The 65,251-nt window shown below is 42.2% G+C and overlaps 4 protein-coding genes and 1 long non-coding RNA gene across 6 annotated transcripts in view; 3 read left to right on the top strand and 2 right to left on the bottom strand.

Annotated features, from left to right (window-relative positions):
- Positions 1–4,757: 4,757 nt before the first annotated feature.
- LOC121622468 (protein LEG1 homolog) lies at positions 4,758–11,490 on the bottom strand. Of its 2 annotated transcripts, none has more exons than XM_041959430.1 (9): positions 11,394–11,490; positions 7,555–7,854; positions 7,197–7,283; positions 7,043–7,116; positions 6,345–6,449; positions 5,603–5,721; positions 5,260–5,401; positions 5,050–5,146; positions 4,758–4,952 (listed from the first exon to the last, which is right to left on the bottom strand). In XM_041959430.1, exons 1-9 carry the CDS (start codon positions 11,470–11,472, stop codon positions 4,801–4,803), a joined length of 1,155 nt encoding a protein of 384 aa, XP_041815364.1. In that variant the 5' UTR covers positions 11,473–11,490; the 3' UTR covers positions 4,758–4,800. The 2 variants fall into 2 exon arrangements, with proteins under 2 accessions (XP_041815364.1, XP_041815365.1); XM_041959431.1 differs by having other exon boundaries at positions 7,555–7,876; positions 11,394–11,436.
- Positions 11,491–11,977: 487 nt separating this feature from the next.
- Positions 11,978–20,382, top strand: LOC121621591. The gene is made up of 4 exons (XR_006007651.1): positions 11,978–12,026; positions 14,290–14,336; positions 14,430–17,745; positions 18,036–20,382. It is a non-coding gene; the product is annotated as an uncharacterized LOC121621591 (long non-coding RNA).
- A 55-nt stretch (positions 20,383–20,437) lies between these two features.
- On the top strand, positions 20,438–27,674 carry stx7l (syntaxin 7-like). Its single transcript, XM_041958076.1, has 10 exons — positions 20,438–20,502; positions 22,664–22,757; positions 22,927–22,996; positions 23,325–23,415; positions 23,734–23,871; positions 24,935–24,981; positions 25,074–25,164; positions 25,308–25,380; positions 25,841–25,923; positions 26,375–27,674. The coding sequence occupies exons 2-10, from the start codon at positions 22,673–22,675 to the stop codon at positions 26,468–26,470; spliced, it is 774 nt and encodes a 257-aa protein (XP_041814010.1). The 5' UTR covers positions 20,438–20,502; positions 22,664–22,672; the 3' UTR covers positions 26,471–27,674.
- Positions 27,675–57,097: 29,423 nt separating this feature from the next.
- ccn2a (cellular communication network factor 2a) lies at positions 57,098–59,608 on the top strand. Its single transcript, XM_041958296.1, has 5 exons — positions 57,098–57,392; positions 57,557–57,773; positions 57,884–58,135; positions 58,258–58,469; positions 58,581–59,608. Exons 1-5 carry the CDS (start codon positions 57,330–57,332, stop codon positions 58,875–58,877), a joined length of 1,041 nt encoding a protein of 346 aa, XP_041814230.1. The 5' UTR covers positions 57,098–57,329; the 3' UTR covers positions 58,878–59,608.
- A 2,585-nt stretch (positions 59,609–62,193) lies between these two features.
- chga (chromogranin A) overlaps positions 62,194–65,251 on the bottom strand; it is a 7,821-nt gene continuing 4,763 nt past the window's right edge. Inside the window, exons 7-8 of the mRNA XM_041959007.1 lie at positions 64,189–64,598; positions 62,194–63,044 (exon numbers count right to left, since the gene is read on the bottom strand). Of these exons, the coding sequence (XP_041814941.1) occupies positions 62,961–63,044; positions 64,189–64,598 (494 nt within the window). The 3' untranslated portion in view covers positions 62,194–62,960. The remainder of the gene's footprint in view (positions 63,045–64,188; positions 64,599–65,251) is intronic.

The following is a 65,251-nucleotide window of genomic DNA, read 5'->3' as shown; positions in this document are numbered from 1 at the left end:
GGCTGCAGGTTTTCGTTCCAACCAAGGAGGAGCACACCAGGCTGGACTCATTTAATCAGCTGATCTCACTTTTCAGCTGATAACTAAGGGATCCCTTGATGTTGATTGGTTGGCTTGGTGTGCTCCTCCTTGGTTGGAACGAAAACCTGCAGCCACACGGCCCTTTATGGAATAGTTTGGACATGCCTGGCGTAAAGTATCGAACAATTTAGAGACGGTTATTGTGTCTGAAGTGTAAATGTTCAGATTCACACTTCAAATTCGCTTCAGACAATCCTGAATTTGCCCAGCTCTCTTCCTCCAGCCGTCCCCTTTCAGGTATTCACCATTCCAGCAACACTAACACATGAGTTATCTGTCACATTACTGAACATTTATAGTCCATCAACTCGTTCTGAACCTAGAGTGACTGAGTGTTATGCCAAGTGTGCTCGTGGCCCAGGCTTCATCATGGCTTAACCTGTACATAGTGTGAGGAGATGTGTTATATGTCTGTTTGCTGTATGGACAACTGGGCTTTCTGTATAAACGCTGTACTCACACATTCAATTCTGTAAATGTCAACAATAAAACAGAAGCTCTGGCATGACGAACGTCTTTCCGTGTTGTTTCAGCGAAAGAATGCAGTGTTAAACCACAGAGTGACAGTGTGAGTGACGCCTGTTTTCTAATAACACGATCGTGAAGCAGGACCACCCGGGAATGAACTCAGGGTTAAATGAGAAGCTGCTGTAACTTGAGAAATCTGAGTTAATAATATTAAGAAAGTGGTATTGCCCAAATGTTTTCATATTACAGTTCCCTAATTAGATAGAGACTGCAGGGACCTAGTACGTCTGGTAGTCAGCTTGAGTAATAGAAAGGCAAATAAAATTCCCCTTAAAGTAAAATAAGTAAATCAAAGCTAGTGGGGAATTAAAAGGAAAATACACAAAATTTTGAAATTGAATTCATTCAGTGTATCAAATCATTTTTGAATATAATAACTAAAGGCTTTGTTTTTGGAAATTTATAATTCTGAATTTGATTTCTGGCAAATTAAAAAAAAAGAAGGTTAGTAAAAAAACATGACTCCAATCACTCTGAAAATTGGATGACCATTAAAAACAAACGTGTCTGACCCCTGTTTGAAGAAGATGACAGAAAACTAAAGTCACCCGATATGTACAGAGAACAAATAGCAGTTTACCATTAACAATCCAATCATTGTACATAGTATGAGTGAGACCTACCTCATTACCATGACAGCATCAGGGAGTTTCTACATAGTACTGAACAAAATTCCTTGAAGAGCTCTAAATGCAATCAAGAGAGAATTTTCTAATTTCTGAATTCCAACTAAAATCTGTCTTAAAATACTTGTTTGTGTCGTCCAGCCCATTGTGCTGTGTGGAAGTGAAGCATGGGGTCCACTCAGCCCACACAGCCACGTCCCAACAGAACCTTTACATGCAGAATTCTGCAGATACTCGCTGATAATTAATGCTCAAAAGAGCACTCAGAATTTTAAATCAACACAAATCCGGCCTCCCTCCTTCCCGAAGCCCCCAAACACAAGACAACAAGATCAAAGCCCAGAAGAGTACCCCTTGTCAGCTGGTGCTGAGACACTTGTTTCACAATTTGCCTGTAAAATATATTCACAGAAATACTCTTTCAAGTGTATCTGCTGCCTTTTATTAATCTATTACCAGGAAACCCTCATGCCTTATACATAAATAGCCATTGAGTGTATTTATGGCTCTAGCCCACGTGGCTGCATCTGATATGAATCCATTCTAATCTAATGGTTAGATGTGCCATTATTTTCCCTGTCATTTTCCCACATGGCTGCCTTCCTGTACGTCTCTGTGTGTCTCTCTCCAGCAACGGCAACAGGGAAACAGAATAAACGTTACAAATGGTTATGAGCAATGTGAGTTTCTTTTCCGTTTCCGTTTATTTACACTGTACCTGCAACGCCTTCATGTTGAGGAGGATGTGGGGAGGGCAAACCAGCTCAACCACTTCTTCAATAGATTTGATCACCCCAACCCATTCACACCTCTGAGCACAGCAGCCCCCACCCTCCTCCTCCCGCAAGCCAACCAACACAGATGAGGACATCTCCCCTCCTCCCCCTCACACCAACCACGACAATCACAGCAGCTCAGGTCTGTAGTGAGCTGAAGAGGTCCAGATGGAGTATCACCACGACTGCTGAAGGCCTGTGCGAGGGAGCTGGGACACCCCCTTCAGCGCATATTCAACCTGAGCCTGGGACAGGGGAGGGTTCCCCAGCTGTGGAAGACATCCTGCATCATTCCAGTCCCTGAGAAACCACATCCTGGGGAGCTGAACGACTTCAGGCCGGTCGCCCTGACGTCTCACGTGATGAAGACCAAGGAACGGCTGCTGCTCCATCACCTGAGGCCACAGATCCACCGCGCTCTTGACCCTCTGCAGTTTGCTTACCGGGAGAAGACGGGAGTGGAGGATGCCATCATCTTCCTGCTCCACCGATCTCTCTCTCACCTGGACAGAGGCCGTGGTGCTGTGAGGATTACATTCCTGGACTTCTCCATTGCCTTTAACACCATCCATCCACTGCTCCTCAGGGACAAACTGACAGAGATGGGAGTTGAAACACACCTGGTGGCATGGATTACAGACTACCTGACAGGCAGACCTCAGTATGTGAAGCTGGGGGACTGCAGGTCCAACACTGTGGCCAGCAGCACAGGAGCACCGCAGGGAACTGTGCTCTCTCCGGTCCTGTTCACCCTGTACGCATCCGACTTTCAATACAACTCGGAGCTCTGTCATGTACAGAAGTTTGCGGACGACACAGCCATAGTGGGCTGTATCAGGAGTGGACAAGAGGATGATTACAGGAAACTGATTCAGGACTTCATCGCATGGTGTGACTCACTCCAACCACCTGCTCCTCAACACCACCAAGACCAGGGAGATGGTAGTGGACTTTAGGAGACCCAGGCCGTGTCCAGAACCGGTCATCATCAAAGGGGACTGCGTGGAGGTGGTTCACACCTACAAATACCTGGGTGTGCAGCTGGATGAGAAGGTGGACTGGACTGCCAACACTGACGCTCTGTGCAGGAAAGGACAGAGCCGCCTGTACTTCCTCAGAAGGCTGGCGTCTTTTAACATCTGCAAAAAGCTGCTGCAGATTTTCTACCAGTCTGTGGTAGCGAGCGCCCTCCTGTACGCAGTAGTGTGCTGGGGGAGCAGCTTGAAGAAGGACGCAGCACGCCTGGACAAACTAGTGAGGAAAGCAGGCTCCGTCTTTGGCACAGAGCTGGACAGTTTGACATCTGTGGCAGAGCGACGGTCTCTGAACAAGCTCCTGTCCATAATAGACAATCCTGATCACCTACTGCACAGCACCATCTCCAGGCAGAGGAGCAGCTTCAGTGACAGACTGCTGTCATTGTCCTCGTTCCTCCCCCACGCCGTACGGCTCTTCAACACCTCTCGGGTGGGCGACAAAAACAATAACCAACACAACAACTCCGAACTCACTACACACCTACACCACGCATGGACACATTCGCTACACACCTACACCACGCATGGACACACGCACTTTATCACACACACATCCATTTGCTGGACTCCATCACACACACATCAAAATGCTAGACCTTATCACACACACATCAATATGGTGGACCCAAGTGTGGACAAACCGACTATTGCACACTGTTATTTTGCACAACTGCACTAATGTGCACATATTTAACTGCTCGAATGTTTAGTTCAGATGTTTATCCTTATCCTGGATAGCTTAGTTCTTTATTTTTTTATTTCACTATTTTTCTTATTGTTATTTTGTATTGTATTTTTGCCTCCTACTTGAAAGTTGTTCCTTACTTGAAGGTTGATCTGTACTTGAAAGTTGTTCATCATTTGCAAGTTGCTCATTACTTGAAAGTAGTTCTTGTTCTTATTTTGCATGCCCTTGTGTGTCCACCTTTTTGAGCTGCTGGAACTGCAAATTTCTCTTTAGAGATGAATAAAGTATCTATCTATCTATCCTTCAGCACTTTCCGAAGAATACCTTTTATTTATCCTATAGCATGCATTATTTTAAATATTTGTCACATTACTGGACATGTAACATGCTTTGTCCTTGAACGTCTCATGATAGGTTCATACTTTCATCAAATTACCACTAGAGAGCACTGTTGGACTGGAGTAAAGCTCTGGATGACAAACGCTGCATGTTCATGTGAATCAATATGGTGCTACAACATATGAGGATATGTTAGTTGAATGTATGTTAAATTTAGGCTTTTTACTCAGCAGGACTCCTCACCGTTATATTTGCCCGTTATAAAAGGAAGTGTTCACTTCCTTTACTGAAGTAAAGGCAGCAGGGCTGCAGTGTAAAAATACTCCATTACAAGTAAAAGTGCCTAAAAAGTGAGTTAATATATTCAGTTACATGCCATTTGTCCCACACACTGTCACACAGCAGTCATCCTGAGATAAAATCCATAAGACCCTCGTAGTTGATGGCAGTTTAAGATGTTCAGTGCAAACAACAGAGTCTGAGAACTTTTTGTCTTGACTTTGCCATTTATCTGCGATATATATTACTGAATTAAGTTCAGCATCTGAACCTTCAAAAAAAAGCCTAATAAAGACAGTAAAATGAGGGTTTGTTGACAGTTTACTGGGACACATATATTCAGGAGACAGTGAAACTGTAGAGAAGAGAAATGTCAGCTATGGCTTTTTGTATTTCAAGTGTCTCTTCTCAGTGGATCCTCCCTGTGAGTAATACGAAAGTGATCCTCAGCAGCTCGTCGTCATTCCGTTCACGATGGACAGGAACGTGTTGGTGGCGAAGCTGGGATTCAGCATAAGCTGCTCCAGCATCTCTCGGCCTTTCTCTCTCGTGCTCACTGAACACATGGCTTTTTTCCACAGACGCACCAGCGTCCCACCTGGTAGATGACACCATCACGATCATCATTAAAAGCTCACCAATTCAGTGAAAAGGCCGTATCATGATATTTGTGTGTGTGTGTCTGTCTGTCCTACCCAGCATTGAGTTAATGTTATTCATCCAAGAGAAGATATACAGTGTGTGGTTCTCCTCCTGACTCAGATCAGGGATGTTAGGCACGCTGTCGTCTGCCTGCACACACAGGTGTGACGGTAGAAGAAAATCAGACACTTACACAGGCTGTAAAACTAGAAAATGAGATGAGGTTTAGAAATGACTGGACTGATGGAGGTGTGGGTACGCGCCTTTAAAACTCGGCCGGGCAGAGGAGTCATGAACATGACAGATTTTTCCAGATTGGAGTGGAAATGTGCTGCTGCAACATACTCTGCTGAGTTCAGCCAGTTGTTTGCAAATGACACCTCTGTCGAGGGGTAGTGGCTCTGCCTGAAGGATGGGGCAGACGGAGGTGAGACAGCTTAAAGGAGTAGTTCAACATTTTGGTGAAGTGTGCTTATTGCTTTGACACCTTGAGGTAACCAAGCAACCAGGTGAGACTCTGGTGGCTGGTACATAACTCCCCATGGATGGATGGATGGATGGATGGATGGATGGTTGGATGGTTGGATGGTTGGATAGATGGATTACCTGGTGTTGCATGCAGCAGGGGCATTAGTTGAAGCCATTTGGGCCTCCCAGTAGAGACCGAGGAGAGCATCTTTCTTCTCATCATCAGGGAGGGGAGACTCAGCTGCAGACTTGAGTCCCTTTAATCACACACAGAACATTACAGAGCTATTGCAGCGATTTACTATTGCACCTCGGAAATGTTGCAGTAGAGACAGATTAAAATAGAAGGAGAAGAGGCTGAGACGTCTTGTCTTTTAGACCCTCCCTGTCTGATACTGAGTAAGGCCCCATTCTTTAAAACTGCAAACCCCCAGTTTATAACAGGCTTTCTGGTAAAAGAGGTTTGCACAGGCTGAGTGGTGGAGGATGAATGAATTGATGCTGATGTGTAAAGTCAGTCCTGCACATGTTTTACACACATTGTGGGGACATAAACCTGTTTACACAGTCACATTGTGGGGACCTGTCCTCCTTATGGGGACAAAATGCAAGTCCCATTACATAAATCAATAAATTCTATGGTGAAGACTTGGGTTAAGCTTAGGGTCAGGGTCAGGCAAAGTTGTGGTTATGGTTTTGGTTGGGGTAAGTCTCCAAACAATGAATGTAAGTCTATGTAATGTCCTCAGAAGTGATGGAGACATGACTGTGTGCGTATTCAAAAGAGTTAATACACGAAACAGTGGCCAGTAGTTTATTGTTATAATAAAATCAATAATCTGTACATGGATTTGTTTGTGTGTGTGTGTACTGTACATACCTGAAAAAAGGCATCCCACTTAGACATGGCATCAGGGTAGCTAGCAGCACAGTCAGCATATGTGGTGCAATAGTCCATTACACCTTCGGGCACCTGCATCTGGACCTAATAATAATACCACTCATTACAATAATCCCCAACAGCACCAAACCATAACAGTTAGCAGGCTTCACAAAACAGCAGCACACACAAATATTGCAGCTTTTTTAGCCATGCTAGCAGCAAAAAAACACTGTCTTTGAGGGTCAGTCAGTCCACCACTGTGATCCAGAGTGAAATATTTCAACAATTATTGGATGGATTTTGATGACGTTTGGTACAAACATCAATGGTGCCTATAGGATAAAATCTAATGAGTCTGGTGATCCCGACTTTTCCTCTGATGGCATCATGAGGTTGACATTTGTGGTTCTTAGTGAAATGTCTTAACAACAGTTTGGTTGACTGCAGGAATATTTACTACACACATCCCTGACCCCTTCAGGATGAACTGCACTTACCACCATCAGGTCAAAGTTTTCAATTAGCCGTACCTGCTTAATGTCAGCATTGTCACTGTGAGCATCTTAGCATGCTGATGTTAGCGTTTCGCTCAAAGCACCGCTTTGCCTGTAAGTGCACCCTTGCGGGCTGCTAGCATGGCTGTCTCGTTTTCACCTGTCTCACTTTCAGGTTGAGATGTCCAACTGCACAAGTACCTGAACGCCCGCTCCCATGAAACCCTGCTGTGCGGCAGACAGGAAGGGCAGTGCAGAGACAAAGTAGTTTACACCTGGAGAAGAAAGAAATGGTTTTGATAGTGTTTTTTTTTTGTTCAGAGTTCTCTTTGTATTTGTGTGTGTGTTTACTTACAGCCCCACCAGCTCTGAGTAGAAATACACATAGCATCTCCTGTTTGCAGGCCGCAGGTTGTAGTACCAGTTGGGTCAGCGAGACGCCCTGCAGAATGCACAATGTGTCTCGACTGTTTAGTAACTGGTGGCCTTCTCATGTTAATTTTAAATGATTCACTATAAACTTTTGCAAGGACACAAATATGAAGCATGTATTTTTTTTGGTATTTCTGTTTCCATTTTTTGATAGTGACAGCTGTAGAGAGAGAGGGGATGACATGCAGCAAAGAGCTGGAACTGAAAGTGAATCTGGGCCGCTGTAGTAAGAACTCTAAGAGGTGAGCCACCAGGACGCCCCCAGCTAGGAAGCATCTTACCTGAAGTTAGCATCCATCCAAGCTGCAGTGGCAGTCCCCACAAAGGACTGTCTGTGGCACTTGTCCCCATGGAGCCCATAAACGGGTCTGTAGCAGTTATCATCAGGCGGTAGAGACTCATGCGGTGAAGGAAGTTCCAGGGGTCGGGAGCCAGGATCCCGTTCTGTATCGGCAGGTCGTTCACTTGTGTGGCCGTTTGCGCCCACAGGATGGGCAAGCCATTTTCCAGAACGACTGCAGAAATGCTGAGAGACACTCCACATGCCAGGAGGATGCCGAGGACTGTCGTACGCAGCATGACTGAGGTGCAAACAGGAGCAAACTAACATGAGACACTCAAGTTGGCCCATGTCACACGTGGTTCGGTGGACCCTCATTGACAGATAAGGTAATGTGCCTTCATAGAATTCAAGACAGTTCAGATACTCAGAATCAACAGCAATCAATCATAATATCTGCAGATATGAAAGACCACCATGTAGTTTTGACCAGCAGCCTCTGAGAGAGGTGTGCAGACTGTTATGCTCCCGCAGATTAATAGACCAAGATAAGACAGAATCTGGCATCATGTTGAACCTGAAAACTCACGGCAAAGTGAGTACAGCTATTTGGCCATTGCGTGTCATGAGTTCTAGTAGACACACAAATGTTTGGTTAACCTGTCTGAACCTCGATGTGCAAACTACTGGGTCGACACAGATGTTCAGCACATAATCATCTTGAATATTAAAATGTTCATCTGTGATTTTCTGTAGTGGTCCCAGTAATATTTGTTCTTAATGTTCTAAATGCAGCTTCAAGAACAATACAACCCAGATTCCCAAAAGCTGGGACGCCGTGTTAAACATGAAACAGAATGTGACAGAAAACCAATCTCTCACCACCACTGCCATATCCTTGAGAAGTACAACCTCTTGAGTTTTGAAAACTTAAAAGTTTTTATGTATGCCTGCATTATCTACAAAACACTCAATGGACTTGCACTTCCTCCATTAAAAGATATATATAAAACTCAAAGTTAGCAGTGGCAGAACCACCAGAGCAAATTCCAGGGGAGATTGCGAAATACCTTACAGACACACGACTTTTGGACAATCTGTTATGTCGGTTGAGGGCAGTAACATCTGGAACAACATACCATGTACAATAAGAGAACGCCCCACCTACAGAACCTTTAAGGCCCACCTCAAAAACTGGCTCAAAACAAACCAACAATGTAATCATGGCTAGGCGGTCCTCTCGCAGAGTACAATGTATATATACATAGATATATATCAAAACTGCGAAGAATTTCCCATAAGAAATGAATGGGGAAATTTCCTCAAATTTCAGCCTTTTTCAATTGTCCACTGCTCGGCCATAATTACTCCTAGAGACTTCATTCAAACTTTAAAATGTAGATAATTTTGTCGGGTCGAAATGAACCTCGGCACGTTTTTTTATATCTCTGTTTTCGAGCTATGACCATCTGAAGACCATAAAGTTTCTCAAAAAATGCTCAGAATTTCTCCTCCTAGGGTGGATGACATCATCACTTAGAGTGAAAGACAGAGTGACAAACCTTTCACACACATACGCAGTCACACACAACGACCGATACATACACACAGACACAGTCACACAGACAGCCTCATATACATAGACAGACACAACGCCAATAGCTCTATTAGCGCTGTTAGCTCTGCTAGCTCTATTAGAAATGTTAGCACTATTAGCTCTGTTAGCATTAGCATAGCTAGCTCTATTAGGGCCATTAGCTGTTAGCTCCGTTAGTGTTAGCTCTGTTAGCGACATTAGCACCGTTAGCTCTGTTAGTAAAAGGAAACTTTGGATGATAATAGAGATGGTTCATTTCCATTAAATTCATTCATGTTTATTGATTCAGTTAATAAGACCAGCCGTCCCCTCGTGCCACTGTCAAAATTTCGTCGGCGCCGGAATTGTCTAGTCATTGTTGTTATGCAGTGCATGTCTACATATACATATGTAGGCATGCACTGCACTGTACTGCACTATGATGTATTATCTTTGGGTTCTTAATTTTGAATGTGACTTCTCATCTGCTGCTAAGTATTAATTTGTGAATGGGACTTTTCATCTGCTGCTAAGTATCCGATGTCTTGGTCCACTCTGTGGGCCACCACATGTGGATCTATTTTAACTATCCATGCATTTGCACTTCAACAACTGGCACTTAACACCCGGCACTTTATAGAATCCACACTGTCCTTTATGTCTATGTATGAAAGGGTATTTTAATGTGAACTGTGTACTGTTTTTTTTTTTATATATTCCTTCTTTTCTTTACTCGTCTACCTCCTATGTGTCTGTCTGTCTATTACCTGCCAAGGGACTACGGATGTAAATTAGCAGGCTTGCTAACTCCGACACATTTACACATGTACTCACATACTGATGTTCATTAATGTGTATTGTCCCTTTCAAATAAATAAATAAATAATACCGTGGTACAGTCACGTTACAATACTACTGAAACATTCTGAGGAATAAATATGTATAAATGTGTATGAATAGATATTTATGTATATCTGATAACTGCCAGAATCATGACAGAACTCCGTCTTCATCACTGTTCGCTATATTTGTTCAGTTCCTACTTCATTTTTGCAGAAGATATATTATTTATGTGCATATATTTACACTTCACAGAGGTGTCCACAATAACAAAAAGACATGAGACAAATCTGGAAAATTAGGGAAGACTCTCAGAGCACGAACGACAGGAGTACTCGTTTCTTTCTCCAAATTGCGTCTATTAAACCACTTGAACACCTACACAATTTACATTCAGTGCATCTGTTGTCCAAAATCAAATTTCTATTAACTAAAGTGCATTGACACCACTGTGCATCTGTCACTGCTCAAAATCACTTCCAATTATATGCTTATCACACTTTCAGTTCATTCCCACCAGTGATTTTACAGGACACATACTGTACTTGTAATGCTGTCTTATCTAAGTTATAATACTGAACTAAGGATTACGCGACTCAGTCGCTTCTAAGTGCATTTAACTCACTCAGCTTTGGACATAGCATGTAGCGACCTAAGGAACCAGGATGTCGCTTAAAGGATGAGATATGGGCCTATTTGTCTGATACGCTTCTCCAATGATCCGCCGACACAGAAATAACTTAGAAAACATGCTTCAATAAAAAAGATAATCAGCTTAAACAACGTATTAACTTAACAAACACCGAACAACTGACTTAACGTGCATGGTGCGGTCAACAAAAAATACGGCGACCCACTCAAACCTCTTCCCTCGTGAACACAGGTGAACAGGTGCTTAAATCAACTAAGTGGCACCGCCCATATTATATATCCCGTGACCCAGATTTCGCAAATCACTGCAACCAATCACAACAAAAAATACCAAAACAAATCAAGAGCATAATCAAACCTTTACCTCGCCTTCATGGCTCCTACATAGCACTTTGAAATACATATTCAAATTTAACTGGCCTAACACAATGCTTCAAATAACAAATTGAGTAACATTCCCATTTCAACATTCACTTAACCAAATACTAAATTCATCGTCCAGGAGCTTCGAAAATTCAAGGGAGCAATATACAGAAAACATGTTAATTTTGTGTACAACAGTGTATCGTGTGTTAGTAAAACAAGCGCGAACCAACGCGAGAATACCTGCGCACCGCGGCCTTACTTTACCGTCATTATCTATCGCGGACCAATTACCCGTTAAAGCTGATGTTATGAAGATACTCTAATCACCGAAATGTCATTTTCCGCTATTATCGAAGTGATACTAGTCTTTAGGCTATCACCTGTGGTGTTTTCAACCGAATACCGACCTGGACAATAAGGGAAGACTCGAGCACTCGATTCTTTCTCCAAATTGCGTCTAACCGGAAACAGGAAATTAATCCGCATTAGGCACCGGGAGCGCACGACAACATATTGTATATACACTGGTGTGTGTATGTTGTAATGTATATATGGTGTGGTGGACACTTAACAATAAAGAAAAAAAAGACAACAGTACCCGGGGTTTCGCTTTTCTTCTCTCACTTTGTTATTCACCTTTTTTTTTCCTTTATAAAGGACAACGTATAAAATACAATTTATCTATGAATGTGCCCTGCACTGTTGAAGTGGCGATGACATAAGTTTGGCTTATTATCTAAAATACCAAATCTGGTTACCCCTATTTTGGGGTACCACACAAAAAATAATAAAACATAGGAGAAAAAAAGATTACATAGAAATCATACAATCGAGTCGAGCACAACATGTTACAAGAAATGCTAGAATGAGTGATTTTACTTTTCACACATTAAGGCAAACTGCTTTTCAGTTAAATCCTACATTTCTTGAATGTGCAGCCTTTGCTGCCAGTGATTTGGCCTGCAGTGCTCGCATCATGTGACGGGGGAGTGGCTGGCAGACAGTCAGGAAGTGCACCGCAGCAGCAAGTCTCAAGAAAGGTAAAGTGAAAACTTTTCCATAACCGAGCCGACCGTTTAGGAAGGATTGACAATCCGGACGCATTACCACGATTGACGCGATCTAACGATGCTGATTCATCTTTAGGGACAAATAGATTAAAAGACTTTGTTCTCCGTAAGACGAGAGAGAAAACTCTTCAAATTGTGCTGCGTCTTTAGTCGTACAGCAACAATAAAGTTCACATAAAACCACAAAGAGTGGCTCATGAATACACGGCGATCATTTGCGCACATCTCTGGAAATTTGGGATTTCCGCGTTTGTCTCGCCGGCAGCTGCTGAAGTAAAGAGACAAATACAAACACGAGCAAACAGACGGGGAGGGTGTGTAATAAAAGTTTAATGAAAGCAGAACACACGATTCAATGTAGTGTCTTATAGGAAGTTTTAGCATTATTCCAGCTCGTGGCAGCAGCAGGGCTGGATAGCGTTTAGTCTTTCTCAGCAGATGGATATTTGCATGCTGGCCGTGGTTTCAGTCCTCTTTAGTGAACAGTTCAGGAAGTCTGCTTGACTCGGCTGCAGTCACCACCCTGACCCAACCCTGCTGGGCTTTATTTACAGTAAATGACAGCAAATGTCCCACTGACAAATGCATTGCAAATTGCATTTTGACTTTTGACTTTTAAGTAGACTGACAACATACATGCACAGGCTATTTTGGATCTACATGGGGCTATTTGAATGCTTTGGTTTGACCCCCCAGTCTTAGTGAAGGGAAATCTTTGAACGCTACAGCAGTACAACGATATTTTAGACCAGTGGTCAGACGAGCTCAAATATCCCTTTATTGACCCCAATATCTTGTTCTGTATGTGTTAATTTCAGGTTCATTTGAAGTGGATGTTACACTATTGTTACAAATATTATTACAATAAGTTTATAAGTTTATATTCTTATTTATTCGTATTGGACCTTTTAACTGTTTATCGGTTACTTTTATCTAGTTATTTCAATTGTTTATCCAGTACATTTACCTAATAATTTCACCAATTTGTCCATCACAGTTAGAAAACTGTAAACGTTTTTCACTACTTTTAGCTAGCTTACTAATAATTTGTAGCATCTTTAGTCAGTTTAGCTCAATTGTTTATCCATTATTGTTAGGTTGGTTTATTTTTTAGCTAATTATTTCAACAGTTTGTCCCTTAGGTTTTACATTAGCTAAGCTAACTTAAGTTTCTTCCTTACGGTTCGCCAACTATGACAGTTTATTCATTACGTAAGGGATAATGCCCGACGAGGTGTCCATTATCAGAAATTAATTGACGACGCAAAGCGTTTGTTAATATACACTCATTCTGAATTTGATGCATGTTCCAAAAATGTTTTTGATGGTGTATACTCCAAGAAGCAAGAATTAGCAAATGATCACATTTGTTTTATTTATGTTTTACACAGCATCCCAACTTTCTAAATTTAAGAAGGTTTTATACATTTTAATATTATCAGTAGCTGGTTAAGTTGGGACAGACATATTAGGTGGAAAGTGGTCCCTCTGATCCTCTCATTAACAACCCAGAAACCATCAAGAAGGCATATTTAGATTTTTGTAAATATGTAAGAAAGAGAAAGAGCCAACACTGGTGTTTGTCACCAAGGCTAGCTGACCCACATTTGTTAGGTGGAGCAGAGATTATATTTCAGCCACATTGCACCACACTGCAGCCAACCAATTCCATATCTTATCCAGAGCTTATCTCGGTTTATTACAGATAAGTCAATGTCTGTATATGCACTTGGAGACAAGCAAAAACAACAGGGGAAGTTTCACGAGATGCAGCTCTCACATTACAGTGCCACAGACAGCATCTTTAACAGTGACTGTTTTAGACAGATTCCCTCAGGAGAGCATGCTGGCTTGGCAACAGTGTTCCCGCAACGCTTATCTCACCGCACAGAAAAGAATCTGTGTCTGCTGTGTTCATGCTGATAGAAAGGGACAGTTCCTTACTGCTTTAAATGGTTGGTAACATAACAAACATTTCTTGGCTAGGGAAACGGAAAGCTACAAGTTTTATTTGCCTTATGTTGGCACCTTTTGTGACACACACTGATTTGTGCTGCTGATACTTATGTTTTTAATGAGGTATTACAGTCCTGGGCACTGTAGGTTTTATAGCATACTGTACACATACTGACTCAACGCTTCACCCATACTCATAGTAAAGAACTCTGCAGTATATTTTAAGTAACACACATGCACAGTATGTTCATCCAAAACTCTTCATGTCCTTTAACAGGGAGGACAGCCTGAAGACAGCTTTGGAAATGTGTCTCCTTTCCCCAAGTAGGTCCACTACTTATTATTATTCATAATTATTATCATTTATGTGTATTATCACCACTGCTATTATTATTGAATCTACATTTGTTTCTGCAGTGATTTCCAGGTGCAGGCTCAGCCTGAGGCTGTTACTGAAGAAGACCTGAGGCTGATCCAGGAGAGAGAGTCGTCCATCAGGCAGTTGGAGGTAGGAAAAGAATCAAATATTTATTCCAGCATGGTCGCCAATATGTAAAGTATCTCGTCAGAGGTGTGTTTTTGTGTTCACCATGAAGTGTTGGACATGAGCGCCCCTTTCTTACGACCCATCTCCCCTTCTGTTGCTTGACTCAGGCTGACATCACAGATATCAATGACATCTTCAAGGACCTGGGGATGATGGTCCACGAGCAGGGAGACAACTAAGATATAAGTTAGTGAGTTAGATGAGAAGTTTGATAGTGCTCTCCTGTCAGTAAGGTAAATATGAAGCTACAGCCAGCAGCTGCTTAGCTTAGTTTAGCACTCAGATTGAAAACACAGGGAAACAGCTAGCTTAGCTCTGTCCAAAAAACAAAGATACAACATATAAATTGTGCTTTGGAGGTGCTGGTAGACACGTGTTACTACCTTTGGACTGAGCCCGGCTGGATGTTTCCCCCTGTTTCCAGTCTTTACACTTAGATAAGATAAGCTAGCCTTTCTGTGCTTTATATTGAACAGACAAAATAATGATCGTAGTTGAGGGCAGTTTAAGATGTTCAGTGCAAACAACAGAGTCTGAGAACTTTTTGTCTTGACTTTGCCATTTATCTGCGATATATATTACTGAATTAAGTTCAGCATCTGAACCTTCCAAAAAAGCCTAATAAAGACAGTAAAATGAGGGTTTGTTGACAGTTTACTGGGACACACATATTCAGGAGACAGTGAAACTGTAGAGAAGAGAAATGTCAGCTATGGCTTTTTGTATTTCAAGTGTCTCTTCTCAGTGGATCCTCCCTGTGAGTAATACGAAAGTGATCCTCAGCAGCTCGTCGTCATTCCGGTCACGATGGACATGAACGTGTTGGTGGCGAAGCTGGGATTCAGCATAAGCTGCTCCAGCATCTCTCGGCCTTTCTCTCTCGTGCTCACTGAACACATGGCTTTTTTCCACAGGCGCACCAGCGTCCCACCTGGTAGATGACACCATCACGATCATCATTAAAAGCTCACCAATTCAGTGAAAAGGCCGTATCATGATATTTGTGTGTGTGTGTGTCTGTCTGTCCTACCCAGCAGTGAGTTAATGTTATTCATCCAAGAGAAGATATACAGTGTGTGGTTCTCCTCCTGACTCAGATCAGGGATGTTAGGCACGCTGTCGTCTGCCTGCACACACAGGTGTGACGGTAGAAGAAAATCAGACACTTACACAGGCTGTAAAACTAGAAAATGAGATGAGGTTTAGAAATGACTGGACTGATGGAGGTGTGGGTACGCGCCTTTAAAACTCGGCCGGGCAGAGGAGTCATGAACATGACAGATTTTTCCAGATTGGAGTGGAAATGTGCTGCTGCAACATACTCTGCTGAGTTCAGCCAGCTGTTTGCAAATGACACCTCTGTCGAGGGGTAGTGGCTCTGCCTGAAGGACGGGGCAGACGGAGGTGAGACAGCTTAAAGGAGTAGTTCAACATTTTGGTGAAGTGTGCTTATCGCTTTGACACCACTCTAACATCTGTTTGTCAAATATGAAGCTGCTTTCTACTTTATCGAGTTGTGTCACCACGAGGTTACCAAGCAACTAGCGGAGACTCTGGTGGCTGGTACATAACTCCTCATAGATGGATGGATGGATGGATAGATGGATAGATTACCTGGTGTTGCATGAAGCAGAGGCATAAGTTGAAGCCATTTGGGCCTCCCAGTAGAGACCGAGGAGAGCATCTTTCTTCTCATCATCAGGGAGGGGAGACTCAGCTGCAGACTTGAGTCCCTTTAATCACACACAGAACATTATGGATCTATTGCAGCGATTTACAATTGCACCTTGGAAATGTTGCTGTAAGGACAGATTAAAATAGAAGGAGAAGAGGTTGAGACATCTTGTCTTTTAGACCCTCCCTGTCTGATACTGAGTAAGGCCCCATTCTTTAAAACTGCAAACCCCCAGTTTATAACAGGCTTTCTGGTAAAAGAGGTTTGCACAGGCTGAGTGGTGCAGGACGAGTGAATTGATGCTGATGTGTAAAGTCAGTCTTGCGCATGTTTTACACACATTGTGGGGACATAAAACTGTTTACACAGTCACATTGTGGGGACCTGTCCTCCTTATGGGGACAAAATGCAAGCCCCATTACATAAGTCATTAAATTCTATGGTGAAGACTTGGGTTAAGCTTAGGGTCAGGGTCAGGCAAAGTTGTGGTTATGGTTTTGGTTGGGGTAAGTCTCCAAACAATGAATGCAAGTCAATGTAATGTCCTCAGAAGTGATGGAGACATGACTGTGTGCGTATTCAAAAGAGTTAATACACGAAACAGTGGCCAGTAGTTTATTGTTATAATAAAATCAATAATTTGTACGTGGATTTGTGTGTGTGTGTGTGTGTACTGTACATACCTGAAAAAAGGCATCCCATTTAGACATGGCATCAGGGTAGCTAGCAGCACAGTCAGCATATGTGGTGCAATAGTCCATTACACCTTCGGGCACCTGCATCTGGACCTAATAATCATACCAGTCATCATTACAATCATCCCCAACAGCACCAAACCATAACAGTTAGCAGGCTTCCCATTTGTGTGAGGGCCTAAAAACAGCAGCACACACAAATATTCAGGAGTGCAGCTTTTATTAGGTTTTTTTTTAGCCATGCTAGCAGCAAAAAAAGTGTCTTTGAGGGTCAGTCAGTCCACCACTGTGATCCAGAGTGAAATATTTCAACAATTATTGGATGGATTTTGATGACGTTTGGTACAAACATCAATGGTGCCTATAGGATAAAATCTAATGTGTCTGGTGATCCCGACTTTTCCTCTGATGGCATCATGAGGTTGAAATTTGTGGTTCTTAGTGAAATGTCTTAACAACAGTTTGGTTGACTGCAGGAATATTTACTACACACATCCCTGACCCCTTCAGGATGAACTGCACTTACCACCATCAGGTCAAAGTTTTCAATTAGCTGTACCTGCTTAACGTCAGCATTGTCACTGTGAGCATCTTAGCATGCTGATGTTAGCGTTTCGCTCAAAGCACCACTTTGCCTGTAAGTGCACCCTTGCGGGCTGCTAGCATGGCTGTCTCGTTTTCACCTGTCTCACTTTCAGGTTGAGATGTCCAACTGCACAAGTACCTGAACGCCCGCTCCCATGAAGCCCTGCTGTGCGGCAGACAGGAAGGGCAGTGCAGAGACAAAGTAGTTTACACCTGGAGAAGAAAGAAATGGTTTGATAGTGTTTTTTTTTGTTCAGAGTTCTCTTTGTATTTGTGTGTGTGTTTACTTACAGCCCCACCAGCTCTGAGTAGAAATACACATAGCATCTCCTGTTTGCAGGCCGCAGGTTGTAGTACCAGTTGGGTCAGCGAGACGCCCTGCAGAATGCACAATGTGTCTCGACTGTTTAGTAACTGGTGGCCTTATCATGTTAATTTTAAATGATTCACTATAAACTTTTGCAAGGACACAAATATGAAGCATGTATTTTTTTGGTATTTCTGTTTCCATTTTTTGATAGTGACAGCTGTAGAGAGAGAGGGGATGACATGCAGCAAAGAGCTGGAACTGAAAGTGAACCTGGGCCGCTGTAGTAAGAACTCTAAGAGGTGAGCCACCAGGACGCCCCCAGCTAGGAAGCATCTTACCTGAAGTTAGCATCCATCCAAGCTGCGGTGGCAGTCCCCACAAAGGACTGTCTGTGGCGTTTGTCCCCATAGAGCCCATAAACGGGTCTGTAGCAGTTATCATCAGGCGGTAGAGACTCATGCGGTGAAGGAAGTTCCAGGGGTCGGGAGCCAGGATCCCGTTCTGTATCGGCAGGTCGTTCACTTGTGTGGCCGTTTGCGCCCACAGGATGGGCAAGCCATTTTCCAGAACGACTGCAGAAATGCTGAGAGACACTCCACATGCCAGGAGGATGCCGAGGACCGTCGGACGCTGCATGACTGAAGAGCTGGGACTGCGGAGCGAGATGGAGTCACTGGACTGAGAGTTGTCCCTAAAAACATGGCTTATATACTTTCTGTTTACATTCAAATCTTCTGACCCACACAAGCAAACAGTAGCAAACTAACATGAGACACTCAAGTTGGCCCATGTGACATGTGGTTCAGTGGACCCTCATTGACAGACAGATAAGATAATGTGCGTTCATAGAATTCAAGACAGTTCAGATACTCAGAATCAACAGCAATCAATAATGATATCTGCAGATATGAAAGACCACCATGTAGTCTTGACCAGCAGCCGCTGAGAGAGGTGTGCAGACTGTTATGCTCCTACAGATTAATAGACCAAGATAAGACAAGATAAGATAATCTGGCATCATGTTGAACCTGAAAACTCACGGCAAAGTGAGTACAGCTATTTCGCTATCGCATGTCATGTGTTCTAGTAGACACACAAATGTGTGGTTAACCTGTCTGAACCTCGATGTGCAAACTACTGGGTCGACACAGCAGATGTTCATCTGCGATTTTTATGTTGTGGTCCCAGTAATATTTGTTCTTCATGTGCAGTGATGTTCTAAATGCAGCTTCAAGAACAATACAACCAAGATTCCCAAAAGTTGGGACGCTGTGTAAAACATGAAACAGAATGTGATCCCATGAACTGCAGCGTCCAGTCAGGCGGGCAGAGCAGGCAGCGGGGATGCAGCTGACATGATGGAGTCAATCTCACATTGGAAACGACCCAGCATAGTCAGAATAGTTGATGATGGTCGTAAGCATCCGGCTTTCATATAAAATGTATTGTACTGTGGTACTATCACGTTATAATACTACTGAAACATTCTGAGCAATAAATATGTCTTAATGTGTATGAATAGATATTTATGTATATGTGATAACTCCCAGAATCATGACAGAACTCAGTCTTCATCACTGTTCGCTATATTTGTTCAGTTCTTACTTCATTTTTGCAGAAGATATATATACATATATATATCAGTTATTTATGTGCATATATTTACACTTCACAGTGCAGATTTGCAATAAGAAAGCTAGGTTTGGTCTAGGTGTGGCAAGTCTACTACAGGTACAAAGTAAGACCAAACTTATTTTGTCATTTGCGAAGGACCCACGGGGTTTGCCTACAGACACACTGACAGAGAAGATGGAGAATAAAACCCACTTGATCATGACAATAAGGATGACAATAAAAATAAAGACAATGCATAAAATCACAGCGGTGTCCACAATAACAAAAGACATGAGACGAATTTGTAAAATAAGGGAAGACTCTAAAGCACGGATGACAGGAGTGCTCATTTCTTTCTCCAAATTGCATCTATTAAACCACTTGAACACATATACAATTTACATTCAGTGCATCTGTTGTCCAAAATCAAATTTCTATTAACTAAAGTGCATTGACATCACTGTGCATCTGTAACTGCTCAAAATCACTTTAAATTAAATGCATATCACACTTTCAATTAATTCCCACCAGTGATTTTACAGGATACATACTGTACTTGTAATGCTGTCTTATCTAAGTTATAATACTGAACTAAGGATTACTCGACTCAGTCACTTCTAAGTGCATTTAACTCACTCAGCTTTGGACACAGCACTTTGAAATATATATTCAAATTTAACTGGCCGGGAAAATAAAATTGATGTGCCCTGCACTGTTGAAGTGGCAATGAAATAAGGTTGGCATATGATATAAAATACCAAATGGGGTTACCCCTATTTTGGGGTACCACACATAAAATAATAAAATATAGGGAAAAAAGATTACATAGAAATCATACAATCAAGTCGAGTACAACATTTTATAAGAAATGCTAGAATGAGTGATTTTACTTTTCATACATTAAGGCAAACTGCTTCTCAGATAAATCCTACATTTCTTGAATGTGCAACTTTCCTCGGTCACGTGGTTCACCAGTGATTTGGCCTGCAGTGCTCGCATCATGTGACGGGGGAGTGGCTGGCAGACAGTCAGGAAGTGCACCGCAGCAGCAAGTCTCAAGAAAGGTAAAGTGAAAACTTTTCCATAACCGAGCCGACCGTTTAGGAAGGATTGACAATCCGGACGCATTACCACGATGGACACGATCTAACGATGCTGATTCATCTTTAGGGACAAATAGATTAAAAGACTTCGTAAGACGAGAGAGAAAACTCTTCAAATTGTGCTGCGTCTTTAGTCGTGATTTAATGACTCCTGCTGCCGCTGAAGGTTGGAGCCAACAGCAACAATAAAGTTCACATAAAACCACAAAGAGTGGCTCATGAATACACGGCGATCATTTGCGCACATCTCTGGAAATTTGGGATTTCCGCGTTTGTCTCGCCGGCAGCTGCTGAAGTAAAGAGACAAATACAAACACGAGCAAACAGACGGGGAGGGTGTGTAATAAAAGTTTAATGAAAGCAGAACACACGATTCAATGTAGTGTCTTATAGGAAGTTTTAGCATTATTCCAGCTCGTGGCAGCAGCAGGGCTGGATAGCGTTTAGTCTTTCTCAGCAGATGGATATTTGCATGCTGGCCGTGGTTTCAGTCCTCTTTAGTGAACAGTTCAGGAAGTCTGCTTGACTCGGCTGCAGTCACCACCCTGACCCAACCCTGCTGGGCTTTATTTACAGTAAATGACAGCAAATGTCCCACTGACAAATGCATTGCAAATTGCATTTTGACTTGGCAGACTTTTAAGTGGACTGACAACATACATGCACAGGCTATTTTGGATCTACATGGGGCTATTTGAATGCTTTGGTTTGACCCCCCAGTCTTAGTGAAGGGAAATCTTTGAACGCTACAGCAGTACAACGATATTTTAGACCAGTGGTCAGACGAGCTCAAATATCCCTTCATTGACCCCAATATCTTGTTCTGTATGTGTTAATTTCAGGTTCATTTGAAGTGGATGTTACACTATTGTTACAAATATTATTACAATAAGTTTATAAGTTTATATTCTTATTTATTCGTATTGGACCTTTTAACTGTTTATCGGTTACTTTTATCTAGTTATTTCAATTGTTTATCCAGTACATTTACCTAATAATTTCACCAATTTGTCCATCACAGTTAGAAAACTGTAAACGTTTTTCACTACTTTTAGCTAGCTTACTAATAATTTGTAGCATCTTTAGTCAGTTTAGCTCAATTGTTTATCCATTATTGTTAGGTTGGTTTATTTTTTAGCTAATTATTTCAACAGTTTGTCCCTTAGGTTTTACATTAGCTAAGCTAACTTAAGTTTCTCCCTTACGGTTCGCCAACTATGACAGTTTATTCATTACATTTAGCTAATTGTCTCAAATGTTTATCCACTGTGTGTATTCAGCTACTACAGTCTTTACAATACATTTAGCTAAGTTAATTATTTTACTTGTTTAGCCATTATTTATTGGTATTTTTTTTTTCAACTATCCATAAATACTTCTCATCTAGCAGTTAGCTAGCTAACTAATTATTTGGTTCATCTTCAGTCAATTTCACTCAGTTGGTTATCCATTGTTTTTAGCTAATTATTATTTCAACAGTTTATCCATTAGGTTTTACTTTAGGTAAGCTAACTTAATTATGTCACATTTCTCCCTTGTGATAAGCCAACTATAACAGTTTATTCATTACATTTATCTCATTTTTTCAACTATTTATAAATACATTTGACCTAACAGTTGACTTTTTCAACAGAATTTGTTCATTACTTTGAGCAAATCGTTTCAACAGTTTATGCATTGCTTTTAGCTAGCTGTAAAAGTTTATTCAGCTATAAGAATTAGCTAAATGTAAGCTAATTCTTTGAACAGTTTATCTCTTAATTAACATTTAGCTAACGGCTATTTCAACAGTTCGTCTATTATGTTTAGCTAATTATTTCAGCAGTATCTCCATTACATTTAACCTCGCTAAGTATATCAAGTATTTTCTCTATGTATTTAAACCATTATCCATAGCTAACTAGATTAAAAAAAAAACAGACATTTTTGGTGTGTTTTTAGCTGTCTACAATAAAAACCTAAACATGTCAAGTGTAGCAGCTTCATTGCTTCTGCTAAATCTTCCATACTGGGAAAGCAAAGTCACTAAAATTGCAGGTAATACCTGCAGTAAGGGTGGTAATGACATCTCTGAGTCATGAGTGATTGAAGTGACAGACTGTGTTGTTGTGTTTCCTCACAGTTCTCCGTCATGGCCTACCATGCTGGGATTCAAGAGGAGCCCAATGCTTTGGTTCAAAACATCAGCTCCAACATCCAGAAGCTGACACTGCTGAGTAATACACACACCACACACACACACACACACACACACACACACACTCAGAAGTCATCATCGTCAGCTGCAACATTCAGCTTACCCCCACTTGAATGTGAATATGTGTGTGAATCATGGCAAACACACATGCTTCAGTCCAGATAAACACTGACTTTCCTCCTCACCAGCCTCTGAGCTGCAGAGGGCAGTTTCTCTGCTGGGAACAGAGCAGGACAGCAGCCAGCTACGACAGACACTGTGAGTTATGGGGGCTTGGTCGGGTTTGCTTAGTTGCTATTATGGTGAACATCATAGTAAAAATACAGGTGGGATCTAGAAGTTGTCAAGTTCCAGACAACTTTGATCAGTAATAAAAAAAAAAATACTGGGCTGATACTGATTGCATTTTAAATGTGATACAGCCTAATGTTGAAATTGGCAACTCCACACACAACTCTGAAAGTTTGTTTGTTTTTTTTAAACTTGAATCTCTACTACTGCGCCTCTCAGCAGTCTGTTTTCTTGATGTCTGGGCAGTATTTCTCTACTTTCACAAAATATGAAAACATTTGTCTTTGGTCACCAGGCAACAGAAACAGCAGCAAGGCAACCAGCTAGCCAAGGAGACTGACAGACTGATGAAGGCATTCAGTGCACTTCCTGTCAGCTCTGATCAGGTACACACCTTTTGATTTCTTCCTTGACTACTTGTCATTATTTCCCTCCTTTTTGATATTTAATCTTCAAACTGATAAACTTTACTACTTTTTGTTAATATACACTCATTCTGAATTTGATGTATGTTCCAAAAATGTTTTTGATTGAGTATACTTCAAAAAGCAAGAATTAGCAAATGATCACATTTGTTTTATTTATGTTTTACACAGCATCCAAACTTTCAGGGAATCAGGGTTGTAATATCACACTGTTCGTTTCCCAAACTTTCAAGTTTTGCAGGCTTTTCTGTTAACATTTTTATTCTATGTGTGTTCTAGAGGCAGAGAAAGATACAGAAAGAGCGTCTGTTGAATGATTTCTCCGCCGCTCTTAACAGCTTTCAAAACATCCAGCGGCAGGCAGCCAACAAAGAGAGAGAGTTTGTGGCCAGAGTCAGAGCCAGCTCCAGGGTGTCGGTGAGTAACCTGCGGTGCCTGCTAGGTCACAAGGTCAGCGTGCAGACCAGTGAAATAGAAAGTGATGAAATAATACATTAGTGAGTGACCAATAATCCACATATCGGTGAGTAATCAAATTTTAGTCACACATTTTTTTAACTTTGCTTTAAGCTTAGTCAGTCAAATTGGCTCTTTTCTATCACAACACCCATGAAAACACGTAAACATCCGAAATAAAGCTTAATGTTCTTAATTTAAGAAGGTTTTATACATTTTAATATTATCAGTAGCTGGTTAAGTTGGGACAGACATATTAGGTGGAAAGTGGTCCCTCTGATCCTCTCATTAACAACCCAGAAACCATCAAGAAGGCATATTTAGATTTTTGTAAATATGTAAGAAAGAGAAAGAGCCAACACTGGTGTTTGTCACCAAGGCTAGCTGACCCACATTTGTTAGGTGGAGCAGAGATTATATTTCAGCCACATTGCACCACACTGCAGCCAACCAATTCCATATCTTATCCAGAGCTTATCTCGGTTTATTACAGATACGTCAATGTCTGTATATGCACTTGGAGACAAGCAAAAACAACAGGGGAAGTTTCACGAGATGCAGCTCTCACATTACAGTGCCACAGACAGCATCTTTAACAGTGACTGTTTTAGACAGATTCCCTCAGGAGAGCATGCTGGCTTGGCAACAGTGTTCCCGCAACGCTTATCTCACCGCACAGAAAAGAATCTGTGTCTGCTGTGTTCATGCTGATAGAAAGGGACAGTTCCTTACTGCTTTAAATGGTTGGTAACATAACAAACATTTCTCGGCTGGGGAAACTGAAAGTTTTATTTGCCTTATGTTGGCACCTTTTGTGACACACACTGATTTGTGCTGCTGATACTTAAGCAAATTATTTTTAATGAGGTATTACAGTCCTGGGCACTGTAGGTTTTATAGCATACTGTACCCATACTGACTCAATGCTTCACCAATTATACTCATAGTAAAGAACTCTGCAGTATATTTTAAGTAACACACATGCACAGTATATTCATCCAAAACTCTTCATGTCCTTTAACAGGGAGGACAGCCTGAAGACAGCTTTGGAAATGTGTCTCCTTTCCCCAAGTAGGTCCACTACTTATTATTATTCATAATTATTATCATTTATGTTATTATCACCACTGCTATCATTATTGAATCTACATTTGTTTCTGCAGTGATTCCCAGGTGCAGGCTCAGACTGAGGCTGTTACTGAAGAAGACCTGAGGCTGATCCAGGAGAGAGAGTCGTCCATCAGGCAGTTGGAGGTAGGAAAAGAATCAAATATTTATTCCAGCATGGTCGCCAATATGTAAAGTATCTCGTCAGAGGTGTGTTTTTGTGTCCATGAAGTGTTGGACATGAGCGCCCCTTTCTCACGACCCATCTCCCCTTCTGTTGCTTGACTCAGGCTGACATCACAGATATCAATGACATCTTCAAGGACCTGGGGATGATGGTCCACGAGCAGGGAGACATGATAGGTGAGCTTTTGTCACCTGCTCGACGATTACCATGTAGCTTCATAAATCTGCATATTAATGAGGAAAACCACTGTAATTCCTGAATGTGTCACAGCGAAACATCATTTTTAGTTAGATATAAGTTAGCTAGCCAGCTAGCTTAGCTCTGTCCAAAAAACAAAGATACAACATATAAATTGTGCTTTGGAAGTGCTGGTAGACATGTGTTACTACCTTTGGACTGAGCCCGGCTGGATGTTTCCCCCTGTTTCCAGTCTTTACACTTAGATAAGATAAGCTAACCTTTCTGTGCTTTATATTGAACAGTCAAAATGATATGAATAAACAGAAGTAAAGACCATGTCCAAGTTTTCCTCTGTGCTGTGCTGTCTGTTTATGTAATGACAGTGAAAGTGGAGGTCACAGGTCACATGTGCCCCCCACTGCATGTCCACTGTTTGTTTTCCTGTGTGTCCTGCAGACAGTATAGAAGCCAATGTGGAGAATGCTGATGTGAATGTCCAGAGAGCCACACAGCAGCTGTCACGCGCCGCAGACTACCAGGTAAAACGCAATGGGACGGAAAGGATGATTAATGGAGGGAGAAAAGGCAAATACACCAAGACGGGAATAAGGAAAGGACAATGTAGGGGAGAGGCATTCAATTGCCCAAATATTAGAGAAGTTAGGTTGTAACTGGTGGACCAATAAAGAAATCTAAGCAAGACTAGCTGTTTTAGGGGTCTCTGAAGTAGCAGTATGTGCGCACATATGACTCCTCCACCTCCTGCACAAGGACTTTCTTGTGTAACCAAGTTCTTAGTCAGTTTGTTTTGGTACGTCAGACGCAGAGAAAGAGGCGTAATGATGAAAATAAAAGAAAAAGCTTAGTCACAAGGTGATCTGAGCCGTGAGTCACTTAGACCGGTAAATAAATCATTCTCTGTATTCAAATTCAGACTATATCTTATACTTGTTTGTTACACACAACCACTCTGTGCTTCTCCCACCTCAGCGGAGTCACCGGAAGAAGATATGCATCCTGGTGATAGTGTTGGCTGTAGCTGCTGTCGTTATTGGACTCATCATCTGGGGCGCTGTCAAATCATGAGGGCTCCTTCTTCCTCTCCTCCACCTCTCCTGTTTAGTCATCAGCCTGGACAAAGGATGCAGTATATGACATGGACATCATGGACAGGACCGCACACTCCCTCACTGTGAAAACCAAATTAGCGCTGGTAGCCGTGTTGTTTTAATCGGCTTTAATTGAACTGTTAGTGTCTGATTTAGGCTTGATGTACTTTGGCAAGACAGGGTTTTAGTCCTCACCTGACTGTCAGAGGAAGGTGGAAACACAGGTGGAGCATCGCTGTGTTCAGTGGCAGCAATGTTGGCTCCACTGTCTCCGAATGTTTAATGAAATTACTGTACAATGCTTAGTAAGCAGGGATTAGCCTTCAAAATGTCTTATTGCTGACACTGCTTTCTTTTATCAGGTTAGATATGAAAAGCCTACACGCTAAAAGTTTCACTGCAGTTAATCTATGAATCAAGTGCACTATGTAAATTTGGTAAGAAACAAAAGTCAGTGCAGGTCCATGATACAATGTAGCCAAACTGCATTCAGCTTATTTCAATGCACATAAAATAGCATCTTTTCTTTATCTATTATCCATTTTTTTTTTGTTAGAATTAATTACAATTCTTAATTAATTTCTTTTCAGATTTGTGTTGTTGTATTTTAATAATCAATCAAGACATACTGTACATAGTCATCCTAAGATTTGTGGTTAGGACAGTATATTGCACTCCACTATTAGTCAATCATTCCAAGCAATAAAGAGAAGGTTCTGTTGCTGCTGTCAGTAAGTGGTGTGTTTACCTTGGCTGGACAAATTGTTTTTAACTTTGCATGGACGTCAATAATGTAATTACCTGTCTCATCACAGATGATCACACACGAAGAATGTAAGGTGCATCGTGTAGATGGTTCAAGTGAAGGTCAGGTAATAGTTGGAAGTTTTATGTTGTGGTTTGTTTTAATCTACAGTATTTAGGCTTCATGTGAAGGCTCTGCACACCAGACAGGGTTAGGTTACATGTTGAAGGTGGCCTGTATGGTTTCTGTGACGACAGCCCCACAGTCTTCATCTCTATGTTCCCAATATGAAGAAACCAAACTTGTGGTAACCCAGAGTAAATTATGTTAAAGCAAACACTAATTACTATTTGATCCAAATGTAAAATGATTATATTTTTAATGCTGAAATTAAACTGTCTACCATGTGCTGAATAAATGACTTGAATGTTCTGAACCTGAAATGTGAAGAGTGATTTTTACACAGTCGTGGGAGAAGTTTGCCTGCAGGCCTTTCTGCCAGAAAGCCTCTCTGGGGGTTAGGGAGAGGTTTGCTTTACAAAGGCTTTTTGGCAGAAAGTCCTCAATGCAAACTTCTCCCATTGTGTGATTTTTACAGAAGGCAAAAATGATGTAATTACTATTTTAATATACTTAAAGTTTTTCCAGCATGAAGATTCAAGATTGCCTTTATTGTCATTGAGCATAACATCTCAGCGAAATTTGCATTGCAACCCCCGTGTTAGTAACAAGATAATAAGAAAGATAATAAAATAAAATACCAGAAATAGAAATACACTTAGGCAATAAGAATATACTAAAACAATAAAATATACCAACAACAGCTGAATACATACTAAAATGTATATACTGAGATGCAGCTGACAGTTAGGTAAGCGTGTGTGTACTGTATTTGTTAAGTACACAGAAGGTGCAAGTGGAGGTGGAGATGAAGGTGTAAAGTGCGATGTGCAGTGGCTCATAGTTCTCACAGTCTCTCACTCCAGTGAGGGGCTGCTGGGGGTGATAGCTCTAACAGCTCTGTGGAAGAAGCTGTCCCTCAGTCTGTTGGTGGTGGTGCGGATGTTCCTGTACCGCTTTCCTGATGGAAGCTGTACAAACAGTCTGTGGCCCGGATGGCTGGGGTCCGTGGCGATGGATCTCGCCCTCTTCCTGACCCGGCCTTCATATATAGAGTCTAGGTCAGGAAGGGGGCAGCCCACGATGCCCTGTGCAGCTTTAACCACCCGTGCCAGTTGTTTCCTCTCCTGTGCGGTGCAGCTGCCATACCACACTGTCACACTGAGGCAGAGGATGCTTTCAATTGTGGCCCTGTAGAAGTTGACGAGCAACCGAGAGGAGAGTCCAGCCTGTTTCAGTTTCCTGATGAAGAAGAGCTTTTGTTGTGCCTTCTTCACCAGGCGGGAGGTGTTCATGGGACAGGAAAGATCAGATGTGATGTGAAGGCCCAGGAACATGATGTTGTCCACACGCTCCACCACTTCTCCGTTCATGAGGAGGGGGGCGTGATCCGTTTTCCTGGACCTCCTGAAACCCACAACGACCTCCTTGGTTTTCCCTGTGCTCAGCACCAGGTTGTTGGCTGAACACCACTGGGTGTATCTCCTCTCTGTAGTGGGTCTCGTTGTTATCTGAGATAAGACCCACTACTGTAGTGTCGTCCGCAATCTTCACGACTGTGTTGGTGGGGTGTATGGCACAGTCATGAGTAAACAGGGTGAAGAGGGCTGGGCTGAGCACACAACCCTGTGGTATGCCTGAGGACCAGAGGGGATGATGTTGCATTCCCTATTCTCACCACCTGAGGCCTGTTGGTGACAAAGTCTCTGATCCAGTGGCACAGTGCTGCAGGCAGACCCACTGAGTGTAGCTTCAGCGCCAGCTTCTCTGGGATGAGGGTGTTGAAAGCTTAGCTAAAGTCTACAGTCTGCGATCCTCCTCAGGGTGGATGTCACCTGGTGCTGCTGCAGGACGAGGGGCTGGTGCTGCTCCTCCAGCCGGGGTAGGTGTGTAGCTTGTCTGCTGCCTGATGTGGGCAAAGAAGCTGTTTAAGGTGTCAGGCAGGGTGGGGTCATGGCTGGCGAGCTGAGTGTTAGGCTTGTAGTCCGTCATGGTTCTGATGCCTCTCCACATGTTCTGTGGGTTGTTGTTATTGAAGTGATCTTCAGTTTTGTTTTTGTACCGGAGCTTGGCCTGCTTAAGTCCTTTCTTCGAGCCCTGCTGTAAGCCAGTCTGTCACCAGCTCTGTAGGCAGTATCCCGGGCTTTCAGCAGGCACTGTGCTGTCCAGCCATGGTTTCTGGTTGGGAAGCACAGTGATGGTCTTAACGGGGAGGACAGCATCAGTGCAGAACTGAACATAGGACAATACAGATGATGCATACTCCTCTACGTCTGCCTCTTCTCTGAACACAGTCCAGTCTGTCAGCTCAAAGCAGTCCTGAAGTCCAGAGGAGGCCTCCTCAGTCCATATCTGTACTGTCCTGGTGGTCGGCTTTGTTCTGCAGGCCAGAGGCTTGTAGGCAGGAATGAGTTTCACTGAGATGTGGTCTGACATGCCCAGGTGTGGAGCTGCTGCCTTGTAAGCAACAGGGATGTTGCAGTAAACCTGATCCAAAACATTACTGTCTCTGGTAAGAAAGTTTATGTATTTGGGAAATGTGGGAAACACCGCCTTCAGTTCAACATGATTAAAGACTCAGGTCTAAAGAAGTCTGAGTATTTGTACATGACTACATTACTCTGCAGTAAAAATACAATATGTTAGATTTGTTTGACTCTTTAGACAATCCCACATACTGCTTCTGAGCTAAATCTATTTAACAGTTTCCCTCTAATACCAATTTAACATGACTTTTATAAACACTGCAGAAACACATTGTTTATTCTGCAGTTTTATATTCTGAGTTAAATGAGAGGCAGGCTGGCAGGTTGTTTTACACGTCTTTTGTCCTCACTTATTTAGCTGCAAGTAACTCCAAACAAACCATGATTGAATGTCAGTACTGTGCCCTGTTTTGTCAACATCACAGTACTACTGTGTACTTTTGATGACCAGCGTGAAACATTTTTCTAAGGAACATACAGACGAATGAGTCATGGTCTTCTTACAGTCAGTGACTGTTGATGACCACCTTTCTTACCGCTGATCAAGACAACTCAACTGTGTCAATATAACTCAGTGTCCACCAGGAGTGGACGGTAAATGGAGTGAACCTGGAAAAGAGCGTGTGTGCTCAGGTGACTTTCCCTGGGAAAACAGTACATGACAAATATAGGCAGCGACAAAATGGTTTACTGGTTGAACTGGTTGAGAATGTCAGCTCAATGATCATGATGATGCATGATGTCTGCAACTGCTGCATTTAAGACAGTCATCAGTTGTATCTGCATGTGATGCAAGGGCTTGTTCCTGTTTCTGAGAGTGTTTACGCAGCATTTTCTGCACATAAGCACAGCCTGTGTTCTCGAGGCGAAGTTAACTGCAGCTGAGTGAGGGCGTCTAATTGTCAGGGCAGTGCCGAACATGACAAAGTATCATCTGTATAAAAGTGAAAGAAGTGCATTTTACTTGTCAGAAAGAACATTTTTAATATAGAAACATAAAAAACCATAAATGAAAGAGGACCAACAACAGATCACCGAGGTCTGAAAAGAGTTGAAAAGACTGTAAACGTCATCGCCTTGTTTACAGCGCAGACTGGAGACAGTAAGTCCTATGCAGAGGATGAGATCAAGGAGCAGACAGGAGTTAGCTTGTATATGTCAGAGCAGACGGTGTTGGAGTTGGATTTGGATGTGGAAGTAACGGCCTGCCGTGACGCAGAAGGCAAAAGTTTCCTTGGCAGAGTGGGAGATGAGGAGGATTTGGACACAGTGTTGTAAATGCATCACACAGGCAGAGAACAGGTTGAACTGGGCGTCAGTGGGACAGGGAGTATTTTGGGCTGGTTACGCACACAGAAAGTAGCAGGTTGCTGCAAAGAGCTGAGCAGGATTTTCCTTCCAAACAGAAATGTCACAGCTGAGGAGGATGAGGAAAGTTTGACTGGCGGCAAAGTCACTGTTGTTTTTCACACACATCTTCACTTTCCTTTACATTTTTGCACTGCCTCATTTCAGAAAAAATGCTGAACAGCAGTCCAGATGTGACCGAACAGACAGGCTGAACTCTCTGCATGTGGGCAAATGGTGAGCTCACTGGAGTCAGGTGTTTTAGGTGCGTCATCAGAAAAAGGTTTGGAGAAAATAACAAGTCGCTATTTGTTTCCCTTTCCATTAGGAAGCTAAAAGTAGCTCCTCTAAATATATAATTTTAACAGTGAAGGCGAGTCTCTGGGGCAATTAAATCTTGTTTTGCACTAACTTGTGTTTTTCTTTTTATTTCATGTCATTAGTATTTGCAGAGGTTATAGGAATGCTATAAAACTACACAGTGGAGGAGTCTTTCACCAAAGAAACAAATAGTTTTAGCATAATTAAAAGTGCATTTTACGTTGTATTGGTATGTCCCAAATGCGAGTGAAGTGTTGTGCATAGACAGTTGTACACAGTAAGATAAATATAAAGTTGTTTGTTCCTTTTTTCTTTTGGAGAACTGTTAATACACCTCTGATCACATGTAGTTCCTGAATCTGTCTTGGCATCTTAGCATCAGATCACAGTCAGTAATTATTGCTGCCAGCAGGGGGCAGTGCTGGACTGCTTACCATAACCTCAGTGTAGAGGTCCACAACTTCCCACCAAGTAAAGCTTTTGTCTAGTATTTGCATTATTGTAGGTACCACAGCCACACAACACACTGTCCCTGCTCACTATTATTAACTGTACACACAAGGGGTAAACTTGTTATTAGAATAAAAATCTTGTATCATATAGTAATAGAATAAAACCAAGCTCTGTTAAACTTGCTTAGACCTTTATCACAGCCAGTCAGGGCTTTGATCTCTCCCGAGTGAGTGAGTTTTTCTGGTGCGATCCATGTTAATGTGCTCAGATCAAAGTCCATGCTGTCGTTCAAAGTGGCTGCTCTGTTTCAAGCCTCATCACAGAAAAGAGTCCTCGAGTGCAACAGTGAATCCCTGCTCTGCTCTGGGGTGCAGATCAGCTAATAATAATTATCACATACGGTAGTTATAGTTATAGAGGAGTACATTGTTTTTTTTCAGCTGAAATCGTGTTAGCAATAGCCTTGTTCTTGTCATAACTGAGTCCTATTTTTAACTCTTCCCTCCGCCCTCCTCTCATTTCTCCTCCTCTCCCCTCAGCTCCTGTCCTTTCCTCTCCATTACAGCCCATCTCCAGCGCTGTATTGAAACAGACCCCAAAGCTGGACAATCATGTTAAGAGAAACTCTATTTAACTTAGTGTCGTGATTCAACATGTGTTTGGAAGGGTTACTAAAACTTGAATAGTGACATAATTTAAATGCTGTAGAGCACATTATCCTGAGTGCTGTTATGTAATATAACTGTTGCTAAGTCAGTTAATTAAATAATGAAAAATCTGATTGTGTGTCTGCTAAATTTAGGCTCTTTTGTTGGTTTGCTGAATGCTCAGCTAAGATGTTTTGTCATTGAGAATCATTTAATCTGACTTCAAATACAACAGATAATCATCAGCTCTGAGGATTAGCATTGACATTACACCACTGTTATTTTTTAGTATATTTCACATCATCATCATCAATTTCACACAGAGTAAAAAAGTTAACAACTAAAGTCTGTGTAAATGAACCTGTGTTGTTGACATCTTCATAACTTACCTGTACCTGAGCATCCCAGTCTCCATCCGCCATCCCAGGCTTGTAATCCTCAGGTCTGGTCCAGAGCCCCAGAGGGCAGCATTCCACCCAGCAGCCCAGGAATGTAAACTTTACTTTGGAGTCCAGCTCCAGTCCAGCAGGAGGAATGCAGAGTCTGGTGTTAAAATGTCCTCCTTGAGGTGTACTCTCTCTGAAAAGGAATATTTAGGGGAGGGGGGTCATAAATAAAGATGTGGGAGAGCTGGCACTGGTCGGATGACAACTGGCACTAGAACAGAAAAACATGCTGGCGGGTAAGGGGGTTTTTAGATTTAGAGGCTTCTGTGTATTCTGGTAAATATTGATGTTTTTCTGAAGAGGAAGTAGCTCTCAGGTATGTGACAGGATGTTCCACAGTGAGAGGAAACCGCTGCACTCACCTGCCGTTTCAAAGTTAAAACTCCACATTTGCACACTGAAGAAACCCTCAGTACACCTGTACAGAACTGTTTGCTCCCTCTGCACCGAAAAACAAATAACTAACATCAAGTAAGCGTGGATACTGTGTCTTTGAACTTGGACAGCCTCTCATCTTCAAGCCTACAGCGGGCAACTTAATATGCTGCTGGTGGGAGCGTAGTGGTGAATGCCAAAAAAAAACTTCAATAACTTTAAACCATGTGATTGGATGTGAGTCAAGAGCATGCATCATGCTCATATTTACCAAAGTGGCTGATCTTTTCATACCAAAACACACCAAAGGGACAAGAAAGTCAACATATCCATGGATGATGCCCCCATCAACAACATTTTACAGTTGTGTCCACGTGCAGAGGACAAATTTAATTGTCTTTATTATACGTGGGCATTGTTCTCTTTGCCGAATCAATTCCTGCTCATGACTTCTAGAAGTGTGTTACCTGAGTAAAACAGAGCTAAAAGTAGTGTGAATACTGGATTTGTGTTCTCCATGTGGCTAGAAACAAGGCTTCTAATGCTTAAAGTCTGTCTCTGCTGGCTTTATATGGAAATAATATGTCAGTGTTGTGTTTACAACTTGTTGCATTGCCCCAAAGTGGCTGAATAACAACCTTTTGCAGGTTTCAGTCTCCTTCAAATACCTGGAAGACTACCAGAGAAGTCTCAGCTTTGGACTTACATCTGTATACACCTTCTCCTGCAGTTTGAAATATAATTTTCCAGATTGAAACACTTTCGGTTGCAGCTGCTGTCACATAGCTGTACTGGTTTCAGCTCGAGCCAGTTCTTCCTGTCTCCTGGCCTGCAGTTTCTCAAGCCAGTGTTTTAAATGTTTCACAGGATACCACTATATCTTGAGTCTGGGTGGATTTCAGGGTGAACAACAGCTCCTAGTTTATGTTTAAAATAAAGGCCCGCCCTTGCTCCAATACTCTGCCTCCAGTCTCCTACAGTAACTCCTAAAACTACTTTTTCTTTCATAGCTTAGCCTTGTATTTATGTCGACCTGAAAACACAGAATTGCATTTTCGCTGTGAGCTGACTGATATTGGAGGGTGATTTGTGTTAACAATTTCCTGGACTCCTAGTTTCCCATCCTGCAGACATCTCCGATTACAGCACAAATTGATTTATTCATTTGCAACAAAGGAGAAAGTGAGGGCGTCTTTCATCGGCCTCCACCTCAAATATTTTTTGTTACATCTTGCGTGAGCAAGTTAAATACCATCCTGGTTTGCTCACCCCAAATCATCTCCTATATGTGCAGCAGATTGTTTGTACAGAGGAATGTAACCAGGAGAAAAAATGCAGGAAGGCAAACTATGGTGACCTTGTGTAACGCAACGGACGTCATAACCTCCAGCCACCTCGCCGTTGGTGGGAATGAAGAATGAGGGATGGAGGTAGGGATGGAGGAAGGCATGGAGGTAATTGAGGAATGGATGTGTGTCTCCTAGGTGGCCATGTTGTTGCTCTGGTAGGATGTGGGCACTGGTCAGACCACACACACGTACACGCAAACAGAGACACACATACGCGCACCAGTAGCAAGGCCACGCCAAGCTTCAGCTGCAGTTATTGTTATGCAGCGGTGAGGATTTAACTCTGGGGCTTCACCATGGTAAGACCATAGGAATTAGAGTCTGGTTAGTGCACTGGTAGGTATTTGGTTCTCGGTTTTTATAATGGTGGTAATAAATTGTGGGTGTTTGTCATGGTGGGACTGGAGGAATTTGGCTCTGGGATAGAAGTTCCTGTTGAACTACAGTTACACTTGAAGGATCTGGATGAAGCAGGAAAAACATGCCAGCAGAGTAAGCTCGATGGCTTCCCATCCAAACTGCATATTTTAGGTAATTAGGGAACCAAATCTACAGTACATCATTTTCTATGTTTGTTGTTCTTCCATGGTAATGGTAGCTACGTGCAGTTTTCAGCTTATCTGGCTATTTAGGCTGATGGTAGACTATGAAATGTGATGGAATAAGCAGAGAATAAGGTGACTTACAGGACAGAAGACATGCCCTGATGTCCATTAAAAATACAAACAAAGTCACTGATGCACTGATTGATATTGCTGGGGCATCATTAGCTGTGCTGTTAAAGCCTCTGAAATCTTGGTTTTAAGTGTATTATTATTATTAATTGTCGATAACATTATATATGCATGATTAATTAAACAACACTCAGAGTTTAACTCTGAAAAAAACATTGTTATTTATCATTTATTAAGAATTGAATACTCAAAACTCAGCTAATCTGCTTCACAAGGACTTGCGTGGGTGAGATCAGATTAACAGTGACCGCAAAATGAGGGAACAACCTCACAATCGTCAGCACATTTCAGTTCAAATCCTGGGTGATGCACAGAAATACACAACACAAGCTTTGAGAAAAAGCAAGAATAAAAACAGAAATATAAAAAACCCCAAAATGAACAAAAAAAATGCATGTGTCAGTGCAATCAAGAATGGATGAGTAACATTTCCAAAAAAGGAAGAAGTGCTTTCAGGTTATCAAATGTCAATTATAACTTTGGTTATGGTATTATAATATAGTCTGTTAGCTGCGCTAGCATTGCACACTTTGCTGAATAATAGATTCCTCAAAAATCATGTTCATTGTTTTTAAAGATACGTGATCTTTGTTTGTACAAAGACAGATTTAAAGTCGAGATTTAAAACACTTGTTATGTCTTATTTTTCAGTTATTTATCTCACTGCGACTTACCGGACAACAACACACAGACAGGAATGCGTGCCCATTATTTACAGATCCTGACCCTGAGCCCTGCGTGAATTATACCTGTTAATCAGCTGCATTGAAAGGCCTTTGACGTCAGAGGTGGACAAAGCTAACAGAACAAGAGGTGCGAAGAGTGTGTGGCGTGGGTGTGTTTGAGTGGGCAGGTGGGGCTGCCGAGGTCAAAGGTTAAGAGGGGTTGATGGGTGGGGCGGTGGTGGTGGTCGGGCGAAAGCTGCTCAGCAAACACAGCCTGCTGTCACAAACACACCAGATATATGAAGAGCCACAAGTCTGCGAGACAGAGGAAGCACAAGTGTGCGAGGCAGAGAGGTAGATGGAGAGCTCACGAGAGGGAAAGAGTGGAGGAGGGAGGCCCTCGGTTTACTCACAGCGTTGTGATATGTTCGTCATGTTTTCACAGCGGGGGGATTCTCAGACCGCTTGTTTCCATTTCACTGTCGGGCATTTACCTCCAACTGTCAAGATGGAGGTGAGTTTAGCAGACAAAATGAGATGACGTGCACAGATTAGATGCTCATGTCACAAATGAGACAAGACAAACAGATAACATGGCAAGATAAGATGATATATGAGATGAAAAGAGATGAGAGTAGATGAGTTGAAATGAGATGAACTTTACCACATGGGAGAGGCTGAACTTGACTGATGAGATGAAATGAGACAAGAATGGTGAGACAGAGTTGATATAAATTGAGATTATATTGCATTGCATTAGATGAGATGACCTATACTGATGAGATTAAATCAGACAAGATGACAATACGTAGGCAAGAAGAGGTGATTAAAAAATGAGAAACACTGATGATAAGATGACATGAAAATTATCTTTATTAATGAGGTGAAATGACACAGGATGACCCTCACTAATAAGATGAGAAAAGAATCAAGAAAACAGGAGTTAAGAGGCAAGATGAGATGGTATGAAATTAGACTAGATAGATATTATGTTGAGATAAGATGAGATGTAAGTTTGATTTTATTTATCAGTTATCAGATGAATGTCAATGATGAGAGCAAATGAGACAATAAAAGATGAGACAAAAATGCAATATACAGTAGGGGGTAGGTAGATTATATTATGTTACATTACATTTAATGAGAAGAGATGTGATGACAAATGAGGTGACAAGATGAACCACTTCTACTACTAATTAGACAAAGACAGTGACATGATGAGAAAAAATGAGGTTAAATGAGATGAAATAAGGAAAGATGACCTTCACTAATGACATGAGAAAATAGCTCATAAAGGCAGATGTGACAATAGATTACTTGAATGAAATTAACTGTATTGACGAGATGAGATTAGATGAGATGAGAAACTATGAGATAAAACAGAAGTGAAATGAGATGGTGACGTTTACAAGGTAGAAAGATGAAGTGAACTTTACTGAGGAGGCAAGATGCAATGATGTGAGACAAGATGAGAAGAGGTGAGGGCAGATGAGATGAAACTGCTCATGAGAAGAGACGAGATGAGACGATATAAACATTATTGATTAAATGAGATGAGATGAGGTGAGATGGGATGGACTTTGACAACAGAATTAATTGATGCAGTTTTGTGACACTTTGATAATTTTCTTCAGATTTTCTCTGTGGGCTCAGGCAGCATCTTCTCAACCAAAGATACACAACAGGCTAAACAGGCACGAATAAGACTTCAACAAACTCCTGTTTATGTTCTGTGACCGGTTCAATCCAACGCTCAAAGCACAAATCTGCCACCACATCAGACGTTTTCTTTTTAGCTCTCAGTATAGACTTCTGCTTTTTGCCTTAATTTATCCTGGGAATATTTGCCAAGCACACATACTCTCCCTCATCAACACCCTGCTTCACACGTACAAAGTTACACACATTCATACCTGGCAGCTGCCCAGTGCAACCACAGTCTTCTAGTGTTGGTCCACTGGGCAGCTCCACCAGAGCAATTTGGATGTTAAGAAATTTGCTCAAGGACATATCTATGGTATTAGCTAAAAGAGAGGAGAGCGGGTCACATTCACTTCCCTGATCCACATTTTTCTTGGCAAATCAGGGATCCAAAATCTCAATCTTCTCGTCAGACCACTTGTCCAAACACTAGGCCTGCACATATTGGAACTAGACCCTCTGTGTAATCAAAGACATGGTCTTGTGGTCCCTATCCAGTTTTTCAAAGCAGCTGAAATAAAACACAATGGCTTTTAAGTAACATTCTTCATGGTCACTTTACTTACTTCACTTTGCTTTCATCTAAATGCTTTTATTTCAGTGTTTCCCTTTAACTGGCTTCTGTAAAGACTCAGTCATGTTATCCTCTGTGAGACACAGCACTGACCTAAATGCTAACATCAGCATGCTGAATTGCCACAATGACAATGTCAACATGCTGATGTTAAAACAAAAACCACACTCTTTTACATGTTCACCTTCTTGTTTTAGTGTGTTAGCGTGCTAACATGTACAAATTAGCCCAGCATTAAACACAGTGTAGAGCAGAGGAATGTCATTATTTGGTCAATGTAAAATTTGAAAATTAAAAGTTAAGGGATCACCAAAGTTATTAGAATTCATCCCGAGGGGGGGCATGAAAGCCTGTACAAGAGTTCATAGAACTCCATGAAGTTTCACTCAAGACCACAAATGTGTATCTCATGGTGGCGCTAGAGGAAAGGTCAGGGGGTCACCAAAATCATTCGGATTCGTCATCTGGGTGCCATGAACGTCTGTACAAAATTTAACAGCAGTAAATGCAACAGTTGTTGAGACATTTCAGTTTGAAGCAATGTTGTGGAGCAGTTGATAGACAAACATATGCACTGCAACCCTGAACTTATCTATGAGAAAGCGGCTAAGCCATGCACCTAGCATGGCTAAAAACGTACAGCTCGTCGACTGTGATTTTAGTCCATTTTGCTCAGAAAGTTGGCACATTGTCCAAACTGACATTTGTCTTTCGGCAGAATTGTTGTTATGTAATTACAAAATCAAGTGCCAGACAGCACGGATGGCCATCCTCAGCGGTTCAACTGTGGCTCACTGTTCCAGGCGGACGGCTCAGCGCTCACCTCTTCATAAGAGCCCTCCCTTCATGAGGCAACACGTCGCTCTGCTCAGACCAGTCTGAACTGCCCCTTGCTAGGACACAGCATCCAGCATCAAACGATATTTTTAATCAAGTGGTCAAAAGCTATTGCACAAACATTCTAAAGTAGCTTAGGTCAACAGTGTCCCAGAGCCTGTTCTGTTAGCTGGAATGCTCCTGTACGCCGCGAACAGGCCTCTCTTTGTGCTTCAGTCCAGCAGCCTCACGCCACACCGCACAGCTCTGGAATCCTGTTTGTTTTCTTTCAAATTTCTCAACCTACTTCACTTCGATGTAGAAGTGCAGTGTACCGTTTGTGTGTGCGTGTGTGTGTGTGCATGCTGTGTTTTAAGGTGTGCACTAAGTGTGCATCTGTGTTTGTACCCATGCAGCAACAGTATGGCTCATTGAGCATGTGCTCATTTTAAGCCGGTGCCAAAGTTCACAAGCTTTAAAGTGGAACATACTGGAGGGTTAAAAATTATAAACTTTGAGCCTGTGTAAATGCAGCCGGGCCCAGTGTAGGTTGTTAATGTGAGGAGTAACAGATAGATGCCTATTGGACCAAACTCTGCTTTCGGTAGCCAACAGGCCTGGTTTTTAATTCACATTCATCAGTGCAGGATTTGGCCTGGTATTTTAACATGTGTCTGATTGAAATACCAGGACTCCTCAAGACTTGTACATGTTGAATTTCCCCATTCAGGGACAAGACAAAACCCTGACCTTGACTATGTTGTTTTGCATTTCTAGACTCCCCCGCACTCACTTCTAGTCAATCCACTTATCTAACCAGCGATCTGCTGTTATTCACAGTACAGAGGGCTTGTTAATGCCCTACGTGCTGACTGGACAAACACCTCAGGCCTTCCCTCCCATACTTTTAGTCCTCCTCCCCTTTTCTCCTCATTTCGATTGCTGGCTGACCAAACCAGAGGAATTCATTATGCTGGAAACTTTCTGCAGAACAGAGTGAGCCAAGCAGCACAAGGCTATTCTTCTTTCCTGGCCTTCCTCACAATGAAACCTTGGCATACAATCAGCCTATTATTACTGCTACTGATGACCACTGTTCTTTTGCCATATGAACTATAACCCCGACTACCTTGAAGTCTTGTTTATACACCCTGGTTCTATCTGTAAAGAGAATGCATTTAATTTGTGTTGGAAAGGTTACTTCTTCATAGGAATTTTGGCATGCCAAAGGGACTAAATGATGAGAAAATATTCCAGTCATCTAAACAACTGAGTGGTCAGTTCAGTTTCAGTGAGAAAAACATTATATCTGGAAGTGAGAATCGCAGTTTTCCATGCAACCACGCACTATCTGTACCCACTAATGCTTTGCAGAGTTGTTGGGAGCTGGAGTCTATCCCGCCTCACACTGGGCGAGCAGCAGTGAAAAGTCTGTGACAAGGCTGGCAAGTAGCGCTGTGCATTCACACCTATGGGCAGTTTAGAGTTGTTAATTCACCTTAATCTGCATGTTTTGGGACTGTGGGAGGAAACGTGCAAACATGGGGCAAGCTCTATGCAAACGCTGGTCAACAAGGGATACAAGGAGTATACATATACATCATATACATATGACAAACTTCTACATATGAGATGATAACACAAGTTTCCACTGATGTCTACTGTATTATCACTTGCCTTTCCTGTTCTTAATTGCATATCTAACAGTTTCCTGTAGTTGAATGACTCCACATCAGAGATTATTAAATTTATACCTCATTGTCCCAGTGTAGGCATTACTAGCAGTCTGTCCTTTGTCTCTGTGCCATTTCTGATCATTTCAAACAATAGGCCTATAATCTAGGTGACAGTTTTTTTACTCCAAGATGTCTTCTCAAGTGGAGGTAAGTCAAGTGGTGCAGTCTAATTTCATTCAACTGAGATAACCCAGATTATTAGCTCATTCCACTCATTTGCAGACCTAACCTTACTATAAAGTACATCATTAAAGGTCAGACAATGTGATGGATGGTCTACTGCTGCATTCTTGTTGTTCAGCATGTTGTTATCTCACAGTGTATTTCTGAGCATCCATCTTTCGCCTGTCGTTAAAACATTTCTCACTCTGATGTGTTTGACTGTGTCTCAAACCTGTTACTGCTCAGTTTCCAGTAACCTGAGGAAATGCCTTTTCTGGGCTGTCCCACTAAATGCCACATATAGGCGGCCCCTTCTAATACTGCAGGGTAGGCTGCGCTGAAAAGCCCCTCCAAAATACTCTGCAGGGCGGTGTGTCCTGAATGTCCTGCACCTGCATAAACATGGTCCTGCCAGGCACGCCAAACCACATGTCCAAAAGGCAGGAGAATAACATACCTGGGAACAGTTACCGTGAGAAGCAAAGGTAAAGTAGAATACAGTTAACCACAAAGGGCTGCAGTCCAAAGGCATGGTAAGAAAGGTGCAGCCTTCAGTATATACATGCTTAGTGAACATCAGAGTGCAAAATAAGGTTTAAATCTGCAAATACATACAAAGCGAACCCAGTAAGACAATCCAGAGTCCTACATATGTGTGATATAACACACAGAACTAGTACACGGGGAAACCAGATGGGTGGAGGAGTCAAAGAAAAGGAAAAAATGTCAAAACTGAAATCAGATTGGGTGAGAAAAACAATTTGGAAACTTCAGGGATAATTAAGTCAAATGAGCGTAGAAAGGGTGAAAGGAAAAATGTGTCAGGACCAGAGCGAGTGAGAAACAGGCCTCCGAGACAGGCTGCGTATTGACAGGCTGTGACAGAACACCTACCTGTCAGACGTGCCCCGTAAAGGTTCTCCTCACTGGGACAAGGCTTCATATTCACACAGCATCACATGACACCTAGGAGTTACGTAACTGTCGCAACCTTCAATCATTGTGCTGTAAGTGAGACCTCACAAGGGGCCCTGGCCATACATGCTGCACTGATTTATAGCACAGGAGGCTTAGTTTCAGGTAGCGGGGCCTCCATATTTGATCCTGGAGTCTAAACTTTCTAAAATGTCCTTAAGAAGTGTCTTGTCTTGTTTTCCCAATTTAGAAACATGAGGACTGTGTAGAAAATGTCTTGTGACCCCATCTGGGTTTGATACCTGAGGTTTCTTCTGTTTAGCTATAGAGATAAGAGTGATCTCTAAAATACTGTAGATTTTGGTAATAGGTGGTCCTTCTGTAGTCACATTTACAAAATGCATTAAATGAATGGTGATTTAACAGATACCTGAACGATCCTGCTCCATCTCTGCAGCTGGTGGATTTATAAAGTAAGCAGGATTGCAGACGGCTGGAAAAACAGTCGTCACCTCACAGCGGATGATACGTGAGGCGGATTTGGGGTAACATGCGTGAGATTTGTAAATCTGACGACCTAGTAATCCTTAAAGTTGAGATGAAGAGAGAAATGCCTTTTTAACCTTTTGGTGTCACACCCCCAGTCATATTAAATTGAGATATATGCCAGAACAAAAAGCAAAAAAATCAATTTCTTTGTAATGTAAAACAAAATTTGACGTGTTCTTATGTAATATGAATGAACATGAGATCTGCCCATCAATCAATCTTCAACTTTTTGGTAGCACAGAGCTAAATTCAGTAGTTAGCTAGCAGCAGCAGCACGGCACGTTGGTGTGTCTTCAGGTGTTCGTCGCCTCAAATCTCGTTCTGTTTCCCAAAAATACTGTGGCTACACCCCTGCCGGCTCGTTCACTTTGAGGAAAGTGGTATCTGTGACAGCTCCGGATTATGCATTTTACTGTGGACAAGTGTAGTGAAGGTGGTGAAGGAGACGAGTGGTCCTCCATGACTGAATGGAGGCTAGCATCCGAGTCTGAATCACTGCACTTCTCCATGTTTGCTATGGCACAACCACATTTAAACGTTCAAGTCAAATTCCTCTCAGCGTCCCGCCTGGCTGTCCTGTGTCACTTGGAAATACATCAGGATGCAGAATATAGATACTCTTGAAATGGCGTCTCATCTGGACTTTAAAGCAGACGTTACAGCGCGCTGCTGTATTGTGTTTTGGCTCTTGATCAATGCAGCTGCCATTACCTCGAACAGAGGCAAACTGGAGGGTGAATTCTAGTTGAACTCAGTTTATAGATAAACATGTATCTTGCACATCTCATTTGAAAGCTGACACCATGCATTAAGTCAGCTTGTAGACAGTCAATACAATAATTCAACCGTTTGGTCGCTTTCTTGCTGAGAGTTTGATGAGAAGACTGATGCCTCTCTCATATCTGATCGAAGCTGGACCTAGGAGATGGTTAGCTTATCTTAGCATAAAACTAGAAACAAGGGGAAACAGATAGCTTGACCCTGTCCAAAAGTAAAATCATCTGTCAACCAGGATTTTGAAAGCAGATTTGTTCAATCTAAATCGTTAAATCTGTACAAAAACAAAGTGTAAACCATCAAGTTTCTAGTTTACAGGTTATGAGTTGGGCTATTTCATGGCTGGCCACAGTGATTTACTGGCGTGTTGTCTTGCTAAGCTAAGCACACGTCTCCTGGCTGCAGCAGTAGCATATTGATGTGACAGTGGTAGCCACTGTTACGTATCATTATTATGCAATATTACAATTTAAGGAAAGAAATAGCAATGTTTTTGTTGAGGAAACACTTAAGCTTGCTTGTACTGGCTGTCGCCCACATTGTAATATTTCCCAAATGGACAGCATGGTTTGCTCACCACTAATTTCCACTAAACTATTTTAAAACTTTCATGTTTATGCCCTGATTCACTCCTGGTGAGAGTGGAAAACATACATCTTCCTGTCTGTGCAGAGGTAGGAGAAACATGTGAAACTTGGGTTGTCTGCTGTCGGTTTGACAGCTACCTGCGTCATCACTTCCTCCTCACTTTGCTGAGGAATCCACCTTCCACTGTTGCAGCTGGGGAATATTCCATGTTGTTGTGAAGAGGATGATGGCAGCATAATATTTTCCACTGTCAGTTTGAAGCGGGCAGGTATGCTGCAAAGTAAAGAACACTCTGTGAACACGGGGCACAGTTGGATTTTTTACGTATTTATCTTGGAATGACGAGACATCACGCTGTCGTCTAACAGTTTGTGCATTAACGCAGAACCTGAACTTATCCTCACGCATGTTTTCACCTGTGTCTTGTACAACCAGTCCCCATTTATTCTCTCCCTCCTCCACTGAATGACTGAATCTATGAAAAATGCATTACCCCGTCTCTCTTGGTTGTCGTTAGCCGCAGAAAAAGCAGCAGCCATACTGCTCGGGATCCACAGAAAACATGATACGGTGAGAGCTACTTTTAGCAAAGCAGAGAGAAAACAGTGAGTAACAACGGGCCAGCTGTGACCTTCCAGCTAGCAGACATATAGACGAGCGCAGAGGGGTCAGATTGCCACCAGACAGACAAACAGAAATGGGGCGAGGGTGTAGGCTGCAGTCTGACCTTGCAGCTCGCAGACAGATGGGGAGAGGCCTTTCGTTCCAGACACACAGACAGACAGGGAGGGGTCCTGTTCGCCACTGTGCAGAAACTGCATATCTGGAAACAATTAGAGCAGATGGGAGCCATGGCCAGGCTGTTCCTATAAGGCACAGCACAATTCTATCAAGAGTTTATTGGGAACAGTTTGCTCTCCTGATTAGTATTTGTTCACCAAAACCACCAGTCACCAAAGCACGGATCATTATTCCATCAACATCTCACGAAACGGCCGCTAACGGTATTGTTTTTCAGGCCTTTATTTAGTCAAGAACACATTTGTGTTTACCTTGACAGCCCAGCAAAAGGGAAAGCCCTCAAAGAGTAATATTTTCACAGCCGTTTGTAAAGGAACAGCCGTCCTCACGCTAATCGTTCACCTCTCGCTCATTCTGATTAGTCATCTGAAAGCGGCCTTCCCTTTTGCCGCGTTCAGCACTAACAACTCCATCAAAGCCCCGATCGGTTATTGACTTTGAGTGTTCTTTCGTTTGCAGACACCACACAGACGCTGGTTTTCGTCATCGATGCCAACGGGTCCGGGTTTTCATCGGTAAAGCCCAAACTCCAGCGGCGATGAAAGGGCCTCATTGCACACTTCCCTAATAAGAGCGTTTGCGGCTTGAGCATTTTTTCTCTCAGATCGAAGGGTTTTTTTTCTCTGCGCTGATGTTGGTGCCAGTTTGGGAAGCAGAATCTGTGGGCTGGTTTTATGTTTAAACCATATTCTGAAGTTCATGAATTTGTGCCATCAGTTGCTAGAGTCATACAGTGCTATTATTATTTTCCATTGCATAAGGACAGTAGACAGTGTGCAGACACACTTACTGACCCTTTCTTTTACTCATCATCCACTGATTGATCAAGGCCCATTGAATCTTTCAGTCATATGACATGAACTTCATCAGCAGATGGAGTCTCCTCAGTTAAAGCTGCTATTATCAGTATTTTGACATTAACAATGAATCAATCAGTTAGTGTAGAAGGGGTCTCTTTTCAGCATCCTTCAGCTCAGTGGTGTATTATGGCCTGAAACTTCACTGCTTCCACCCCACCACTCTCTTCAGTGTTATTTTCAGCAACAAAGGCCTAATAAACCCACTGTAAACCACCTGCCCAGCAGCAAGCAGCATTTAGCAGCTAAAGATAGCCAGATATGTCCTGCAGGAGGAGACCAAAAGAGAGCTTGAAGTAAAATCTAAGTAAGATTATATATCTCAAATTGAGGCAATTTATGCTTGTTTTTATCTTCTTACCAGGCTGCTATGTTAAAAGCAGTTCACTTGTTTCAAGCTTTTCTTTCCTTAATTACTCAATAAGCAACTTAATGCTTGAAACTAGAATGTCCAGAATTCTGAAGCTGTTTGATCGACACTGACAAGCACAAAACGACTTCGTCGAAGACAGAATTTCATTGCATCCAGACTAATGTACTTGTTTTCAGTCTGGCCACATTGTTTTTAAGGTAACTGTGGATTCTTTGGGTCTAGATAATTTTCCTTCTTTTAAAAATCTTGGTAAGTGAAATTTTCCTGCTCTGCTGAGAAAGTTTTGCTTATCTTTTACGGAATATTTGCCAAACCGCATTGTTTTTGTTTGTTTGTTTGTTTGTTCATCTGAGTTTTTGTAGTGATTTTACACTGATCAGGTAACAACTCCATATGAATGCTAATGTTGGTGCTAGCTGTTTGCCATGTCACTTAACTTAAGAAAGAGATCACATATGATATGATGACCTCTAAGTGAAATTGTTTTCAGGGTAAAGAATGAATCTCTATCATCTTTATCCATTGTGACTATAGAGAATCATCCTACAATGACACATAAAGCTCTCCATGATTTACCCATTGCTGCAGTTTTTGAGGCCTTTTAACCCCTTGACGCCTGAATTTATTTAGAATTATATTAAAAAATAAATTCTTTGTGTTTTTGCTTTCAAATTGATCCTAAATTAAGAGGAGTTTGTTCATTTTTCTGTAGCACATACAATAGATATAAATTTAGGTAGGTTCACCAACTAGAATAGGGTTCAAACAAACAGTATATGTCCACTTTTTTCAATGCTTAAATGCAGTAAAAACATCTTTTTTATGTATTCGAAATGCAGTTATTTAATCAAAACAGCCACGAAATTGGCTTACAACCATTACATTGTAACTACAATTAGAGCAAGGATTCTTTCACTTTGAACGGTCCAGCGAGAAACCAGTGCTTGCAAAAGGTTCCTAGGTGTGTGTTGAATATGCACAAACCGGCGTTAGAGGAATGCATGTGCGATTCGGCAGCAATGTGGATTAAAGCGGTATGATGCGAATTCGGGACAATAGTCGTTAAGGGGTTAATCCCTAAATCAATAAAGGTCTATGAGAGGGTGTAGGTGCTTCATTTATGAGGTAAATAAGCAGCGTGTAAGCAATTTGTCTTTCATTGAGGTAGGGTAAATTGAGATGTGTGTTACTGGCAAGCAGCTGCCAAATAATCAGAAAGTAAGCTCTGTAGCGGGAACACTGACATTAAACAAACTGTAAATGTTGCCATGAAGCTTTATGTGAAACTGTATGAGAGCTCAGTTCTCCTGCTGACAGCCAGTAAATAACCATCCAGTAAATCAGACAGTAAACACACACACTTTCAAGACCAGTTTGACATCTCAGGCAACCTCAGTATGAGAGAAAAAAAAGAGCATATGCATTTAAATGAAAGCCTTTAAAAAGTCTAATGATAGAAAAACAGTCTGGGTTTATTTGATGTTGAGGAATGTTAAGGTGAAGTCTTGACCTGGATCGCTGCACATCACGGATTGAAACACCTGTCTGGGAAGCAGAAACCCACAAAGCAAAATGTCTGTTTTTTTCCTCTGCTTGAAGTAACATTTACCTTGGCAGTGAATGAGACAAAGCAGCAGCGTGTGATTAAAGCCCATGTTTTTATTCAAGGCTTTTACAGGAAGCTAATTAGCTGAGGTATGCAGTCGTGCGCCAAGCTAATAGGGGGAAGCTGACATTCCTGCAGGGAAGCGGTGGCCTCAGAAAGCTACAGAATATGTATTTACATTCACGGCCTACTCTGCGTGAGCCACAAGACTTTCAATTCAAACAGTTCATAACATGGATTTTTTTTTTTCCAAATTCAAATACTGAAAAAGTTAGGATGTGGTTTGTCTCAGTGAACCACACGGTGAGTAAATTTGAGAACACTGAAAACCTGCTGAGGTTATTTGTTCTGTTGTAACTGGATGATAAAAGTCACTTTAAAATTAAAAAGCAACAGTGGTTGATTCTGAGACTCACTCCTGCAGACACATCTACTTCAAACATGGCTAGGAAAACCCAACAGGGGTCGGCATGTGTTTCAGCAATGTGTCTCTTACAGTTGGCAGTAATTTGATGAGATTTACCATTTGTTCCTATGGAGGAGATTAAATGCACTTATTGTAAGATGCTTTTCTGAGTATACTACAGATTAAATGTTGTGTCCAAGAGCTTTGAATTTGGCATTGTGAATGGCTTCCTCCTGCATGGGCTTGCACGCCTGCAGTCGGTGCACCGTCTTCTGCTGCTGGTGAACGAGTTAAACTTTGCAGGTTTCCACAGACAGAACAACTGGATTGCGACGAAAAGAAGCATTTGCATTTGATTTTAGTTGCCACAGTGTTCACAGCTGACCCAGTCAAACTTTTCGTTTGCTAACTTGCGATGCACCGCACCTCCAGTTATTGTCATGATTGTTGTTGGTCATGTCTTCCTCTTCTGCAACTTGCAGGCTTCTCAGGCTACCTCACTAGCATGTTTTTGTTTAGAAAGCATTAGTTTTTCTATGTTTACACCTAGCATCACAATACAGAGAATTTTGGAAACAATGATGCGGACACCCACGTTCACTTCCTGATTGGGTCATATCTTACACACTATCACATCACCTTTTTCCAGAAGAAATTAAATGATATCAGCCTGTATACATCTATGAACTTTGACTGCCAGCTGTTCATTCCACATGGACAATGAATTACAGGTGTTGGTGACTTTGTTTTCTTTTGTAGCAGTTGTAAAGTTGCAGAAGGCAAACACCAAACACCTGCATGCACTTGCCCACTGTGCTTGTGATTTCCTTTTTTCAGGTGTGTTAGTCTGGCCAAAGATTATTGCCCCTAACACTAACACACATCAATTTTATTTTTTATGTGTGATTTTTCTACTGTCACATGTCAAAATGTTTTCCACCACATAAACCATAACTTAAATTAAACAGACAGGATATACGGTAGCATTTAGTGAGTTTTACAGTTGTTGGTAGGTGCATTTTTTAGCTTTGGCCAGAGCTAGACTACCTGGTTCCCCATACTTTCAGTTTTATGCTAAGCTAGGCTAACCACCTTCTGGGACAAGCTCCATACTTGCAGTCCTGAGAGTAGTGTTGATCTTCTCAACTAGCTGATTTCCCAGAACTATTACTTTAAACCAGCAGACATTCAACAAACTGACAAGCTTAGTCATTCCCAGTGTGCTCCAGTTAAATGCCTCCATTGTAGTTGTAGCACTGTGTGTGGCAGGACCCAGGCTAAATTTAGACACCATCACATGTAATGGGCAGACCATCTTTAGGGTCACAGACGCTATATGACCCTCAGAGTTCACCGTTTGATGTAGCACCAGCCATCTTTAAATTTGAAAAAGGTTGATTTTGATTTTACTGACGATGGTTTCATGATAATGATTGCGAGTTAGACTGGTTTTATCTGACCATCATGCTTCAATATGACTTCCGGAGGAGGGAGCACTCAGTGAGAACTAAGTGTGCCAGACATAATGTCTAAGATTAGAAACCCCCTCGACCTCCGGCTGACAGGTCACTGAAACACAACAGAGGCCATCCTGGACCCACATGGAGCTGTGTTTAAGTCAAGACCACCTGACTTCCAGATCCATGTGTGTGGCAGTAAATCTACAGCTGAGATGAGTTTCTGCTGTTTGTTGAAAGAGTTACAGCCCAAATTCTCATCAGCGCCTATAGTCTAAACACTTTCCAGGACACACAAGGCACTTTCCACTCCAGCTCTGCCTCTGACAGCTCAGCCAGCCATCAGCCCCCCTTGTTATATCTGTACAAATGTTCCCATGCGCTCAATCCAGTTTCCACCTGTGAGCTCCAGCCAGTCAAAAATGCTTTGTCCAAGACACATGAAAGCAATATCTTCTCCATTCTTAACGCAGACTGGCAAATGCATTCCCCTAGATGACCCTAACTCAATGATTTATGAGAAAATTTGACCAAAAAATGCAGTCCACCTTCCAACTATGCCCCTCTGGCATCAAACGGTCAATATATTATCCCTCGGCCCATTACCCCAAGTAATCCTAAACCCAACTATTTCGTGCAGGCTGTGCCTGAAAAAGATTGGGTCTCATGCATGTTTCCAGTCTGAACATTTTCCACCACTCTAGGCTTTAAATAGACACAGTTTCCATCTTGACAGTTCATCTGCCCACCACCCCATTGTTAAATCTCAACAAATCATCCCAGGCTCCGAATCCATTATTGGTTTCCACTGGTTTTGTCTCTTCATAGGCAGACTTCAAAAAGTTTCCATCACTTTCCAAGTCTTTCATCTCTCAGTAACTGACCTGTCCCGTCTCCATTGTTAAATGTCAACAGATCACCATCCCATCTATTTAAAACTTTCTCCATGAGTGTTTTTGCAGACTGGCTCCAAACTGTAGAAGAAAGCAGCAGTTTACTTTCCCAGCACGTCTTTCTTAGCCTGTTTGTTTAGCTAATGAAACACACATTGCAGATGGCACAGTTATCTTATGCATTTATTCTACTGTCTTGGCAGGGTTGATCCCTTGTTCTACGTTCCTTATCCATGGATGTGTGCAGTGCTGATACAGAAATATGTGTTCATTTTTCCACTGTGCTTACTGAAAGTCCACTAAAACACCTAAAGTGTCAATAAATTACAAAATAACACTATTTTCCTCTTTGCAACCGCGTTGTTTTCCCACTTTTCCACCCTCACCGTCTCTCTGCAGGCAGCCCAAGAGTTCAAAGACGCAGAAATATACAGGCAGGAAAATCATTTTGAGATCTTGGTTTCATGTTCAGTTTACACAGTGGTATATGATGGTTGGTTTGAAGGCGAAAGCCAGGGAACATTCCTCAAATAGCCTGCCAGCTACCACTAATGTTATTTAGTTTAATGGACAGCCGAGTGCAGATAACACAACCAAAGCTTCAAATATGTACCCGGATTGGGAGAGAACACGCTGGAACAGCATTAACAGCTTACATATACATATACAAATACATATACATATACATTTAGCTGCCAATTCAAACTACAGCCCCCAAAATTACCCAAAGTTTCAATGAAGAAAAACTGAATATTCTTGTGAATATGGGATTCATAGCAGGGCTGTTGTATTAGACTGTGTTTAGCTAATAAACTAAGTGCATATATGAAAGTCCACTCAATACTGAGGCCTGGTTTGGATAAGAGTGTCCACTAAACTTCACACATTTCTTTTTCAAACTGGCATAAAATGGAAAGTACACAAAGGCAAATTAAAGACAGATGAATTTAGAAACGGTACATGCACTAAAAATGTTCACTGTAAAATTAAAGTCTAAATCTGACCCAGTGTGGAACAAAAATGCAACCTCAGCACAGGGTGTTTGGTTTGACTGACTGGCCCTTTTTACTTTTGATGTTTATCTTCCTATTTAGCTTTAAAAGCGCTGGGAAGGTATGACTGTATGGGTATGACTGCAAGGTATGACTGTACATCAGCTGCACTGAATACGGCCAGTGTGTGGGAAACATGGACACAGTGGCCTCCTCTGTGACATCACTAACCATGGTGTGATGGAACTGCACACACAAGGTGTTGAAGAAAATTGGGAATAATATCCACTTTCCACCCCAAAAAGGAGAGACTAAACAAGGACAGTGTCGTCACCGGAGCCTGATGTGCCCACATAAGAATGTAGCCTGGTCAGACACTGAGTCTGTCATCTCCACAGACCCCTAAAGCTGGAAACTTCCCAGCTGACTCAGTTATGTAGCCTTGTGATGTCACACAGTAGCTGTAAAACGAGCAGTGATCTAATGAGGCTATAAGTAGCAGGAAGCAATGCGTAAATCCAGACGAGGATAGACGGCAGGTCTTGACCTGGAATAACTATGTAAGTCACATGACCTTTAAATTAGTATGACCTCAGGGCTAAATTAGGAGCATCACTCCATCAGTTCATTCTCTTGGCAAAGATGGAGCTGCTGAGGGTGCATTTTCTTGTGGAAAAATAATAAAAAGTGGAACAATACATCAGCATTACATCATTGTTAAACTGTCACTGACCCCAGTGTTCAGATTTACTGCATACAGTATGTCAGCTCTTGGCCCTGTTACTGTTATGTTAGCACGACTAATACCAGAAACTAGTTATCACTGTCAAAGTTAAATCATGTCTTGTCTGAATTCAAGTTTCTCTGAGCTATGATGAGCTGAATTGGCAAGTTAACACACTGAAAAACACACTTCATTCAAACTCGACAGAAGCAGAATAAAACTCACCGAAACTGTCTTGTCTTTCCACAACATTCACAAACTCTGGTTTGGTTTTCCAGGTTAGATGTGAAATGTTTCGATCAAGACGCTGCTTTTCCACGCTGGTGATGCCTGACCTTCCTCTTCTGGTTCCTTGTCGTCAAACTGGCCTCCTTCAGTCCCTCAGAGGCTGTGTTCAGTCCTGATCCCAATCTAGGCAGACTGAGTCAGCTAACAGTGCCACTAGCTGCACAGCTAACTGAGCTAATGGCAGCAATTAGCTATGCTAGCAATGATAGCTACAGCAAAGAGAATGGTGAGCAGCAGACCTACTTGTTTGGCGTGACCTTCGACGGGTAGCCAATTCTTACACGTTGTACCTTTAAAGTACATGACTACTTCCACGTAAAGGGAGTCAATAGTGAGTTTATGTTCAATCAAGTGGACAGAAACACAACTTAAAATAAATGCTAATGGTGCTTCATATCTGCTAGATGTGTAAATAGGCTACTTTGCTAATGACTTCGTCCAATCCATTTCACAAGGTGTTAATAAACCATTGTTCTGTTTACACCTTGTCTCTCACCCAAGTTTAAATGGAAATGGAATAAAGGCCATTTTATTTTATTAGGGAAGGTGGAGGGGCCTTATTTGTGATGGTTTTATTGTTTGCTTTTTTTAGGTTGGAGTTTTTTTCCCCAATCACTGATACATAACAAATGATCCACCAGTTTCACATAAAGAAAATGTGGTTAGTCTTTGCTACACAATGCATTTAAAGCTGCACAAATTTTGTCTTTTACTTTTATTATTATAACACACAAGTTAAGAAGATTTAAGGTCAGACAGCTTGCATGTAGGTATGTTTAACAACACCTCTGCCAATAAGTACAAAGCTGAGCAGACTCCCCCGACATTGTATCACCACTGCAGTTCCATTACTGATTGTAACCCACAGCTACTCTCTTAGACAAATAACTCAGTCTATACTTAGCCTTGACATATCGGGGCCTTCCACACACAGAGCCATATGTTTCCTTTGGCCACCACAGTTATCCCATCCACACATCCAGTTCTGCAGAACAGCGAGCACGTGGCCAGTCAGCCGCCTGATATTCAACACAGGAAACCCTGAGACCGACAGACTGAGCTCTGAGAACATCCAGTCAGACAGCAAAAACAAACCAGCATCATAACATCCAGACAAATATCAGCTTTCTAACTTATGATTACAGGACAAAACAATCAGGACTCAGCCTCATTTATCTTTCTGTTGGACTTATGATATGATATTCCCTTTGTCTTCTCTTGTTTGTCATATGATATCACTCAGATGTCTCCAATTAGTGGTGGCGATGTAACTGTTAATAATCAGTTATCAAGTTTCCAATACACATATGATAATATTGTGTGAATAATCCAGCAAAATGTACATTTGTGATTACAGACTTTATCTCCACCTCCCAACACTCATATTTTGGGTGTGATTCATTCGCCAAAGAAGAGACAACACACACAATGCACAAAGTAGAAGATGAATTTGACTGCTAGCATTATATTTTTCTATTTTCTACAGATATCTCAGTAGTATCGTTATCATGACATTGTGTAGAACCTCCAAAACTCTACAAACTCCGTCAGACTTTTTGCTATCTGATAAAACAAAATCTTGCTAATTAAAATGAGTTAAATTGACCAAAGCATGAAAACTGCAGGAAAACAGGATTCTGCTTCCTTTACAAACAACATTCCTTAACATCATTCAAAGAACTTGCCTGTAATGTAAAAATAACTGACGTAGCAAACACCCTGACAGAAGCTGCAGTACTCCGCACCGAAGATAAAAATGTCAGCCACGTTTGAGTGTTGTTTTTCAGCGTGGCCGGAGTACGTTCCTCCATCAAGCTGTTTCCTTTAGATATCATGGGGTTGAAATGTGGGCCCTGAGGATGTAATGACTGACAACACAGACACACACACACACACACACACACACACACAGTTAGACACACAGAGTTATTTTTCCATCACTTTCAAGGACATTACATAAACCCTGACAAAACCTTGCCTAAGCCTAACTCTTTCCTTAACCTTAACCTAAACCTAAGCTTCACCCTAAAATTGAATGATTTACATATGGGGACTTGGATTTTGTCCCTGTGAGGAAGAGGAGTCCCCACAATGTGACCGTGTAAACAGATGTCCCCACAATGTGGGTAATACACGACCACACACACGTACACACACTTTCTCTGGTCTGTTTTGAGAGACAGAATATTCCACACACACACTTTCACTCACAGCTGTGTTTTTCCTCGCTCGGATGGTCTAACAGGAGTCCCTACTGTACTGAGCCAGCATGGAGAAAGAACATATCCATATTAGGAAGAGAGCAGGCGTCCTTATATGGGGAAGCTTCCTCTGTAGTAACAGCCCTGTCTGCTGGCTTCTGCCTCACATTCCTTCAGCTCCAGGTTTCTCTGGGAGTTTTTCATTTCCGATTCGCTGGCTGGAGAAGGAGCAGGGCCGCCTTTCATAAGAGTCTCGCCTGGTGTGTGATCTCCTTTTTCAAAAAAATACACAAACCTCCGTCTAGCCTCTTTCCTGCAATCCTCCACTCCGGGTTTTGATGTAGTAAAATAAGCCTGGCCAGGGACGGGGCACACCTGGCCTTTTTAAGTCCGTCATAGACTAAACCTCATTAGGCAGGTGAGAGGCTGGAGAACATGCAGCCTTTGTTCCCGTAATATCTGCCCCTCGTGCATTCATGGGCCGGCTTTCACTGAAGTCGACTCAGGATTTTTAATCATGATTTGTCCTGACTAAGACCCGGTGGAGTCGAAAGCTCCTGTCAAATGTGAAATAAAATCCCCCGGCCTTTGTTTTCACCAGAATCCTCTAAAAAATGTCACCTTTTGAGGCAGCAACACAAGCAGCCTAATGCTCAAATCAACAAACATCCATTACGGGAAGTGTCATTAACTGAGAACATTAGTCTTTGCCCCTTTAATACCTATCCTGCATAGCTTGGCAGGGCGGCACATTCAGCTCAGACAGCAGACCATCAGTATCATCTTGCAGTATTCTCCTGCAGAAATAAATGACAGCAATATAGTTGGCAGAGAGTCGTATGACTTTGAGCATTCAGTTGCATCACAAATAAGAAAATCTGGATGAAATGGCTGTTAATTAATGCTGGAGTTATTTACAAACTAGTAGATTGCGTTCTTGTAATCATGAAAGTTGGACTGGTCAGTCCTATTTTGCACTGGTGGAAAGTAACAAAGTACATTTACTTATGTACTTTGTACTTAATTTGAGTATATCCATTTTATGCCACCTTATACTTCTCCTCCACTACATTTCAGAGGGACTTTTTGCTCCACTACATTTATTAGTTACTTTTTAGGTAAAATTTTACATTAAAAATATAAGCTTATAAAGCACAATGCATTGTTTAAAACAGTGGTTTCAGATGGTGATATTTAAAAAAAAATCCCAATCTAGCAAAGGTACAACGATCTAGTATTTCACAAAAAGGGAAAATATTAGAGACAAGAGCAGAAAATTGGTTTAGCAGAAATATTAATCATCTCACGACCGCTCAGATTTATCTGGTGACTCTTTGAAAGGGACTCAACCCATAGGTTGGAAACCACTATCCACAGTAGTTACTACTAGCTCCACCTCCACCAGCTACAACAGCAAAATGCTACTTATGCATTGCAACATCATTAGTAGTCTAATGAGGTAATATACAAGAATACATCAATTTATAGGGCCATTTTAAAAGCAGGACTTTTAATTGCAATGGAGTGTTTTTACATTGTGGTATTGCTACAGCTACTTCAGTAAAAGATAAAAATACTTCTTCCATCAATGCTGCTTTTAAATGAGTGTGTATCTGGTGTGCATATTCCAAATCACAAGGAAATAAGATCATCACAAAATCCCATCATGTGCATCATACAGCAGGATTGGAGGAAGTGTTTGTGATTAAACTGCTCCATTCGGGCAGAGATCATAATAATGTGTTTTTTAATGGCCAGCGCTTAAAGCTGCAGTTCAGCCGCTGATGTCAGTGCACAAAAATGCCACTGCAGTGTCCCAGATGTAACCACACACAGTACAGAGGACTGCAGCAGTTGCCAAGTCTTTGCAGGAGGGAGCACCTTGATAGATAACCAGCTGAGGTTAATGACTCAAATGAATTTCCTTTCCCGAGCAGCTTGCTGTTAATTTTCAAAAGTACAGGCTGCCGGCGCACCTTTGAAGCCAAAACCGAGGAATGCTGTTGTGGGTTTAAAGTCTTAACCACCCTTTACACATCAATCAGTTTATTTGATCATTGCATTCTGATGCATTTTTATGAGTGTCTACCTGTTGTCTTTTAGCCGTTCTTCTTTCATGTAAAGCTCTTTGTGCCTTCACTTTTGACATCCACTTTTTTTTTACTTCTTTTCTTCTTTTTTTGAAATTAATATTTATAGGTACCGGCTGTCTGTTTGTGAAGTCAGTCTTCAGGAATTCCCAGTGTGGGGTCCCAGGCCTCCAACCAGACTTAACCTCCCATTCCAGATGAAAGCCGCTCTGAGAGAGACAGTGTTGTTTGGCCGAGCAGCAGAGCCTTGCCTTCAGACAGCAGGAATGTGGGATGTCTGGAGTGGGGGTCAGGAAGCGAGGAAAGAATGCCAAGTATGTCCATGTTTGTCCAGGGCTGGCTCTCCATTCAGCTCCAAGTGACGTGCCTCGAGGGCCAGCGAGTATAAAGGGAGCTCGACTCCGCAGTCAGAACTCAGATCAGCTCCCCTACCGAAGCTAAACTCTAGCTTTCACCAAGACAGAAAGAAAGAAAGGCGGAAAGACTGTGACCGGAGCAGCGGAGAAACGCTACGAGACGAACGAGACAAGAGATCGACTTGATCAGAAAAAGGTTTCTCAAGCTCAAACTCTGAGACTAAAGGAAGACTTTCTCAACGAGACTTAAGGAAAAACTAGAATTTATTTCTACAAGGAAGAAAAGATGTCTGCTGGAATGAAGAAGATGATTTTGCTGCCTTTCCTGTGCATCATGCTCTCACACATGGTAAGTCAGGAAAACCTTTACACTGCTGTTGTTTTCACTCAGGCTTTGGCTTGAGTCTTTAAACATGACATAACTGCTCTAACTGTGTTCCCCGTGTGCTGGATGTTTAACTTTTGTGGAGGTGATATTTAACTAAGCTTGTGTCTGTGTGTGTCTTTGCTCAGGCTGCAGCTCAGGAGTGCAGCAGCCAGTGTTCCTGCCCCTCCACTCCCCCTCAGTGCCCCCCAGGAGTGAGCCTGGTGCTGGACGGCTGCGGCTGCTGCCGGGTGTGCGCCAAACAGATGGGGGAGCTGTGCACTGAGAAAGACCTCTGTGACCCGCACAAAGGCCTCTACTGTGACTTCGGAGCCCCCATCAACAGACGCATAGGAGTGTGCACAGGTGAGCCGCTGACGACTGAAATAATGACTCTTTCTATGACAGGAGTCTGCCTTCAACGTGCTGAAAGTACGAACCGAAGCGTGACCTCTTCCTTGTTGTTTCCCCCGCAGCTCGAGATGGAGCCACCTGTGTGTTCGGAGGCATGGTGTACAAGAGCGGGGAGACTTTCCAGAGCAGCTGCAAGTACCAGTGTACATGTCTGGACGGAGCAGTGGGCTGCGTCCCCCTTTGCTCCATGGACGTCCGGCTGCCCAGCCCGGACTGCCCCATGCCGAGACGGGTCAAGGTTCCAGGGAAGTGCTGCGAGGAGTGGGAGTGTGATTCTCCCTACAGACACAGCTTTGTGGGCTCTGCTTTGGCTGGTAAGTTCATCTCCTTCTCTGTCCATGAAGTAGTTTTTAAGGATATGAGACTGTGGTTTCTTTGTTGAAATGAATCATAATCAGGATGTTTTTTTAATCAGTGTTTACTCCTGTGTTTGCAGCCTACAGAGAGGAGGAGACCTATGGCCCAGATCCCTCCTTGATGAGGGAGAACTGCCTGGTTCAGACTACTGAGTGGAGCGCATGCTCTAAGACTTGCGGCCTTGGGATCTCCACCAGAGTCACCAACGATAACCGCGAATGCCGCCTGGAGAAACAGACCCGGTTGTGTATGGTGCGACCATGCGAGTCACAGCTGGAGCAGAGCATTAGGGTGAGTTCCTGTTCAGCTGCTTTCATGATCTCTACAGGTACAAAATCAGCATGAATGAACAGCCAAAGAACGCTTAACGAAGTTGTTTTCCTCATCCTGTTCTTCACGCAGAAAGGAAAGAAGTGCATCCGCACCCCCAGACTCTCCAAACCCATGAAGTTCGAGATCTCCGGCTGCACCACCACCAAGTCCTACAGGCCAAAGTTCTGCGGCGTCTGCCTGGACGGCCGCTGCTGCACCCCCCACAGAACCACCACCCTGCCAATGGAGTTCAAATGCCCCGACGGACAGGTCATGAAGAAGCACATGATGTTCATCAAGTCCTGCGCCTGCCACCACAACTGCCCCGGCGAGAACGACATCTTCGAGTCCATGTATTACAAGAAGATGATGGGAGACATGGCGTGAGCCACTGAGGGACGATCACAGCTTATGACTTGAAAACAAACAGAACTCCATCTCATTTTGCAGCTCAGTATATATGTTTATGTTTTATTTTCTCATTTTCTCATTGTTAAAGTAGTCCAGACACTTGTCTAAGTGTCTGTGTGTTTTGTATGGCTGGTGCACACCAGCCACATAGACTCAGACAGAGAGTTGCGTGGCAGCTCCGAGAGACTCCTGCACTATAACTTCTATTTTTGACAAACCTACTGTCAGGTTTCTGCCCATTCCCCTTTAAATCCCTTTTACAGACCCGTCCATTTTACTGTATGCATTTCTATACATTATCTAAACCATGACCTCCTCTCTAAATGAGGTGTCTAATAACTCCCCCCACCCTCCAAGCCCAGACCAGACCTGCAAACTCTAAGCAGCTGTAGATGGAGCACACAGACCACAGCGGGCCAGTGTTCCCTGTCCAAACAGGTCTGAATGTGTCCTTGTGTGTGTGAGTGTGTGCGTGTTTGTGTCTGTTCGCGCAGGCCTGAATGTCGGCCTTGTCTCTGCGTCTACGCCGTTCGCTCTGCTCGCAGAGTAGAGGAAAGGTCAGAGTTTCCGCCCAGCATGTGGATGAGAAAGCAAGCAGCCTGCTGAGTTTAGGGTTAGATGTGGAACACAGTGGGCTTCGCCACGGCACTGAGAAAAAAAAAAAAAAAGTTGACTATTGCTGATTCAGGTCACAAGGAAAAAACCAAGTGTCTATAGGAACAAAGTGTCTATTTTGTATAAAAATAGCAGAAAAGACTGGAAGAATTGTAATTTCATTCCTTTTTTATTGTTGATGTGTAAATTATGTATATATTTGTACATTTTAAGTTAATTTAAAGCCAAATTTGTTCTGTGCTTCGAAATGTATCGATAGTGTATTTTTTGTCGACAGTATTTTTTACTATTTTATTGAGAAGTGTGACAAAAATGTTACATGTTTCACTTTGTAGCTGGAAATAAAATGTTATATTTTTTTATACAAACACGAGTCTTCCAAGTTTTCTGTCTTCAATGTTGACAAATGTGTGAATGGATTTTATTTTTTAACATCAAATTACGCTCAAAACTGTTTGGTTCCACCACTATAAGATTAATTAAACCTCAAATTAAGCATATTTAATCAAGCACAGGTCTTAATCGTTAGCTATCTACAAAACTAGATTATTTGTTCATGTTTTCATATCTGAGACAGTGCAGATGTTAATTAAAGGACAAATGTGTAACATTTAGGGGGATACATTAGCAGAAATGTAATATAAAATTCAGTTATGTTTTCATTGACACATAATCACCTGAAAAAAAGAATCACTGTGTTTTCTTACCTTAGAATGCGATCTTTATCTGTAGAGGGAGTGCTCATGTTCTACAGAGTCCACCATGCTGAACCGCCATGTTTCTTCAATAGCTCAGAAGGGACAAACCAAACACCAACTCTAGAGGGCACCTTTTGTGTTTTTCATGAATTTCGTGACCACCGTAGCTTCTTCTACACACTAGGAAAGGGAGGGTTGAAGCGAGAGTTGTTTGCAATCTGCAACCTCACCACTAGATGTCACTAAATATGCTCCCCGGGCGCCTGATGTGGCAGCCCACTGCTCCTGTGTGTTCACTGCATGTTGCATGTGCATGTGTGTGTTTACAGTGATGGGTGAAAAGCAGAGAACAATTTCCCAGTTTGGGATCAGTAAAGTGAATAAATGTTACACACTGGAGCTTTAATTATGAGCAGAAAAAAAATCAGCCTTGCTCAGTCACGTCAGCTCTGCAGCTAGACAGAATAGAATGAGACATGAGACAATCATAGGAGTTTTTTTCATGGTAAAGTTAATTAAAACAGACTGAACTTTTGTAGTATTCGTTATGAATGTTGGTGGTTTTGTTCCAGCCACAGGGAAACATATGAACTCATGTTTTCATTTGATGGACTTTTGATGGATTTTACATGTTAGTTTGTTCTCCCACTCTCCACTCAGGTTTATCTAACATCACTCACTGTAATGAATTCGTTAGTGAACAAAGACACTTAAAAAACTTATGAGTTTATTTGCAGCAAGCAACCAGAATAATGTGCAGAAGCAGTGGCTGCTTACTGAATGACTCTTGCTCCCTATTGATTTGTTAGTTGACCTGAAAGAGGATATTTTAGATTTGATAAATAATGCATTGTCGCAGGGCATTCTTGCTGGTTTTTTTTTTTGTTTTTTTTTATCAATTTATACATAAGACCAGATGGAAATAGATCAACCAAGGCTCCAAAGAACAAAAATGTACCAATGTGACTACAGTGCTCTTTGAAATCTCCCCTGCCGACAGCACTCACCTTTAGAAACGAAGACTGACACAGTCTAATGTCGCCATCTGGTGCCCTTTTCATTTGGTTCTCATAAATTTTTTATAATATTCTCAGCTTGTTTTGGCATAAATCTTTAGAGGAGGAGACTTTCACAGCATTAAATGAATCTGTCTGATCCATAGTTGTAATAACTGTTGAAAAAGCATCGTGCTTTGCTGCAGAAAGATCCAAATCTGTAACAAGTAAAAAAAAAAAAACCTGGCTGTAATATATTCTTCTTCATCCTCATCTTGCCAACTTTAAATTTAATTGAACCATTTTATGGTTTCTTCATTTTTCTTTGACTTTTAGCAGTGATTAACTTACCATGCAGGGAAAAGCTTCATAAGTTAAACATTTTCTCCTGGTATTCAGGCTTTTTCAGATTCTCTGCATTTTGGTGGTTCATTTGCAGACGTCTCAGCAGTTTTTTCAGCCTCGTCCACAGCAGCTATATTCACGTAAGCTGCCAGAGAAAGCAGAACTTTCTGCATTTTCAGTTTCTCCTCTGCCTACATTCTATTGTCGTCTCCTTCCAATGCTGCATGAATCAAATCTGCTCTTTCCTCTTAATAGTAGCAGCTGAAAGAATAATGTAACACCGATGCCAAAGCGAAGGGTTAAAATGTTGTTGTCTCAGAATTGAATGTACTGTATAAACAGCTTGTGTGTCAGAGTGATGATTCATGTTCTCCTCGCCCACAAACACAACCGAGTGCAGACTGCATCTACAGTTACATCTTCACAGTGAGAGCCTCGGCTCGCTGTGGACTGTGTGAGTAAAAATACTGTATGTGGATGAACTGTATTACACAGTTTTGAATGAATCCTCACTGGTAAATCACCTTTTTTCTAGTTTCACTTATATTTAATTGGGTGCTATGCGATGAAAGTGATGCAAAAATCATCAACTGTACCAGTTAAACAATCCATTAAGATGCCTACACAGCTGTAGCTTTGTTAGTATGCTGAGTTTATTGCATTATTTCTCAAATTCTGTAAATATTCATTTGATTTTAAAGGCATTTAAAGAATTTCCCAAAACAGAGATTCCCAGATAAACCCAATTCAATTTATTGGTTTTCTTACATAAATTGAGTACAGTTTAAGATTACAATCCCGCCATTAATCTTAAAAATCTTCAATTATTGCCTTGGCTTGACTGTCTCTATGATAAATAAGCATCTATGTGTTCTTCTTCTGCTCCCTCTAAAGTAAGTTAGCATCCCAGAAAGAGCTTTGTACATGTATACATGCCGTTACTGTACAACCTCACCTTGTTGGTGTTTGTGTGTACCTGGATCTGCCTCACATAAATCAATGTTCAGTGTTAAAATAATTAGAAAAGCAGGCGAGATACATTTGCAGAAAGGGAGAGATGATTGTCAGAGAAAACAAGCTGCCGACCGTCACTGACAGAAAGAGTTTTCCTTCAGGAGCCTTTGCTGTGTGTCTGAATGCACAGAACTCGTGTGTCTCTATGTTTTTAGTATGCATGTCTAGCTGCAGTGTGCATCTACTATATGGTAATCTATGTGAAGGACAGAATGTCACAAGGGAGTCTGCAGCAGTGTGGTGCAAGGGGGGCATCCTCCGGAAAAATAGCAAAAGATAAGATCTTGTCACATATTCACACGCTCTATCTGTGGAAACCAGGCAGCTGGTAAAGCGGAGGAGTACGAGGAGGCAGAGGAGGTTGCGGTGTCAACTTTTTACCAATCTCTCTCTCAGCCTCGTCGCAGCTCATGGAGTTTCTGGGCAACGTTTTCCAGCTCCGACTCAATGGCTGCCAGGCTTTCAATCTCTGGCTCCTGCAGATATAATAAGAGGACAGCAAGTTGATTAGAATGTGAACAATCATATTTGTGTGCAAACTTTTCATGCGCAACAAAATATCCGGGCATTTGGGCCACTTGCTTCCATGCATTGCTGTCTGGGCCGTTAGCAAAGACACATTACAACCACAATCACCTGTTTAAGCCTCATTGTTACAACAAATAACATTTAGGGGAACATATTGCCATAAATTGGAACATTCCACAGTTAAACAGGTTGATTGGTAACAGGTGAAAGTATCATGATTGGGTATGAAAGGAGCATCCTGGAAAGGCTCAGTCATTCACTAGTGAGGATGGAGCGAGCTTCAATTTATGTTTTACACAGCGTCCCAACATGTTTGAATCAGGGTTTTATATGTACAGAAGGAGCATGTCCTCTGCTGCAGAGTCCGCCATGTTTCTACAGTAGCCCAGAATGAACCAAACAGTGGCTTCAGAAAGAGCCTTTTGTGTTTTTCACTGTATGTTCTCCTGCATGCTAGGGAAGGCTAGGGTGAGGTTAGTGGTGTTGAGTTGGTTGCAATCTGCAACATCACCACTAGGGGCCACTAAATCCTACACACTGGACCTTCAAGGTGTTCACAGTCTGAACATGCTAACAAGCAGCAGATAGAAACCATTTTCTATCTTCATGGGATTCCAGCTGCAGAAAGGATTCTGCGTCATTATTTTATAGTGTAAAGCACAGAAACCTAACTCAGTTTTTAGCCTTGAGCTAATAAACCAAACCAGAGAGCGCGGCAATACAACAAAAGTAAGCTTTGTTGAGTAGAAAACATACTGCATGAAGTCCTTTTGTTTAACATCATGGGAAATATATTAATTTGCTTTTTTTTGTCAAGATTTACATGAGAAGACTGACACCACTGTCTCACCTGTACGCTAAATATGAAGCTAGCACCAGCAGCCAGTTTGCTATGATGGATTCTGTTACCCTTGGACAGAGCCGGGCTAGCTGTTTCCCCCTGTTCCCAGTCTTTATGCTAAGCTAAGCTAAGCTAAGCAGAGAGCGGTATCAATCTTCTCATCAAACTCGCAGCGAGAAAGTGAATTAATTATTTCCCATAATGTGGAGCTGCACAACACTCGTTGGGAGATGAGAGGATGAAGAGCACACCTCTGACTTCCGGCTGGCGCTCCCCTCCTCCTCCATCCCCCTCCTCTCCTCAGGTCCCCTTCTCGCGATCATCTGCAGCTCCTTCTCCTCTGGACTCCTCTGCACGTCTCTTTTCTTCTCCTCCCCCTCCTCCTCTTCCTCTGAGACCTCTTTCGAATGATGTGGCACTTCCTGCTGCGCCTCCTTGCCGGCCGCCTTCCTCTTCAGCGGCAGCGCCTTGCCCCTCTTGGTCCATCGCTTCAGGCTCTCCCTGCTCCCTCTCTTCGTCTCCTCTTCATCCTCCTGTTTCTCCTCTTGTTTATGTGAGAAAAGTGCAGATCTCTTGTCTTTCTCCTCTTCGTCTTCTTCATCAGACTTCTTCTCTTTTGATTTGTTTCTGCGTGCAGCTCTCTTTTCACCAGATGCAGCACCTGGGGAGATGGAAAATAAAGATGTTTGTATTTTCTGTCCTGCACTGAAACACCTCTCCTAAATAGCCGGCATTACTCGCCACCATCAGCAAGATTCCACTTCTTGTAATGAAATATTTGGTGCCAGCTGGCAGCTTTGCCCCCCCTCACGGCTAGCTGCGCTTTATGGGAATTAACAGCATGACTGGAGCAATCAGATGACTTGGCTGAAGCTCCCTGTTGTAGAATAGGTATGCACATTTCATCGCACTCATTTCTCTGCTAATCTCTGGACAGGAAAAGCTCCATCTTGACTGCGGTCCTGATCTAAGGGTGGAGATTATGGCGGATGATTCCAGCGGTAACCATGAACACCAGCTCATTCGAATTCTGGGACATGGAGACGTTTAATCATTTCTTTTGGCGTGCTGTCAGTGTGCCAGCCATGTTGGGCCCGCTCCCTGTTAGGGGGGGTGAAATTCATCATGTAGATGGAAGCACTTCCATCAATCACCCCGTCCTGTGGTGGCAAGCGGTTTCATCTACAAGGCCGAGCTTGTTTTTTTTATCTCAAGATTCTGCTCTCTGCCTTTGGTTAGCTTTATTCCATATTTTAATCTGCTCGGCTGCCCTTTTTTTCCGGAATGAAATTAAAATATGAAGCTCTGGAGCTG

Source organism: Chelmon rostratus, chromosome 18 (genome assembly GCF_017976325.1).
Source record: "Chelmon rostratus isolate fCheRos1 chromosome 18, fCheRos1.pri, whole genome shotgun sequence".
In the NCBI taxonomy this organism is placed as follows: domain Eukaryota; kingdom Metazoa; phylum Chordata; class Actinopteri; order Chaetodontiformes; family Chaetodontidae; genus Chelmon; species Chelmon rostratus.
Note: the sequence above shows the minus strand (reverse complement) of the source record. Positions and strands in the feature narration are given on the sequence as shown.

What these genes read in the sequence shown, in the direction of transcription:
- stx7l (XM_041958076.1), top strand. Translation starts at nt 22,673, where the DNA reads ATGGCCTACCATGCTGGGATTCAAGAGGAGCCCAATGCTTTGGTTCAA. An exon ending in GAGCCAGCTCCAGGGTGTCG is followed by an intron (nt 23,872 to 24,934) that starts GTGAGTAACCTG and finishes GTCCTTTAACAG; the next exon opens with GGAGGACAGCCTGAAGACAG. An exon ending in AATGTGTCTCCTTTCCCCAA is followed by an intron (nt 24,982 to 25,073) that starts GTAGGTCCACTA and finishes TTGTTTCTGCAG; the next exon opens with TGATTCCCAGGTGCAGGCTC.
- ccn2a (XM_041958296.1), top strand. Translation starts at nt 57,330, where the DNA reads ATGTCTGCTGGAATGAAGAAGATGATTTTGCTGCCTTTCCTGTGCATC. An exon ending in GCATCATGCTCTCACACATG is followed by an intron (nt 57,393 to 57,556) that starts GTAAGTCAGGAA and finishes GTCTTTGCTCAG; the next exon opens with GCTGCAGCTCAGGAGTGCAG. An exon ending in ACGCATAGGAGTGTGCACAG is followed by an intron (nt 57,774 to 57,883) that starts GTGAGCCGCTGA and finishes TTTCCCCCGCAG; the next exon opens with CTCGAGATGGAGCCACCTGT.
- LOC121622468 (XM_041959430.1), bottom strand. Translation starts at nt 11,472, where the DNA reads ATGCGGATTAATTTCCTGTTTCCGGTTAGACGCAATTTGGAGAAAGAA. An exon ending in TACTCAGAGCTGGTGGGGCT is followed by an intron (nt 7,117 to 7,196) that starts GTAAGTAAACAC and finishes TTTCTTCTCCAG; the next exon opens with GTGTAAACTACTTTGTCTCT. An exon ending in TGCCCGGCCGAGTTTTAAAG is followed by an intron (nt 5,147 to 5,259) that starts GCGCGTACCCAC and finishes CTGTGTGTGCAG; the next exon opens with GCAGACGACAGCGTGCCTAA.